The sequence below is a fragment of the Calonectris borealis genome, chromosome 6 (genome assembly GCF_964195595.1).
Source record: "Calonectris borealis chromosome 6, bCalBor7.hap1.2, whole genome shotgun sequence".
Taxonomy (NCBI): Eukaryota; Metazoa; Chordata; class Aves; order Procellariiformes; family Procellariidae; genus Calonectris; species Calonectris borealis.
In genome coordinates, this window is record NC_134317.1 from 42,664,592 (window position 1) to 42,735,444 (window position 70,853).

The window sequence follows — 70,853 nt, forward strand, 5'->3', positions numbered from 1 at the left end:
TCCTTGTCCTTGGTGGCAACGTTCCCCCCCACATCCAATAGAGGATGGAGATTGTCCTTGGCTCTCCTTTAGTCATTAATATACTTGTAAAAGCATTTTTTGTTGCCTCTCACAGCAGTGGCCACATTGCATTCTAGCTGGGCTTTTGCCTGTCTAATTTCCTCTCTGCACGACCTAACGAGATCCCTGTACTCTTCTTGAGTTGCTTGCCCCTTCTTCCAAAAGTGATAAACTCTCCTTTTTTTCCTGAGTCCCAGCCAGAGCTCCCCATTCAGCCAGGCCGGTCGTCTTCCCCGCCCGCTCTTCTTATGGCACACGGGGACAGCCCGCTCCTGTGCCTTTAAGACTTCCTTCTTGAAGAACGTCCAGCCTTCCTGGACCCCTTTGCCCTTCAGGACTGTCTCCCAAGGGACCCTCTCGACCAGTGTCCTGAGCAGGCCAAAGTCCGCCCTCCGGAAGTCCATGATAGGGATTTTGCTGACCCCCCTCCTTACTTCACCAAGTATTGAGAATTCCATCATTTCATGGTCGCTAAGCCCAAGCCGGCCTCCGACCACCACATCTCCCACCAGTCCTTCTCTGTTTGTGAACAGCAGGTCAAGCGAGGCACCTCCCCTGGTGGTTGAAGTTCCCCCACGAGAACAAGGGCTAGCGACTGTGAGACTTCTGCGAGCCTCTGGTAGAATATTTCGTCTGCCTCCTCGTCCTGGCTAGGTGGTCTATAACAGACTCCCAACAGGATATCTGTCTTGTTGGCCTTCCCCCTCATCCTTACCCACAAGCACTCGACCTCGTCATCACTACCTTTGAGCTCTAGACAGCCGAAGCACTCCCTAACATACAGGGCTACCCCACCGCCTCTCCTTCCTCGCCTGTCCCTTCTGAAGAGCTTATAGCCATTCATTGCAGCACTCCAATCGTGAGACTCATCCCACCATGTTTCCGTGCTAACTAAGACGTAGCTATCCCGCTGCACAGTGGCTTCCAGCTCCTCCTGTTTGCCGCCCATGCTGCGTGCATTGGTGTAGATGCACTTGAGCTGGGCTGCCGATTTCTCCCCCGACATTGGCGTGCCGCCCCTAGGCTCTTCTCTAGTGAGCCTGGTTTTATCCCCTTTCCCCTTCGGACCTAGTTTAAAGCCCTCTCGATGAGCCCCGCCAACTCATACGCGAGAATCCTTTTCCCCCTGTGAGACAGCTGAACTCCGTCCGTCGCCAGCAGGCCCGGTGCCGTGTAAACCTCCCCATGATCAAAGAAGCCAAAATTTCACCACTGGCACCAGCCCCTGAGCCACGTGCTGATCCGATGAGTTTTCCTGTTCCCTTCAGTATTCCCCCCTGCCACTAAAGGGATCGAGGAAAACACTACCTGTGCTCCCGATCCTCCCACCAGTCACCCCAGTGCCCTGAAGTCCCTTTTGATCCCTTCAGGACTTCTCTCTGCAACCTCCTCACTGCCAGCCTGTATAACCAGTAGCAGGTAGTGATCGGAGGCCTGTACCAGACCGGGGAGCTTCTTAGTAATGTCCTTCACCTGGGCCCCAGGGAGGCAGCAGACTTCCCTGTGGGATGGGTCTGGCCGGCAAATTGGGCCCTCCGTCCCCCTCAGAAGGGAACCACCTACGACAATTACCCTCCTTTTTTCCTTAGCGGAGGCAGTCGTAATGCGTGGGGCTGACTGACTCGCCTCGGGCAACCCCCTGGATGGGCCTTCATCTACATCCTCATTTGTCTGGCCCTCAAGTTCCAGAGCCCCGTATCTGCTGTGTAAGGGCAACTGGGAGGTGAGGGAGGCCGGGTGGGGATTTGCCTGGCGCCCCGAGCAGGGACCTGTGTCCATTCCCCCCCGTCTCCTGGGTCCCCTCCTTCTGCCTGGTGGCAAGAGGGCAGGGGATCCTCCGATTCCTGTGGAGCCTCCATCTGCTGCCCTTGCCTCAGGGACGGCAGGGTGCGGCTCCACCAATCTATCTCCCTCTCACACTCCCTGACACTCCTTAGCCTCTCCATCTCCTCCTTCAGCTCTGCCACCAGGCTGAGCAGATCATCCACCTGGTCACAGCGCACACAGGCGTCGTCTCTGCTGCCCTCAGGTACAGTGACAGGCTCAGGCACTCCCTGCAGCCGGAGGCCTGGACAGATGTGTGTTTGCGTGGGGGCTCCGTCTGGGTGGCCACATTCCTTCTGGCGATAGCTTCCAGCCGAGTGGAAACCATGGCTAGGTCACCTTCTGGGAGGGCGATGAGGACCAGTGAGCTAGCCTCTGGAGCCTGGAGGGGCGATGCGCCCTGCCCGCCCGCCTTCCCCGCTCGCCCTGCCGGCGCCAACTGCCGTGCTGCGCCACGCCCTGTTCGCCCGCGCTCCAGGTCGCTCGCGCTCCCTGGGGGCTGCTCTTGTAGCTGAGGGGGTTCGGCCGCCGCCCGTCCTGTCCCCGCCCGCGCTGAGTCAGAGCTGCCGCTCGGCAGGAGCTCGCTCCTCCGGCTCGGGGGAGGGCGGGGGGCTGGGGCACCCTCTCGCTCCCTGCGCTGTTGCCTTCGCGGTTTTTGCCGCGGTTTTGCCGCTTCAGGAAGGGTCCCCCGGCGGGATCCTCCACTGACCTCCAAGGACCACCAGACAAAAAACTTCAAGAGTGAACAGACAGCTCCTTGGAGAAGGAGGTGCCATGGTCTCTGGTGACCTGTGGGACCGGGCTATCACTTCACTCCTCTTCCTCATACCTACCAACCTGCTGCAGGTACAAAGCCTTGGCAGCGGACAAAACCGATGAGCAAGGTTCACAGGGAGAACCGGCACCAGCAGCACATACTGAAAGCTGCAAAAGGAAGCATGGAGTGCTAGTAGTGGGTGACTCTCTGCTGAGAGGCACTGAGGAGCCCGTCTGCTGGCCTGATACACAGTCAAGGGAAGTTTGCTGCTTGCCAGGAGCCAAGATCTGGGATGTCACAGAGAGACTGCCACAACTGGTAAAAAAGCACAGACTACTGTCCCCTACTTCTTTTTCCACGTGGGCCAACAGAACCTGGTCTTCACAGGTGACCTCAGTTACTTGGACATTGGTTGGGAAACAATACAGCTGTGTACAAGCCATCCATCAGGTTCCTGGAATGCATTGAGGACTGTGTCCTGCTACAGATGCTGGACACGCTGACCAGGAACGGCGCATTGCTAGACTGACTGCTCACAAACCAAGACGACTTGCTTGACAACAGAACTACCAATGTTATCCTTGGATACAGCAACCACAACGTTGTGGAGTTTAAGATCTTGCTGAGCACGCTGAAGACCAGTAGTAGGACAAAGACCCTGGATTTTAGAAGAGCCAACTTCAATATGCTCCGAGCCCAGCTCCAGGGGACTCCGTGGGAAGCACGGAGGGCAAAGGAGCTTGTGAATGCTGGGAGTTGTTCAAGAACAGCCTCCTGAAAGCACAGGAACAGTCCATCCCCTACAAAGGGCAAGGAAGAAGGCAGAACAAGAGACCACCGTGGCTTAACAATGAGTTTTGGGTGTGCTTAAAAGCAAAAAAAAAAAAAGCCTACTGGCTGTGCAAAGGCAGCCAGATAGCGATCAGGGACTACAAGAACCTTGCTAGGGCATGCAGAGATGCAGTCAGGAAGGCTAAGGCTCAGCTAGCAAACTGGCCAAAGATGTCAAGTGCAAGAGAGGGTTCTTCAGATACGTGAGCAGCAAGCAGAAACACAGGAAAGACACAGACCCATCACTAAACATGGCAGAGAAGCTAGTCACTAGTAACGCTGACAAGGCAGACGTTCCCAATACCTTCTTTGCCTCTGTCTTTACCGGCATAGTTGGAGCCCAGATCACAAGGTCAAGTAGCTATGAGAACGCGTGTGTCGACCCAACAGTAGTGGGGGAAGGGCTGGTCTGCGGGCTCTTGCAAGGGCTCAACCCACATAAATCTACGGGCCTGGACGGAATCCACTGCAGGGTGTTAAGAGAAGTGGCTGACATTGTTGCAAGGTCACTATCTATAATATTTGAGAAGTTGTGGAGATCAGGGAAGGTCCCTGATGTCTGGAAGAGGGCAAATGTCATACCCGTCAACAAGAAGGGCCCATTAGTCTTACTCCAGTCCCTGGGAGAGTAATGGAACAAGTCCTCCTTGAAACTGTAACTAAGCAAATGAAGCAGGTGACTGAGAAAAGCCAGCATGGATTTACCAAGGATAAATCATGCAGACTAACGTGATCACCTTCAACAACAAAGTAACATCTGTTGCCATAGGGAGAGCAGTGTATGTTATCTGGACTTCAGCAAAGTGTTTGACACTGTTTCCCACAGCATTCTCCTGGACAAACTGGCAAGAAACAGATTGGATAGGTGGTCTGTGAGATGGGTGGGAAATGGCTTACAGTTCACACTCAAGAGGGTGGTAATGGTTTTTACTCAGGCTGGCAGCCTCTCACAAGTGGTGTCCCCAGGGATCAATAGTGGACCCCATGCCATTCAGCACCATGGATGATGGGATTGAAAGCACCCTCATCAAGTCTGCTGATGCCACCAAACTGGGTGGTAAGGTGAACATGTCAGAAGGGAAAGCCATCTTACAGAGACCTGGGCAGGCTGGAAGAGTGGGCTAGCAAGAACAGTATGAAGTTGAACAAAGACAAGTGCAAAATCCGGCACCTGGGACAGAATAACCAAAAAGCCCAGTACAGGCTGGAATCTGTGGGGTTGGGGAGCAGCCTTGCTGAAAGGCACCTGGGTGTCCTGGTGGACATCAAGCTGAACATGAGTCAGCAATGTGCCGCTGCAGCAACAAAGGCAAATCAGATCCTGGGCTGCATCCGCAGGAACATTACCAGCTGAGACGGATGCTTGACCATCCCACTCTACTTAGCGCTTGTCAGGCAGTACCTGGCGTACTGTGTCCAGTTCTGGTTCTCAGAATTCAAGAATTCCTGCCCCTGCATAAGCCACAGTCAGAAATCAAACAAAAATGAGACCAGAGGTAGAGGACCCTTCTAGTCTGTCTTGGCCATTACTGCAAAACAGCTGAAAATGCAGCTGCTGCTTCTTCCTCCACCAGTATTTGGGGTTTGCTGACACTGGATCTGAGCCAGGTTGTGCTCCACTGTCCAAAGGCTGTTCAGAGAAAGCATGAAACATGCTATATGCACAGCGGAGAGTCCTGGATATTGCTTAAAGGAGCATCCTGTGGGAACAGGGATCTGGTGTCTTTGTCACTGAGAATGGACTGTTTTTGCTCTCGTGACTGGAGGCAGGAGTTCAAAGATGTGAAGAAGGCAGCAGCCAGCTTGTGTTTGCAGAGGGCCTGGGGCTTTAAGTCTGATCCTACACCTGGAAACACACTTGGAGAAGTAAGAGCGAGAACTCCTGTTCTGAAAGGGCTGTAAGTAATTCAGTCTTGCCAGGGTTTAAGTGTGTGTTTGTTTTCCCCAAGAAAACTACTGATTTGGGTAAATCCCTTTGGAGGAAAGGGGTTGCTTCCCAAGGAAAGTGCTTCCCAAAACGTTCCCAGTGAGTTAGGTACAAATGTCTCTTTTGGATCTCGCTGTGGTCCTTCCGTTCCTCCTGGCCCACTGCACTCCAGAGAGGGGCAGGGGAAGGGAGAAGGCTTTTCGCAGCTGCTGCTGTGGTCAGTTCAATACAGCAGGGAGAGCTGTGAATTAAAAGGCCTTTACCTGCACGCTTATGCGCATCTTATCTATTTAGGCTTTTTTAATCCATGGCAATATGCGTTTGCCTGGCTTTTGCTGCTGTGCCCCAAGAGGTGATGGATCGATCCTGCTTTTTACTTCCTCGACACACTAATCTAAGCTGGGGATGCATAAATTTGGTGTCGTGATATTCTAGCGCCTGATCTCTCTAGGCCTGTGCTGCCTCTTCTGTGCAGATGGAGATGGTTGCAGACAGATGGAGAGTTAGTCACAGCCTCTTCCTTGGTGGAAGCTGCTCTGGCCCAGCGCCATCACAGAGCTGAGATGCATGGGCCACGCACCTTGGAGAGTCCTTCTCTGTTTGGCACCAGCTGATCTTGAAGTGTCCCTGGCCTCAGGGAAGGGTTGGAAGGTTTGGCTCCCAAAGCTTCCTGCTAATTGGCCCTTTCTGTGCATCTTGGAGAGAATGAGGTAGGCGTTTTTGGCAGCTATTACTGCTGGGCATTAGCAGACCTTAAAATCAGGGCATGTTCTTGAACAAGCACAGCTTAGACGTCTTGAAAGGAGCTGGATGCTGTTTGCTCTTCTCTGTTGACATGTGAGGGTTTGCCTGGTTTCAGGACAACACTAGACTGTTGTGGGTATGTGAGGGGGTACTTCGTGTACACAAGTCGACCTTTAGACAGCCTGTCCTCTCACCTGGGTCCCAGCAAAACCTCCCAGCAGTCCTGCATCCATGTGTGGATGCTGGTCAAGACTGGACTGTCCTGAAAATTGAGGCAGCTGACTTTAAGCTTGCATAGGTACTTACACATGAAGAACAATGATGTTCCTTCAGATATCCTTCAGGATATACCTATCCTGCCGGGTCTCCCCCAACCTGATGGATGCTTTCCACATCTTGTGGTACAAGTTGCTTTCCTGTGGAAATGTCCTACATCTGTCCCCAGCTGTGGGGGCCCTGGCATGGGATAGAGAACTGCAGGGACAGGAGGATGCATCATGGCCCACTGCTGATATTTGAGGCTCCTGGGGGAGCAGGTGACGCCTGAGGCTGTGCCCCTTGGTCAGGAGGGACGCGTGCGCTGCTGGAGCCTGCCATAGGAATCTCGGCACGAAAGCAGTGTCTGGGTGTTATAAATAAGCTAGTCTGTATTTCCTCACAGAGGAGGTGGCTTACATGTTTTTGCCCCTGGCTGTCTCCTGCTTTTCCATTATTAATTTGATTTAAAACATTGATATGATACTGTCTCAAGGCAACTTTGTGTTGAGTTATTTTCCTGCATCCCCAGTATAAGTGGGTAGTAGCTCTTGCTTTATGCCATTCCTATTATTTTTTTAGCGTAGGATGTTAATGTGTTTCCAATAACAACATTGTAAAACTGTCATCTAAGAAACATGTAAATCTAATAATCTCTCTGTTAATTTATGATATGAGTTTTCTGCTATCAGGGAATCTTTCTTGTGAAAAGCAATATTAATGAGATCATATAAAATGCCTTTTTTTTTTTTGAGAGGTATTTGCTTAAAAGATGTAGATTTGCTCTTCATGGTAAATAGCTGGAAAACATTGTGTTTTATCTGCAATGTGGGCTTGGTCTGGGAGACGCTAAAATGACATACAGTTAAATATTGGCTCAAGCAAGGATATATGATTAAGTAAAGGTTGAAAGCGTTCTGCTTGCCTAGGCTCATGGCTGGTATGCAGGTATTGTGAAAAAGGATTTATGTAATTTAGAAATTAATCATGGGCTGTAATTAAACCTTGATTGCAATAAATTTGCTTTCTGTGAAATCTCAGATTCATAAATACAGGATTGTTTCAGCAGGAGTGAAAACGCAGAATGAGGTTGTAACCACATGGCTGTATTGACTGCAGCAGAACTGCCAGAGGTGAAGTGTCTCTTGGTTTCTACAAGAAACCCTTTTGCCCCTTTTTGGCTGGAGTGCACACAGTTGCTAAAAGAGAGGGCTAATTTGTAATGAATAATTTATTCACAAACTTCATCTTTCTTCCCTTTTCTGCTCACAGAGTAGTGAGCAAATAGACATTATTTCTAAGAGGTTTTGTTTGGATATCAGAAATTTTTTTGTTTTGTGACTGGTATCAAGTGTAGAATTTGAACTACAAGGTATTCAGGATGTTTGTGCAGTGTTTTGTACTTGGTTTGTATATGTGTGCTGGTGGGGTCCTGGTGCTTATGCTGGAGTGTAACTGTAAAACTTAATCTCTGTAAATACTTGCTGATGGGCTTAGATTGGGAACGCTTGATAGCTGACTCCCGCAAATGTGTTTTTCAGGGAAAACTGAACACACCAAGTGTTACTACCTTGCTGGAGCTGTACTTGTATAGAAATAGTTGCTTTGGATGACTTTTGCTCTAAGACCTGTGTCAGCATATTTCCCTTAAGACCCTGCCTCTTGCAGTTCGGGAATCTCCACTTAAAAGCAAGAAAAAACCCAAAAGCTTGCTGCAAGCCCTTAAAATGGTCAGCAAGACATAAACTTGAACTATAAAATCCACAAATCCGAAGACAACAATCTTTACCTGTTCTATAATTCTCTTCAGCCTTTTGGCTTTCTGGGGTTTGATGCTGAAATACTTGAATGCTAATGATCACTGGTGTCGGTGATGGCTTTGATGCTGTTCCAGGCACTAAACCCTCAAGAGGCAGAGGAACTCCAACGCTACAAGACTGTTGAATCAGGGAGTACTTAATGCTGCAGAAAATGCTTCAGGAGCACCACTTGTGTCACTGTTGGAGTTGGCTTATCCATGTTAATGTATATCTTTGTGCTTTCTGCCAGCACCATGTGATTGCGTTTTGCTAGCATGAACACCCTTAGGGTATTTGTTCGTGTGCTCAGTATGTCAGGAAAGTAATTGTATTTTTTTCTTAGAGCTGGTCATTGCAATGAGGTTTGTCTGCTAAATGCAGCCACTCAGGGAACAGAGGCAGTATCACACAGTTGGGATAAGGGAGAGAATGGGAAGGGCAAAAGCAGGAAAAAAAAACCTTCTGGATTAAGATAAAGACAGTTTAATAAGTGAAGGGTAAAAAAAAAAAAAAAAAAAGAAAGAAAAATAGTGATGCAAAAACAATCACCAGTCCAGCCAGTCCCTGAGCAATGGCTACTTTGGAAAAACTCCCCCCAGTTTTATTGCTGAGCATGGTGTCATATGGCATGGAACATCCCTTTGGTCAGTTTGGGTCAGCTGTCCCGGCTGTGTCCCTTCCCATGTGTCCCCCCACTTGCTGGGGGGGCAGCACGAGAAGCAGAGAAGTCCTTGACACTGTGCAAGCACTGCTCAGCAATAGCTGAAACATCCGTGTGTTACCAACACTTCTGGTCGCTAATCTGAAACACAGCACTATGCCGGCTGCTAAGAAGAATACTAACTCCATCCCAGCCAAACCCAGTACAGCAAGTTATGATTTGGAACAGGAAGCTGCACATTTAAATAAACCTGACAAAATAATTATATACCTAGGAAGAGGCTGCAAGTGGTGAAACAGAGAATTCGCTTGGAAATGGTTGCTCAGTTTGGCTGGAAGCAGAGTTGAAGAGGGTGGTGAATGATGGTTGAAGATGCTGCTGGATGCTTGCAGATAAACTTTTGTGAGTTTATTGTGAAATCAAACCAAGCATTTCAAGAGTTTCCTCCAAGCGTAAATGGAGGAAGAAGTGTTGCAGTAACTTTGTGAACCAGGGAGGATCAGTTGTGGCATGGTAGGGAACCCAGATGCGATTCCTGTTCCCGTAGTGCTGCCACAGGAGGTGGGGTTTTAAGCTTTGTGTACATGCACGTACAAGGGGGGTTGATGAAAACAGCAGAACTACAAGAAGTTAAGATAGTGCTGCAAAGTGTCTGTCTCAGAAGAGAGGTGATTGAGCAAAGTGCCTACTGACTATGGTCAACCAGGATCTACTCTGGGTCCCCAGGTGGGCCACGGGGTACAGGTGTTATCAGGAGTGGTCCCAGCTGCTGTGAACCTGCTCCTGGGCTCACAGAGAGCCTGATCTGTGACCTCTCCCCTGCAGGACATCAGGCTGTGTCTAGTTTGGATGGTTTTTGCTTGCGTGATGCTGACAGGGCAGACTGATAGCGTGGAGGGCTGTGGCAGGTGCGCCATGCTTTCCTGCTCAGGCCTTTGCTGCTGTGGTTCAATCCTGGAGCTAATTTGCTCTATAAATCTATAATGAGAGACATGTAAAAGGTTCAGCAGCTCTTCTTTGTACTGTTGCTTTCTTCTGTGTGGGTGTAGGCAATCACTACTGGTTGTTTGGACTCTAGAATATCTTGTCTTGCTTTCCTTTGCTGTACTTGCTGAGTAGCTGAGGTTCCTCCTGCAGCTGTAACCAAGAAGTGCTGTTATCCTTGTTGCAGAAAGGACCAACAGCCACCAGGGCCAAGTGGTCCAGGGAGTCTATCAAAAAGGAGGACATGAGATCTGGGGAGCAGCTGGCCAGCACTGTGGTCTGTTTGCATCATGCAGTGCTCTGTATCTTGTCACTTTTGCACAGGTGGTGCACAGGATTAGTGCTGTGCTCCGGCTGCCAACGGGCTAGCAGCCGGGTCACTTGCTCCCCACTGTGGCTAACTATCTCAGTAATGGGTGGGCAGGAGGAGGCTGTAGCACAGGTAGAAGATGGCAACTGGGACCGGAGTGTATTCATGCCAATAGGGAGTCCCTTAATGAACAAGACTTCCCAGAGCTAAGGTGTGCTTCTGGTGGAGAAAATGTAATGCAAAAATGAAAAGTAAATTTTAGGCTGCTTGGGATTCACCTTTGTAAAGAGAACATGACCAGCTGTGGACTGTCTCCTAAGGAGTCTATCTGAGAGAGGAGAGGCCTTATCCTAGCTTTGGGCTTTCATTCGATTGGTTGTAAAATGTGAGCTTGCATAGCCTGGCTTGAATAATAAGATTGGGCTGATAATATCTCTTCTGAGAGCAGTGTGCTTGGAATCAGAGTTGATTCACCTGTGTGGCAATTTGTAGGGAAAAGTGTCAGCAGATGTGCAAGACAAGTCCCTTTTAGGCTTTCATTTAAGCAGTTGACAAATGCCCGAGCACAGCCCTTGAATGAATTCATAAAATTAATTGCTTCAAGTAGTTGAGTCTTGCTTAAACAAATACACCACTTAGCTGTATCTTTTCAACAGTGGACACAGGTGCTTGTGCCATATCTAATCTGGGAGAGCCTGTGTTGTTCTCAATGCTGGGGCAAAGGGGAGATTAGCACAAGGCTTGGTGGTGGGATCCAGAGTAGGTCAGATAGAGTAGAAGGAGCTACCAAGCTGTTCCTGAGTTTCGTGTCCACTCCTAACTGTGCTTGGGCTGAGTGGTTGCCTGGAGGTATGTGCATATGTGGAGGAGAAGGGTTGGGTACCTGAATTTTGTGTTTGAGGGCTTCCCCTCAAGAGGTGGGTTTGCAGAGGGCTTCCATCGTGTGGTGTGCACTCACCAAGGGCCTGGCATGCTGTGGTGCTCTGTCCTTGTACATTTTTCTCCAATCCTCCTTCTACTATTTGCACTTATTTGTCCTCTGTGGTCTCAGGTAAACAACTTCTGCAGTCAGTGCCTCTGCCTCTTAGTGTGATCACAGGTGAGCTGTTTCTAATGCGCATAAGGGCCGCCTGCATCTCTGGTTTTGGTGGTGGTTTTTTTTACAGAAACTGTGGCCATGCACCATCTGTTGAATCAGGCCCAGAAGCGATTTCTTGGGTTTTTCTTTGCTTCGTTGTATTGAGCTCACCCCTGTACGGTCCAGCCTCAGGCACCAGGTTGGTCCCTTTCAGCATCTGAAAGTCGTTGTGGTTTCATGTGTACCCTGAGACTTTTGCAACCCTTGCTAGATGCCAGGCTGCTGCTGTGCAGGACATGAGACAAAACAGCGCCTGGAATTGCCTGTTCGGCTAATTCTTGGGTTTGCTACTCAAGACTAAAGTAATTAGCTAAAATATATGCTGATTTAAAGCTTGAGCTCACCGCCAGTGGCTTTTTATCTAACATCTAAAACCTTGTGTAACTGCTCAGAGACTCTGAAAACCAGAGATGAAAATGACAACTTTGGTATTTAAGAATCCTTGAAGTTTGGACTTCTGATTTTTCTGGTTATGGATCTTAACGCCTGTGGGAAATTACAAAAATATTCTAAATTCTCTAAATTGAGAGAAAGATTCTAACTGGAAGATATAACTTTTTAAAAAAAATTAATTCACACTAAAAATTAATGACTTGTGTTCCTCTGAATACACACCTTCTCATGACTTCCAGCCAGAAACAACCCTTTGTGTGTTGAATTACTCCAGTGCTGAGGGCTAAGGTTGAAATAACATTAAAAGGCAACGCTGGTAATGTGACTGAACGCCAGGAAGGCTGAGCCTACTTCAGCAGTGCAAGCCACTTTCAGTAAATAGCAGCACGAGGCTCACAAGGGGCAGAGTGTGACACTGGTGGCTGTACTTGGCAGTCAATGGCTTCAGAAGTTGGAGGTGAATGTTTGGCTTGGTTTCACCTTGGTTTCAAGTTTTACCAGGGCTTAGTTTGACCGGTGGTTGCAAGTAGCTTTCACTAAGAATGCCAAAGGATTTAACAGCTGAACTATCTGAGAACGTGCCCTAGGGATAGGGTGAAAACCTTGAAAATTATCAATATGGTCAGCAAAAGTTAAAAAAAAAAAATTTTAAACCAGATATAGCTCTTTGGCTTTTCAGGTAACAATCTTTGGGTCTGGAGGTAATGTTTGCCTTGCAACAGCTACAAAATTGTGCCAGTGACCCTGTAAGAGCCATTACTGCTGACCTGGCAGGCACAGGGAATATAAATATTTAAAGTTTCAAAGGCTCAAAGTAATGAGGTGAGACCTCTGAGATTCTGCTGCAGCCTGTGATGTTTCAGAACAGTCATCCAGTGTGTGTTATAGAGCTTTTGTCTGCTGTAATGTGTGCTTTCTGTTGCTTCACTCTCAAAGTCCACTTCCAGCAACGGCAATAGAAATTCTGTAGGTTTAGGTTGCCTTCATTAGACCAGCATGTATGGGGCACCTCAGAAGTGCAGTGCAAAAGGGTTAGGCACTACCTCTATGCGCTTGCTGAAATGTTTCTTTTAATCTTTGTAAAATGACTGTTAAGACATCAATTCCAATGGTTTTCAGTCTTGACATAGAACAACTCGGTGAGTTCTCCCAGAGCATCAGCAACCCTTGCAGAGTATGAAACTGGCATGGTATAAAGTCCAGGCTTATGAAATGCATCTGGTTTCATCCTTAACACTGTAGGTGTGGGAAGCTGCGGTGTCACTATATTCACTTGTCTTCACTTTACTCTCCTTTTGACCACCAAATCTTCAAGAGCTTTACAGAGGAAAGCTGTATGTGGGGTTGAGAAATCAGCCAGCATGGCAGAGGGTACCATCTTATGAGAGTGTGAGAGCAATTAGAGAAATTGGAAGAACAAAGACTTGTTCTCCATCCCGGGTGGTCAAGGGCTGCAGGACGTTCAGCAGCCCATGGGCAGTGTCTGCACTGGCTGTACGATGGAATGCTAGTTTCTCAAGGGACATGCAGACAAGGTCTGACGGGAATCAAAGCTGAGTCTCTGTTGGTGTCTATGAACTGTGGATCAGGTCTCAAAGCCTCTGTTAGTCTGAGTAAAATCTAGAAGTCTTTCTCCTACCTCTGTCAGCTGATGTCAATACAACAGTCTTCTACATGTGTGATGAAGAAGTTACCCATGGAGAAGAACTTTTAGGAAGCCTTTTGGTTTTGCCAATGCCATGCTGCGAGAGCTAGGGGAAAAAAAAAAAAGAACATGCTGCTTTGAATTTAGTCGTGTTTTCTTCTGTCTGAGGGGACATCATTAACTTTCATCTGTCATTTGAATGTCCAGGAAACAAGGGATCAGGAATAGCTCCTTGGTGCCTGGGATGCTGTTTAGACTGTTTTCAGCATACAGACATGTGATGATGCTGGACGATTTACATTTTAAAGGAAAATGCATCTTGTAATTATCAAAATTTCACTCACAAAGAGAAATGATTGTTCTCCCAGTTGTCTGGGAACAGAGCCGACTTGATTGCTGGGAGTGAGAGTGGTCTGAAAATAGTCATCTGACAGAAGCTCTTTTCTTAAGTAGTGCATATCTGTTTGCTGCGTAGATTAAATTGGATACAACCCCCCTCCCTCTGCCCCAAGGTGCTTGGCATCTGGAATTTGCTGGCAGTAGGGTCAAAGTTGAGTTCTTAAATGGTGCAGAGACTTTTTCCATCTTGTCCTCTCTCAAGTTTCAAGAAGTTTTGTATTTTGGGGGGTTTAACTATAACATTTGTCCTTTCTAAAAAGATGTATATGTATGTGCCCATATGCTTTTTCTGTCTGCTCTGCAAGCTCTCTCTAAAAGTCTTCTCGAACTTCTTCAGTCTGGTTAATCGGGGGAAAAAAGTGTTATCCTGATCAGAGACATGTGAGCTCCGTTGCTGCCGCTGCAGCCAGAAGCCTTCATAAAGCTGCAGATGAAATTTGTGGCTTCTCCCCAGTGCTGCGTGGTGTCTGGGCCATCTTCCCATTAAAGCCTGTATAATTCCCTGGGATGTGGAAGGCAGCAGGCAACATGTCAGAAACACTTACTGTCTCATTTTTTGCACTTTCTCCATTTTGTTCTGCCCTGTTTTCGGTCTGAGACAAAGGCTTCACCTTTCGTCACTTCTCCATGTGCCATGGCACTATTCACCAAAATGGCTTGTAGTACCTAGTCATTTGTGGCAGGGCCCTTATCAGCAAATGCCAGGAGACGATCTCTAGAGGAAGGGAAGGATGCTTCGCTCTTTCAAGAGCATGTTGTCCTCGGTCTGTGTGGTCATGCCTGTTGTTTCCTTAGCATAGGTGAAACAACAACTTTCTGTTCTGAATGTGCCAATAAATGAAGAGTCTCTTGGGTTTAGGATTTTGACCTTGGAGGCCTTCTGCAAAGTATTGAGTTTCAGGTTGAATTCCAGTTGCTCTTCACAAGTTTAGTGGTGTTTCCTAACCTGAAGCTTCAGTTACAATCTCCAGTCCAAAGTGAAAACCTTAGACCTCCTCAGAAACCCAGAACTTGGGGCACTTTGAGTCTGAAAATATAAAATTGGTTCCACTGCTTAAATCTACTGAAAGCAGAGGTTTCCCAAGAGTGCTTCTTTTCAACCCCCTGCCCCGAAGGAAAATACCCCATCCTTCTCCTGTTGGCTGTGCCTGGCCCATTAGCACTAGGCAGGTGGTACCTATGGATATGCATTACCCGTGAGCGGGGACAACGCTGCGCCCTGCTCAGACTTGCCTTTCCTCCCGCCAGCATGTGCCCGAGCCCGTTTTCTTCACAGACTTTCCCTTCTCCCTGTTTCCATCCTGCCCACCCCCAGTTTCTACCTCTTCCCCAGGTCCTGTCTCTGTTTGGGTTGAGCACCCTCATCCCAAACACGCCTCTGGCATGGACAGTGAATGAAACCAATTTTGCTGTAACGTGAATCTACTGGAGTGTATAATGTATCTGTGGAGAGATAGGAGAAATATTTACCAAGTTCATTACAGACTTAATGAGCCAGGATTCAGAGAGGTGGAACAGCAAACATCTCCGTTCTCTGGATGCTGCAAAGCAAAGCCAGAGCTCTGCAGAGGAACTTTCATTTCATTAAACAATTTTATTTTCAAGCCCCACTCAGCATTACTACAATCCTGCTGGCAGCATTTCCTAGTAGTACTCTAAGAGGAAAATCTTTAAACCCTGTTCAATAGTTAAAATTACTACTGGACTACTTCACCACTAACTTGCTGTGGCTCGGCAGTTAGAAAGCAATTCTACATATTCAGGTTCTGGTGGAATATTAACCGGTCCCCGCATGCAAGAGGTGGATGGTTCCTTTTCTAGGGATGAAGTTGAGAGCTAAATGTTATCCAAACTACCACAGCAAGCTGGTGGTGAAGCGTGCTGGAAAACAACAAGGACCCTGGGGCTCCGAATGACAGGTTCTTTCCATTCAAGTGGTTTGAGCTATCTCGTTCTTGTGTTTCATTACCGCAGCAGCAGCACGACCCATTGCAGACAAACCACCGCAGAAGCAGGTCAAACAGTGTATGGGAAGGTTTCCTCCTTGATCTGAGGGAGCGTGGTCTTGGCTCTGGTGGCAGAAAAGTTGGGCACAGCGCAACAGACTCTGTTCTTCAGAATCTCCAGCTCGGTTTAAATCCTCCGCGTTGTGGTGCTCTGGCGTGGCTGCAGCCACAGAAGAATATTACCGGCCTCTGCGTGGCACAGACAGCAGTTCAGGAGAACTGGGAAGCAGGAAGGCCAGACCCTGCTACAGATGAGTGCGTCCAAGAGCCGGGAGAGAGCGTCTCCAGCTGCAGTGAACAAGGAGAATGGATGCACGGAAGTGGCTCTGGCTTTTGACTGAGCAAAGTTTCAATCGGCGTTTTTGATCATGTTCCCAGTGCTGAAATCCAAGTTGGCTGGTAAAAAATGCCCACCCCTTTTTGGAATGCGCACCCACATCCGCCTCTCTCAAAGCAGTGCTTGGGTGGGATGGCACACACGTGGTGTGGCACTAGCCAGTAATGTGGCCCCGGCGAGGTCCCTGTCTGGCGCTGTGTCTGCTTGTCCCCCCCAGGCATGGCTTGTTCCTAGCACAGCCTCTATGTTCACGTGCAGCTCCACCAACTGGCACACGAACTCTTTCCTGGGGTGTACCACAGGCTCAACAGATTCCTTTTCTAGGATCTCGCAGCAACAACGGGGAATGAATCCAATGACCATCAAGGCCCACACCCCTGGCAGTGGTTTCTGTCGTGTCTTACAAGTGCGTTGCCTTTATGGATCTTTGCCTTAAAGTACTTGCAGCACGAGTGATACTTACCCGACTCCATCTGTCACCCAAGGAGCCAGATCCCCGCAGTGTGCAACCTTGTGATCGGCTGCCATCCTGCAATCTGACGACCTAACAACCAGAAGCAACTTTCTCCTCTTCCTTATTAAATCTGAGCCCTGGTACGTTGGATGCTCCCCTGTCTTTCCTTGCGTGCTTATCATTTGGGAATTTCTTAAAATGACCCTGTGCCACATAATTCAAGTGGAACTGCGATTTGAAGGTTAATGAAGGAATTTCACACATGGGATCTTCAAAATGAACATGGTTAGACACGTCTCTGCCTTGTGAACAGTCAGCAATGGGTGAACTTGTTTGAAGGCAGCAGTTTCCCTCCCAACTCCCATGGACAACCTTTAAGCTCTTAAAACCCAGGTGTGTCTCTGAATCTTGCTAGAAGTGTTTCAGCGGCTCCGTTGTGGGGTACTTGTGGTAGAGTGGTAAAATACGTTGCCTGTATCTGAAAACCAAGACTAGCAAGTGCTGAGTGCTGTGTGTTGGAGAGGGTATAGCAAACACCTTGCCCCGCTGCAGTCTGGCTCCAGTTAGCTAAGAGCTGAGGTGTCGTGTCCAGCTCGTCGCTCTAATTCCTTATGATGTTTTCAATACTGTAGTCAGGCCATAACTTTCCAAAAATCCCATTAATTTCTGTGCTGAAACTGAAGCCTGAGCATCAAGGGGATCTGATAGGGGAAACCGAATATCCACAGCCACTCATTTGTTCGGTTATCTGGGCTCAGGCTTGGCAAGAGTCAGAGCAATGTGGGAGCTCTTCTGGCATGTACCAAATAGCAGAGGTCCCAGGAGCTTGCAAGGCAAAGAGACCTGGGATGTCCCAAGGGTCTGCCGTGTGCCTTGTGTCAGGGAGGTTTCTCTTGGAAAAGAGAAGAAACCTGCAGCTTTGGCCTGCAGGATGGTGGTGTCAGACAGGTCCACGTGGGTGGATTCCCGTTCCGTGCTGGGGAATCCTCCCCTCCTCGGGGAACGGCAGCTTGTAAGTGTTGTCAGTTGCTGCTGAGACACAAAGGCGCTGGGTCCAGTGCTAAGGAAAGAGCTTTAAATGGATAACTAATGGCTAACAATGAACAAAATAACTAGGTTTTGCCTTTGGCTATGGAGATATCAGGAATTCAGTGCTTCCTTTTAGTCACAGTGCTGGGAAAAAGGCACTGCAGCCCATCTTTTATCAGAGAACTACTGCTAAATGGAGAAAAGCTGACAGCAAATATTTACTTTCGGATCAATTCTGTTTAAAGTGCAATGTTTGTAGCAGAGCTTGGACACTGGAAGGTCAGGTGTAGGATCAAGGCTGCATTTATATAAAGACAGAGGAATATGCGCTGGAAACCCTTGCTTAGAAAAGGAAAAGACCAGAGGATTTTGAAGGTCACGCTATGAGGATCTTAATTTTTGTCCTCACACTGAGCGCTTTCTCGTGTTCAGGTAAGAATGGAACCACGTCCTCTTCCTTACGGTGGTTTAGGGAGGAAAAGTACAAGACCACAGCAAACTTTTAATGGAACTGTGCCTCTGTCTCAGGGTTTCCAGTGTACGACTATGAACTCCCTGTCACAGAAGAGGCTCTCAATGCTTCCATTGCAAGGATCAATTCTCAGTCTTGGGGGACAAACCTGTATGGTGTTGTCAGGAGCCGTGTCACAAGAGTAAGTGTGCAGACAACGGAGATCCTTTACCTGGAATATGCTTTGCTGTGGTGGAAAGCTTTTTTTCACTCAATCCTGCAAACCCAGATTTAGTTGGAGTTTTCTGATGTTGCTTGGAAGAGGGTGGGTTTGGGGCATTATCTGAAGCTATGGCTTTAAGAACTTAAATATTCTTTGTATGTTGGTTTGTAATTAAAAATACTTTAGGACTTCAAATTTCCCACCCCTAGAGTAGAAAACTTTGAGGGATGTCTTGTAAGATTTTGTTCAAAACTGACGTTTTTGAATACCTCCAGCTAACTGCTTTGGGCATAAAGTAACCTGGTTCATCTGAAGGTCTCAGCTGAACATCTGCACTGCTAATTAAATGCCACCACAAACATATTTAGGATTCTTTCTCCAGTCTCTGTTTACATCATCTGTCTCTACACACCAATTCTGGTTTAAGTCTACCAGTGTCTAAATGCAGGCAGGAAACCCTTATCTGTTTTAATTTGTGTTGCTAAGAAATGTATTGGATATCCAGAATTAAGGAGTTAAAGCTTCCTAATTTAAAGTTAGCATGTTCATGTTCCTGAACATCCTCAGAACCATTCTGTTTCTATAGATGGCATGTATCAAGTCTTCTGCAAGAATGAATGACAAGGCGACTTTTGGATTGATCTATTTTGGGGGAAGAAAAAAAAGTGCTTGAAAGCAGAGGGGATTTGTTGTTTGTTGGGGTTTTTTTTTCCATTTTTTTTTTTTTTTTGAGTCTCTCATCTTGAGCTAAAACGTTGATTAGACTGTGAGAAGGAGAAAAGAAAATCCTAATGTGTCAACAAAAGGAACCAAATTCTCTAAAGCTTGCAGTGTGACAATGCATGCTGCCCATTGAGGCACCCGAGCTGACAAGGAGCTACTCTATAAACTGCATTAATTCAATTGCTTGCAGTCGTGTGATTTACTTTCCAAGTCATGTATTTGCAATAGACTTGCCAGCAGTCTAGATATCCAAAGCAGAGCTGTTAGCACCCTGGTTCCCACAGAAGCGGGGGTAGCATGCAGGGGTAATGCTGTGCTTATCTACCTTTGACAGCTACAGACCCCACACTGACTCTGAGTAGTAGGAGGATCCCGCAATGGGCTGTGGGGTTTCCACTCCCGTGGAAAGCGGCTCTCTGTTGCTGCTACCAAAGCTGCCTAAGAGAGTAACTCCTGAGCACAATAAAATACCCTTTCTCACACGCAGTGATCTGCTCTAAATTGGGCACTGAGCCACAATGCCCTTATGTCTTGCTTCTGCTTGACAAAGAAGCAAGGTTGCCATGTAGCGGGCATAGAAGAATGACAGGCACTAATTAGATGTTGTGTTGACCTTCTTTTTACCAGGTTGACATGTGGAACAGCGATGCTTATAGACTAGAGCTGCAGTTCAGCATTCGTGAAACTGTGTGCACAAAAGCTTCAGGGAGAGACCCGTTCACGTGTGACTTCAAAATAGGGCCTTTCGTGGTAAGTGCTCCTAGTGTGAACGTGAAACCCCCTCTCCACACAGAGTGTTCTCAGGACATCTTGAAACGCTACTGGTGCTGAAGAATGAAGAATGACTGGCCTTCTGAAAACAAAACCAAACCCAAACAAATACAACATACAGCATGGAGTGGGTCTTAGATGGGAAGGGTCGCTGCTGGGAAACTCTTCTGCCTGGTCATGGGGAATACAGGAGCTGCTGTGAGCTGGAAAGAGAGGATGCGTGTCTTGGAGCAGCGTGTGGTGAAAGTGTCTGTGTGCTTTGGGACCCAATCCTGGAAGGAAAGTGTGGCTTCTTTTCTAAGATAAGAATGTGGAAAAACTGACGTTTGACCTGCTTTTGTCTATCATGCATCTAGGCACCAGATAAAGGCAGATTCCCACTCTGTGCTGACAGTGCTAATCTTTCAGATTTTCAACTCTCTTTTTGGCCTGAAATAAACACAGATCAGGCTCTTGATATAGCTCGTGCTGCGCTCTGATTCGTAGATGACCAGCTTTGGCATAAATACATCATCTTTGAATCTGGACTTCTCTATACACAGTTATTTTCAACAAAACATAGCTCCTATTGCAAGCTTCTGAGTGGTTGTGTCCTAACTGCTTGCACAGGTCTTACAAAGCATGTGGAGTAGCTCTTCGAGTTCCTGCGTGCCATGATGCCATACTGCGTGTCAGACTTCCACAGAGATTACTTCTGGTTCTTTGTGCTGCTCCAAGCTGAGCTCTTCTCGCCTCTTTTTCCTCTGTGATGGCTGCCAAACTTGTCTGTCCTTCCTGGGAACAGTCTTTAGGGAAGAGGAGGGATTCTGGGAAGGCACTGAAGAGATGGCGCAAAGGCTTTTCTCATAGCTTATGAGTCATCCTACTGCCTCAGGAGGTAGTTTACCCCATGAAGAGGGGGGTAAACGCCTCTTCAAGTATCGCTACTCTTGAGCTAAGCAGCTTGTGTGTGCCTGTAGATGGGACAACATGGCACTGATGGTTGTTGCTAGGTTTTCTTTAAAGATGCAAGGGTTGGCTGCTGCGAAGTTATCGCTGTATGCTAAACAGACACCATCCCTCTTCTTTTCTTCTTGGGGCAATACGGTATGAAAGATAGTGTGAGGATCTCTGTTTTCCAAACTTGGGTGCAGGTTTTGCTGGAGCTTCTGGTCAAATCGTAGAGACAACTTCTTTAAAGGTAATTTAACTTCTAGAGCTGGAGCTGCCATCAGCATAGCCCTGCGCAGCTCTTCTGTTTGTGCTTGGTGATGCCAGAGCCATGAAAAGGATTTGGAGGTTTTCTTCTACCTCAAGCAGGCTCAAGGCTTCATACAGCTAACATGCAATTGTGGACCAATAACTTGTCTGCCAGAATATATTCCTCTGGCCGCAGTCTGCTCCAATAATTTGTTCGGTGTATAATCTTGCTTGAGTTTCTTCCTTTTGGAATTTGTTTTTTAAATCCCTGTACAGGTTCCCACCCCCAATGAAACTCCCATGAGAGGGTTTGTACTGTAGCTTTGCTTTACGAGATTTGCTCTATTTTGATCTTTTACAGTCAACCGCTTTCTGCAGAAGTATTGTAGAAGTGTCTGGTGAGCAGATCTCAAACGTTATCGTGCAGTGCCATCGTGGCACATCCAGCTCCGAATCGATGAGCAGCGAGGAGGTAAGGAAGGGGAAAACCGATTTTTGCTGCCTGGGGGAGCGAAAATTCTGCTTATCCTCTTTTAAGGAGAAGTCAGGTGTATATGTGTGAACTGCAACTCCTGTTGCAGTTGGAGGTTTTGATCAGAAAACTGAATGTGGTTTGAAATCCAGCTGTCTCCTATAACGCTTCACTTTCCATCAGCTGAGAGGTTTGACCTTGCTTGATGGATGCCTGGGGAGAGTGTGAATCTCTGCAGCAGTCTGGCACATCCACCAACTCCGACACTCTTTCTTCTTTGACATATAGAGTATGTGCCTGGAGAACAGTGATTGGCACATCTTAGACAGAAACAAATACCAATGACTCTGGCTCTGTTACCAAACCGAGCTCTCAGCTGAGCATGTAATCACAGTATGGCTGAAGAACATTTGCTCTACTGAGGTTTGTGTTCCCTTTTTGAGCTCTTATTTGGTTTTTAAGGTGTAATTAAATGCCGACCTAACATGTGAATTAGGGCTAGCGGTTTTCAAATCATGCCAGTGTCCACTTTTTCCATGAATGACACTTGAAACTGGGTGCCTACACTTACAATACAGATCTGCAGTGGGTGTTGTGCTTGAGGATTATATGCAGGGAACAAAGATAGTTTCACAAGCAAGGTGCCAGAGGATATGGACAGCTTTTATTTTTGGAAGGTGCAAGTGACTAAGAGAACAACTTGAAGCAAATACGATTCTATGTCACCTTCTCTTGGTTTGAATTGCCAAATTAGCTTGTAACTTTTTTTTTTTTGTTCAGGATCTCTATTCAGAGCTAGCTAGTGAATGCACCACAGGAAGTCTTGATTTGCAGAGCAGAAAGACTGCATGTGAAGTACTGAAATATCTAACGTAGTGTTGGATGTTCAGTCTGTCCTCTGTGGGTTAAGCGTAACTTGTTTAATAGGGCACTCAGTATAAACACTTGCTTTTACAAGCAGAGATCTTCCTGCACGTATTCTTTAACCATCACTTAAAATTCAGTACTGCTGCCAATATTCCTGCTGGGGAATATATTTCCTGCAATGTTAATAAGGAATAAATGCCAAAGGGAATAATTGCACATGAAAATGAAAGTATTTCTTTCTGCAGAGGGCTGCAGCAAGTGCACTGCAGCTCTTGCTCTAGAGCTGTAACTCAGTTCAAGGGATCTCAGCCTGGCTGAGATGGTGTGGTGTAGCTGTTGTGGATGGTGTTGGTGTAGCTGCTGTAGTGCTGGTGGCATTTGGATAGGAGAAGGAATTGTGATTGGCCAAGGCTGGGATCATATTATTGGGATAGAGACCAACAAAAGAAGAGTATAGAAAGCATTTAAGAGAGTAATTTGGGATAAATGAGTCAAAGAGGTGCCCTGTGTGACTGCAACAGATAAACTCTGCTCTCCAGGCGCTGCCGTCCTGGCTGTATCTGCACTACATTAAGGTCAGGTAAGGTATGAACTACTAAAGATTCTGACCTGAGTCTACCCACAACTGCAGACTTCCTTAACAACATCACTGCTTTGCAATGGTATCAGCAGTAATCTTGTTTTCGGAGAAATTAATCATGAAGTTTGGAATTACTGCAGTGATCACATAGTACCCGAGGAAATGAAGGAGAGGCGGACTTTTTGACAGATGAGCTTTTTAAAGAAATGTCTTTAATTTACAGATGATGCATATGTCGATAATGAACCCCAACAGGCGAGGCAGCGGTCGCAGAGGAGGTAAGCCATCTCTGCTGCGCCGGACTGTCCTGGCACATGTAGGTTTGCCTTTTGGATCATCTGTTTGGTCACCTGCCTGAGGGAGAATAAAACACGGGAGACCAGCAGTTTGCTCAGGTCACGCCCAGCTGTTTTTTCCTGTGCAGAGGGGTGTCTCGTTCAGAAAGCAGTGAGAGCAGTAGGCTACAAAGTAGGGCAATGCTGAGGCTGGTATACTCTCTGTACGCGTTTTCTGGATTGCCAGATTTGTGCTCTGATAACCAGTACTTGTGTGCATCCTTGAGGTTGTCCTGATGTTGTGCAGAATGCTGAACGAACATGTGTTTGAAAACATATAACACTCATGTATGTCTCCATGTTCTTTTTTTTAAACGATGTATTTGCTCCTGAAGCCTTCCCTTCAAGAGGAAGAGGCAGCAGCCGTGGATATTGGCATAAACCCAGCTATTTCAGCTCTGACAAAATTGAATAATATGGATTAGGTGAGTACTATTCAAAGTGTAGCTTTTATGCACCTTAGGTCTGGAGGTTTTGTGTGGCAGGGTGGGAAAGTGACTGCTCAGGATAAAGGAGCTCTTTGGGAATGTGCTTCTTGGCTGCGAGCATGTTAAAAGCCATTTTACTCTGGGCATTTGTAGGACTTGCTTATGGGGAAACTCAGTTACACAGAGTACAAACAGCACTACAGCACCATTGACAAATGTTGACGGGGTGGCAATCTCTAGTGCCTATGGGAGGTCTCACAGAACAAGGGTCTGACCAGTTGTCAAGGCAGCAGACGCTGTTTTGATTTTCCTCGTGTTGCTTCACTCCTAGGAAGACATCCAACCACAGAGCTCACGGCTTTCACTCGCTCTCGAGTAGTCCATCCCACATGCTCACGCAAACACCAGTGTCCTGGTGTGCGGGTAGTGTGAACAGTGTGCAAGAACACCAACCTGCTGGCCTGAGCTTATCATAGGGCTCAAGTCTTGAGCCACAGTTCTGCCTTTTTGCCTCCATCTCTCTTGGCTGGCAGAGACATGTTTCTGTCTAATGTTTCATGGGTACTTTGGACCTTACCCAGTTGCCCTTAGCAGGGGTGGATCACTTGGCTGTGGGATTTGGAACATGCCTTGGCTGTGTATTGGCAAAGACACAGATGAGTTGTTGGGTGCCCCGTTCTGCCCCAGTCTTTCATCAAGTCACTTGCCATTTTTGCGCTGGTGCTCTCCTCACACCCACGACTTGTTGTATGTCTATTTATACTGAAAACTCTTGGAGGCATGGCTGTGTCTTTGTGCCGAATCTAATGCAATAACGCCCCGAGGCCACACAGTTCAGCAAACAGAAAATGAATGTGGTAGTAAGGTATCTGGGAGAACCAAGATGCATTTTACCCAGGGCAAGTGTTTGTTGCAGAGAAGCTGTGAAGGAGATGTTTGGAACCCAGTTAATGGGAATGAAAATGAAAGGCACTCGTGATTGATTGGAGTTAGCAAGGCCTATCCTACACAAACCACCCTTGCTGACCTACTTCTGAGGCTCCATGTGGGAGCAGCTCTAATTGCTGCTGACATTTTACCTGCCATCTTAGGAGTTAATTTAAAGGGAATTGTTTTTGAAAGAGTTTTAGCAACACAGAATGGAGATCATTCTTTGGCATGCTAAACAGTTTTAAAGTAGTTGGGAAAGGAAGAGGAAATTACTTAGCACTATGTCTTTGTGATTAAAAAGGTTTCACACATTCGCTTGGGTACTTATCATTGGCAGGTCTCTGTCCCCATAGAGAGTGCCAGAACTGAATGCTCCACATGTGTGGAGCTCAATTCAGGCTGGCTGCATTGGAAACAAGACAGTTTTAGATGTAATTTAGCACCGATGACTCACCAAAAACTAACACATGTTACTCATAAGCATGTCTGTGGTAAACCTATATGTGCTGAAGGAGACAAACCCGCTACTCTCCTAGAAACTAGATATGGAAGGAAAAGCCAGTCTTTCTGCTAGGTCAGGTCTGGCTTTGTAAAAATGATTTCATTAAATCCATATGCTATTTTAGTTTATCCATGAACCAGTGAAGGTGATATGCTCTTTTAATCACTGCCTTTCCTCTTATAGGAATCTCTGACTTTTCTAAATGTCTTTGAACTTCCTTGAGCATGTTGCAGTGGCATTCTGGTGTGCACTCCGTGTCCTTCTGTGTAGCTTTAATCCAAGGAGATGGTGTGGAAAGAGTGAGGCTTACTAAAGAGTAGCATAAGGTTGACCTTCTGTTCCAGAGAAGAGGGGGACAAACTTCATAAATGCCTGACCACTGTTGGCTTCTGAGAACCAAATTGCCTCAATCTGGCTGGGTGAATTTAGGTTGAACTTTCTTCAACTGATCTTCCAGAAAAGTTGTGGGGAAGGAGGTCTATGTGCTCAAAATGCTCCTTTTCTTTGCATTTGGAACGTGCCAGGTATTTTAAATTACTTCTTTGGCTCTCAAGAGGAGCTATCCCCATTAAGCAGTAATTGCAAATGTTTTATGTTCCTGGATCGAATGTCTAACAGATCTCTAAACCAGAAGCAAGCTGTAAAATCTTCTTGAAAGACAATATGAAACAAATGGGGAGAAATTTATGGTTCTTGAAATCCTGTGCAGTTTGAGTTTTAATACTTTCTGCTTGCTCTTAAAGATAGGTTGCAAGTGTCAATTGTGGAGCTGTGTTTCATATCAGTGTCCTAGGTTTTGGACATCTCGGAGGCAGATACATCAGGAGATTAAGGGAGATTTTCAAAACCCTTCAAAACTCCTTGTTTCTCTTGTTTTTATTGATTTGACTTATTATTAGCTGCAAAGTTTGGAGAGAAGTCTTACTTCTCAATTTCACTTGTATCCAGAATTAGAGGGTTTCATCCATGGGTTTAATTTGGAGCCACATGTATCCAAATTATTTCATGTGTTTGAGGCCAGGGCAAGTTATTAATGTCTTTTCTTCCTGTGTTTTGGCACGTGTGTGATCATGGCTGAAATTATTACAAGCCGTACTGTGATGGCAGTGTTTGGTGGGGCATGGGAAACGTGCAGAGTTTTGAGATGGCAGTAGCTCAGCTGGCTTAGCTTAGCTGAGAATATTTTGGGGGAGGCTGGGGAAACAGCAATTTAATAATAGAAGACTTTTGTCTCTTACTCAAAGAACCTGTTGTTGACAGGCAAAGCTAGACAAGTTCAGGTGAGAAATGAAATGTGATTCTTTTTTTTATGCAACAGTATGAGTAACTGACTCCTGCAAAAATTACTAAGGCAAGTGGCTGAGAGTTTTTCATGCTGGATTTTACATTTTCTGAACTAGATCTTCTTATCTTTTTGGCTACAGGAATTATTTCAGGGGAACCCTGTGCCTGACTCAATGCAAGAAGCTAGGTTAAGCGACCTCATTGGTGCTTTCTGGCTCTTTTTATTTATTAGAATGTGTTAAATATTCAAGAGGAAAAAATCAGTGCAATTGTTATATAAAGAACTTTTTAAAGCCTGCAGTCTTCAGACCCACCAGTCTGCTGATGCCTGCAGGAGTTAGCAAACTGCATATGAAAGAACCACGTCAATGATTAATGAGCTTACTCCAGTGACAAGTCCTAATCAGATTTTCTGGATTTATTTCCTAGTGCATCTCCGGAACTGGGGAGATTGTAAAATTCACATGTCACGCTGTGGACCAGTCTTTCCAACAAATAGCTCAGGCACATGAGCGAGTGACAGCAGGAGGGCCAGCTGCTGTACAACAGCTGATCACCGGTTAACAACCTTAGCCTGCAACAGGCGTTAAGGTCATTAGTTAGCTTGGCCTGCCAGGTATGCGCAGGGCTTGTTGGAGCTGGGTCAGCTGCCACAGTGTCAGCAAAGGGCATGTAAGTGATGCAGTCAATCCCCTGCTGAAATTTTTGGGGCGGAGGGCCTCCTGCTCTGAAAGGCTGCTGTTTAGCACACGCGCAATATGAAAAGCTTCTGGAGTGTGCACAGGTACTGTAGAATTATGGGTTCCATTAAGCTGGAATCTGCTTTATGGTGTTCGTGGCTCTGAATCACAAAGAGGAGCCTAAAAAATGGCTCAAACTCACCTAACACCTTGAACCCCAGAAAGCAAAAGAACAGGGCCCCGACGCTCTGCTCTTCCAAAATCAACTGCCTAAGGCAGTTGTCTTTGTGGAGGGTGGAGTCCGACCTGTGACTTATGTCTGGAGTCTCACCAGCAGTGCTTCATTTCCTTGAACAGGAAAATTAAGAAGAAAGCTCCTGCCTTTGCTTGCAATACACATATAGATTGTGAATACTGATTTTCTTGCACTGTCATCAATCACACTAGGGAATTGTTTTTTAACAGACAATCAGACTCCTTCTGCATCAAGCCGAGGGGCTGTGATTTCCTCCTCGAGTTTTCTACATTTTCTTAAAATGACTCTCTGGCTCAGTTCTCACGTGGCGGGACATGTGGTGATGGCAGCTGTTACAAGCTGATTAGCAGCCTTGCAGAAGCAGAAGTGAATAGGCTGGCATCCTTGAATATTAGGGTTTTTTTTTCAATGGAAAAATAACTGGCAACATTGGGCCTCTTCTGCTCATACCCAAGACATCCGGGATCCAACCTTCAGAGTGAAACGGATGCTTATTTGTCTGTCTTCTAGAAAAATAATAATCGGGTAGGGTGCATAACCCTCCTGGGGCATGGAAAGAAGAGCTTTAATCCCCAGTGTCCTCATTAAGAAGCTGCTTGATTTTAGTTCCAATTTTTTATTCTCGTGGCTTCCTATTTTCTGTCTTTGTTTTTTCCTCTCAGTTCACCCACCCCACTTTCTACAGTTCTCAGAAAGCAGCTTATTGCTGTCTGGGGAAAAAAGTGAAGCGTCAGAGGGAAGGAAAATCCCTGCAGAACGGGATCTGTTGCATAGTGCATGAGCTCCGTATTGGATCAGCTTTGAGAGTGAGAGCTAGAGCAATTTATCGCTTAGCAATGTGGAGAAAATGACAGGCTACCATTATATTCCTCTTGCCTTGGAATCCGTCTGTGCTGGCTAAGTCCTTGGTGTCACCTGGCATCTGTGATATGCTGTAGCAGAGAAGACAGCAGCATGCTTTCATCTGTTCAGAGGTGAAGGATTGAAAATGAAACAGACCCAGCAGGACCTTTCCCGATGCTCAGGTCAGATCAGGGTGCGGGGATGAAGCAGAGGTGTTACAACAGAGAGGAGAATCGCTGTGACAATCTCTTGTTGCTATTCTAAACGGCAGCGATTTTTGCCTTGCCCTTTGTCCACCTCTTCTGGATCTGTTTTGAAGGATTAGACCCACTGCTGCACTGAGGAAATTGTTCCCGCTTCTGGAGGATGCAAAGCTTGGATGATTCCTTAGACTTCACTATGTCTTTAAGGCCTGATTGATTTAATTGCTGGAGACTTCAGTGAGGAACAGGACCTCGGTGGAGGAACAGAAAGGGCGCTCAGCTGTTTTCCAGCCTGTTGCTCAATGTTGCATTTTGCAAGCCCTAGAAATGAGCTTGTCAAAGAACCATGCAGGTTGGGAGCGACCTCTGGAAGCCCAACCCCTGCTCAAAGCTGGGCCAGTTTCATGAGGCTGTGTAGCTGAGGTTTGAATATCCCAGGATATAGATCCCTCATCCTCTCTGGGCTCCAGGGTCAGTGTGGGAGCGCTCTTGGGGAAAGATTTTTCCTTAAACTGAGCTGGAATTTCCCATGTTCCCACCGGTTCCTGTTTCTTCTCTTGTGGCTTGGTCCCCAGTGATGAGTGTAGGGGCTGGTCCCAGTTCTTTGGCCTGCATCCCCCATCTCCAGGGCTGGGCAGGACCCAGGCACTCCTGGACAAGCCTCTCTCAGAGGGTCCCTGTATCTGGCACTACCACATGTGTGGACACTCCTTTCTGTCACAAATCTATCCCTAAAATTCTACTAACAAAATTGTCTTACTGAAAAATTTCAGGTTGCCATGGTGACAAACTTGCTGAAGATACAGTGTGGGCTACAGACTGCTGTAGAAGTAGTCACGTGTTCTCTTAGAAAAACATATCTCAAATTTCTTGTGCATATTGTAGCTCTTAATTCAGATACATTTCTCAGAAGACCATACACCAGCTTATAGCCTCAACCGTCTCTGCTTTTGAGACTTTACAATATGCATTGATTTGTGTCCCATGTTACTTACTTCACTGTTGTTAATTTTTCTAGCAGTCTGGTTCTTTTTTCTTTCTTTATTTCACTAATCAGCAATTGATATGACATTTTTGCACATGTGAAGTGTTTGCATATGCAGGTTTCTTTTTACAGATTCCTCATGGTGTGACTCTGACACTAAACAAATTAATAAGCAACTCAGTGAAGCTGAATACATTTTTTCCGAGGCCACAGATGTTTGGTTAGTTCTGTGAAGTATGAGACAAATTTTGAGCTATGACGTTTCTCTCCCCTCCCTTTTTTTAAAGTAGATTGGAGAATGAGAAGAATCAAGAATCAAAGATCCAGCATGTGAAGAAAGAACCTGTTGTCATTTCCTTTTCTTTTTCATGGAAAACTATTCTGTAACGAAGTGGCAGTCTTTCCCTAAACTTACTTTCTGCTGTAATGTCAAACAACCATCGGGTGAGCTCATGAGATGCTAAATGCGTGCACTTCTCAGTCGATAGCCGCCTTCTGAGGTGTTAGAGCTCACTGGGAGGACTGTCTCAGACACCCAGTGTAACTGTGTCCAGTATGTATTGTACCATCTCATAATGATGCTATTAAAGGATCATTATTCCATCTGTTTGTTCTGCATCGCTCTCTGGTTGCTTGTAATTTTCTGTAATGCTTGTAGCTAATTATTGATTCATTCAAACTAATAAAGGCACTTAATTCCTTTTTCTCTGGGGTACAGCAGCTGTGGACAAGGTGTCTTGCTACAAATCCAGAGCGTGAGTTTTAGCCCACTAGCAATCTAGCTTTAATGGGTACTTGACCACTGAAGTGGGGAGCTGAGGGAAGTAATGACAGTGATTGTCAGGTACTAATAGCTTTTGGAACAAGGCCAGGTTAGAGCAGACCTTTGATACGTTCCTCCCCTGGGAAACAGGTCTTTGTAGTCTTATCCCTTTCTCTCCACTCCATGCAACAGAGCTCCCCCTGCAGCCCTTTGGGAAGGGAGAGGTTACTCTGCAGTTTTGGGGTGGGTTTTGTTTGGTTTTTTAAGGCTTTACCACCAAGTTTCCTCGTTGGTTATGGTGTAGGCTGGTATTAGGGCTGTGCTTCTATCCACACCTAGTTCACCTAGTGGAGATGTGACCATGCTGGACGTACGCAAGTCATCTGTAAACAGGCAACAGAAGCTGTTCCTACAGAAGTAGTCGTGTAGGAAAGTCTTTTGTACGTAGTGAAGGTACTGAAGAGGTGTTTTTTTATGCAGTTGGAATAACAGCAAAGGTTCATCCATGCACTGGGTTGGTCACACCGGCGCCTGGATCAGCAGGATTAGAAGGACTGAGCAGCCCTGTGGTGCGGGGAGTCTTCTCGTGATTGAGCTGCAGACCCTGCTTCAAACTGTGCACCAGAGACTCTTCTTGCAGCCGACCTGTTTGGGCGATTTGATTCCCTGCATGTTACCTGATCCGAGATCCCAATGAAATAGTTTTCCTCTTCCCAAGCACTCTGGAAGCATGGCTTTCCACAGCTCCTGGCTGCAATGGAAATAAACCAGGTGAGGAGTTTGCAGTTTTGGGACCGAGTGTGCTTTTCTCCCTGTCTTTCTCTATGTCTTTTCTTCTCTGTTTCCAGCTCTGTTTTTCTGGAACGGGAGGGAAGAAGCCTCTGGGGGAGGTGCCCGTTGCCTGAGCACTGGAGATCCAGATAGGTGTTTTCTATCATGCTCATGATGGTTTTGTGCCAAACTGGATCGAAGTAACAGGTGAATTTTCTGAAACAGAAATGGTAAAATTAGTTGGATATCTGGTGGAATACAAGTGCCATTTAGTGCCGAACAAATCTTTAAAACATGCGGACGTAATAAAGCTGTCTCCTTTAGGAAAAGTCATCAGCTGCGTTTTAAGATCTATGTCCACCTCTGCTCCCATCGCGCAGCGCACTGACTTGGTTTGCAGTTTTGCTGCTGCACTCCCTAGTACTCGGCTGTCTTGCTCGGTAAGTGGGGTCATGGGAGCTGCAGAATTGATCGTTGGCTCCTTACCAGTTATGCAACTGTCCCTCCTTTCAAAATAAACTGATTTTTCTCTCTAAAGCAACTCTCCCATCCAGTTTGACTCTCACTTAATTTTCCTTACTGATTGCATCAAGGTAACCTGATTTGTGGGGATTTCTATCTCATAAACATGACAACACGTAGTCAGAGGAGCTCTCGATGATTACCCGTAACAGCAGCAGGGAGTAGAAGGGAGTGGAAGGTGCTGATAAGGTGTAGAGTAGAGGTCCAGCAGAGGAAGGGCTGTTTTCCTTTCTCGTGGTGGTTTTGCTTTGCCTGTGTCAACAGGATTGGGAACATCACCCTTTCCTTTGTTGTGAACGCACAGCTCCAGAGTCTTTGCATAAACTGTTTCTCTGCTGCAGTCGAGTAATTTTTGCTGAGCATCTTCTTTTTCTAATAGGGGTGACTTCACACCTTTGTGCTGATTTTAAGTAGAACCATGACTCTTCATTTAAAAGCTGGTGGAAAGAAACAGCTTAGCTGCTTTCTGAAATTCCTGAGCTCAAGTGATTGTGGTCTTTGTCTTCTCATGTAGACATGTATGTCTTCCTGTCTTAGGCAAAGGCATGGGTGAGCAGAAGAACTTCCTGGGCGGTTCCCCTAAGACCATACTTTGCCTCCTGGAAGGGATGAGGTGGATTGACACGAGCCAGCTTCAGCTGTGCTCGTACTCTTCCCTGTTTCACTCTTGCTTTTCCCAGTTCCCAACAGACAGTTCTCTTGGCCTAAAAGTGGTCACATTTTGCTGGTTGAGAGTAGTGGCAGGTCTCTGCATTGGTGGAAGAGAAAGGGACCATGTTTGCTACAAAATCCTTGTATATCGTGGCTCTGTATGTCTGGGAAAAAAGACAGAAGAGACCACTCAGTTTCATAGTGAGTCTTTCAAGACCTGGCGTAGAAAACTTGTCTTTGAGCTAAGGGCAGGCTGGCTGATGCTGCAATGATGACAGAGCCTGTCCCTTGCTCTTTCAGGTGCAGTGTGTTTGGAGAAATAACCATCTGTAAGCAAACATTATTAAGTTACCTTCTCTGCCCTCTGCGGACAGAAGGTCAGTGGCAGGGACCTGTCCCTGCAGTGATTTCCATCACTCATGGGGTACACTGTCACTACATTGTCACTGGCAATGCCTTGTCATTTAGATCGTTACATATACATGGTTATTGTCTGAGCTAATAAACCTTACTACCGTTAAAGAATGAAAACTGAGGTTGCCTCTGACCTCCAGATGTGACCCTTGTACAGAAAAGGTCTTCTGATCTCTTAGCATTGCTAACACAGGTGTCCCATGAGCAAAAGCTTCTCAGAAGGCAGGACTTTGCAGTCATGTCCCTTGGGAACAAAGAGCTTGTCTGCAGGCAAGCACCATTGTAGCGCGTGCATGGGCTGTAACATCTCCTTTTGATAGACATAATGAAAGCAATGAAAGGCCAGCCCTCTCCAGTATACATGGGACACCTATATGCTAATCATATGTGCACTTCTCTAAAAAAAAGCAAAGAAAACACTTTGGTTTTTTTCCCAGCAAAATGGATTACAGGTACTTTAAGCTCCTTGCTGCAAATACCTTCACACCTAGAAGCTGATGTGGCATCTGCTGTGCAGATGTTTATCTGGCGCTGGGGAGAGATATTTTCTTTGTCCACATTACTTAAGTCTTTCGTGGTCTCAAATCGCTGACTCAAGCACTTGTTGTTCCAACATACCAGTGATAGTTGCTACGGATGTTCCCTTCCAACTCCCATGTCTGAAAGTTTGGTCTGAAATACCACAACTGCTTCCAAGACCAAATCGCTCCTCTCTGTGACTGAAGACTGAAATCCTACTGGGGTCCTGGTTCTGTTCGTATTCAGCCACGTCCTCAGACTTGTGGACTCTGAGCCTCTAAATGCACTGGTAGGCTCCAAAACTGCCTCCCCCGTCGAAGGGAGCAAGTTCAAATGGAGAATTTCATCATCAAGCCCTTTTCACACTCCTGCAACAAGAAATATTTTGACTTGTTCATTTGCATGCCATGTTCTCCATGGCCACCCTCCGCAAGCTATTACTTACAGTGGCTTTGCTAAGTGATAACCAGGGTGTTACACTGGAGTTCATTAGGTAACATACTGACTTTCTTCTATGTTGTACAAAGGACATCGGCATTCTGCGTTTAGCATAGAAAGGAGGAATGCTACAAAGAGCAAGATGAGAGCAAAATACACTGAGGAGGAGGCAGGCTCTATGTAAGCAGACCCCTAGTTTTGTTGTTGGATTTTGCTTGGAGAGTGAAGATTTATGCAGCAGCAGGGACAGGGAGGGAGCTTTCCCCACACTGCTTAGAGACGCTACTGGCAGTGGAAGGAATGTGCAGAGTAGAAATTCTCCTCTTGTAGGTTTTGAGGTTGTTCAGAAACTCTGAGACAGCAAAAAAGGGAGCTATGTCTGAAGGGAGACAGCAAAACCATGAGGTATTAGACTGGGGCTTTCTCCGTACAGGGACTTTGTGGCAGTTTGTTTGAGCCTTGCGTCACCAGAAGGTAAAAATGTAGTCACCCTTTCAATGCAGAGCATCTGCAGCAATTGTAGGATGAGGAAAAAAGTGAGGACTTACGTTGATTTGGACTCGTGCAATAATTTGGGGAATGAGTATGAGCAACCACGACTGCCTGCTGCGGCGGGGTCAGTGCCAGGAGAACCGTCCCTGCACACAGCGAGCGTGTCCTACGCAGACCTCAGTTTATCCCTGTGGAAGGAGGGAAACTGCTGAATTTCTACTCTCTATGACAAGGAATTAAAATCTGCATTCATGGCAGAATCAGTCCTTTTATATGCATTTCCTCTTTTTTTCTGTACACCCCAACACTTTTTATGCTGACAATGTCTGAGCAGGAATTCCCATGGTGTGGTATTGATGAAGGATGACACCATACAGTGGTGTTGCAGCAAAACTGGGCTCAGTTCCCTTCTTGCCCTTCTGCCAACACTTGGGGAAACACAGCGGTATTTGGGCTCCAGGGTGCCACAGCATTTCGTTTCCCAGGCCCTCGCTTTGCCATCGCGCCATAGATGCTCAGTGATAATTGCTGCATATAGTGCTTGACAGTGGTATGGTTTGTGCCACCCTGGGAACTGCGCTGGTGCGTTGGTAGCCCCAGAGCAGTTCTGTTCACTTGGGCTAGCTGTGATTGGGTAGAATTACCAGCAACTAAGAGGAGTTCAGTGCTACGTGAAACTAGTCTAAAAAATTTCTCAAAGGGCAGAGATCATCCCGAGTGAAAGCTGGATGGAGCCGAGCCCATGTTAGAAAGAAGGTTATTGCTCATCCTGAAGAAACATGGAGATTTCCTGGCATACAGTCTCCTGTCAGCAACGTAATCTCAGGTGGGTGACAAACCAGACCGACCCCTGGATGATCTCTCTGAAATGAAAAATAGGCCTTAATTGCCAAGCCCATGTCCTAATTCAGAGAAGCAAGATGCTGGGATCAGGACCTGAGCATTTTCCAGTCTTGACTCTACCGTAGAACATGCAATTGTCAGTACGTCTGCACAAACAAGTTCAACGTGGAGGCTTGGGAGGGTTTAAGGAGACACAGCTGTGCTAAGGACGGAGCACATCCCTCGTGGCAGAATTAGGAGCTAATGCTGAGCATCAGCATTACTGCTAGGGCTGTTGGTGAGCGTGGCTGGTGCTTCTGCTCCTGCTCCCCACCGGTGGTGATGCCCACTAGGTGTCAGAATTGAATAAATGCAAGGCTGGCACAGGGGAGACAGGATTCTGGTTTTCAAATAATTCTGATTTTTTTTTTTCCCTTCTGATTTCTGTCCTGCTGTGTAATAAAATGACTGTTGGGGAAGGAGGATCTGTTTGTTTAAATGGTAAAGAGAACAGGGGAGGAGGAAGAGGAGAAATGACTGAGACAAAAAAATCCCGGCCAGGTTAGAGTGCTTGTTTTGCAGAGCTGAAATTCTGCTCCAGGCTCAAAAGTGGTTTTGCTTTTTACTGCTGAGGACACTAGACTTTACTGTCTCCTGCATGACAAACTTAGGCTTTTTGATAAAATGGCTTTTAATCAAATTTCCCAGCCACCCCTTGCCTTGGACTAGAGGCTGTAAGGTGCCTTTGGTAAGAGGAAAGTTAGAGAAATGCTGGTTGTGGAGAGGGCTTAATTTTATAGTTGAAGTTTTCTACCTGTTCCTCTCCGCCTGCTCCTAGCTCCTGTCTCTCCTCTTATTCAAGAGCTCAGCTCATTCACTGCAGCTGATTAACGTTAGCAAGGGCATCATAATGGTTCTAAAGATTAGGTGCACTAATTAATGCTTGCACAACCAGGAAGAAATTTGCTGCTGTCTGACACTTCACAGCTGCCACTGTGTTTTCTCCTTTCAGACCTTTTGCTGGCTTTAAAATCCTCTTGTTTTTCGCTCTTCTCATGACAAATTGTTGCCTCAGTCTCACGGTGCAGTGGGGACTCTCTGCAGAAACAGAGCACCAGTGGATCCCTGGAACCTCAGACCAGTTATATTGAATGAGCTTCTGGGCATATTGCTGGTAGGGTTTGGTGGTTCAGCAGTCAGAGCTGCCATGTGAAGACCCAAGAAGATCTGCCAGCTGGGAGACATGTTCTTGTAGTTTTCTTCCTGGGGCATTGGTGGGTAAAGCTCATTCTTCTTTATGATGTTCTCACATGCCTTGCGCAGCCCAGGGTGGCTCAAAACATCTCTCAGGGAAGGAAGCACTGTGTTGAGTGACTTGTTGAATGTGCTTGTCCTGGCTTTAGCTGGTTCTTCTCTTCCCAGAATATGATATTTCCTTCCCCCTTACCTTGGGTTTTCTTCATACTGTCTCTGTGTCACTTCCTTGGTGAAACAAGAACTCACCATTAGTGATCTTTGCTGTACTTAAGAATCCAGTTCTGACTTTGTTACTACTTCTGACTGAGCTGTAAGTCTGAACCTGTAGCGGCAGCAGCCAAATGAAACTTTTCCTAGCATAAGGAAGAAGCAAAACAGGAGTCAATCCTTTATTGAGAGGCTAATCCTTTACCTAGGCTAATAGCACTAGGAGAACACTCTTAGATCTTTTTTTCTCAGTTAGTAGCTTTAGTCTTGTTTGATTCCTCAAGCACTAAAATGCTTGGGGACCTATCAGATTGATCGATATCATGGAGTACCTAGGCACGTGCCCCTCCTCATCTTCCAAATACTGTTTGTTTTTTAGACTGATACTGAAGCCAGATCGAGCTGTGCATATCTGCCTTGACTGTCAACATGTGTGGCATTTGTTGCAAAGACCAGCAGTGGATTTCTTCCACAGCTTCAATCCAGGCAACATTGGATGGCTGATAATGCACTTGGCAATCCTCCATGTGGCAAAGGCTTCTGAAAAGGTGGTGGTGATGTGTCTGTGGGCATTGCTTGTTCTCCGTGACAAGCAGGGAGTCTATGCTAGAAAACCAGTGTCAGACCAGTGCTAGAAGGAGAAGCTTAAAACATGGATCTTAACTCTTTCAAGGAAGTCAGGCTCCTAGAATTGGTCTAGATGTTCATTGCAGATTAAGTTGGAGGGAGGTGAAGCTGGAACAAAATGGAGAGCAAGAAGGAAATTGGGATTTCTGGTTGGCCTCCAGAGACCAAACTGGTTTAGGGCATTAGCTGTCTGTGAGAGTTGGAGTTGAAGAAGGAGACCACCAGGAAAACCACAGAGCCTGGCAGGATCCCAGGGATTACAGGCCATGATTAATGAGAACTTAAAAAGAATCTTATGTGCTTTTTGAGACTGAATCGTTTTCTGAGCAGTGGGGAGGTGCTGCTGCTGGCTGAGTCTCCTGATCTGGAATGAATAATGGAGAAAAAAATAACACCCTCCCAAATTGAAGGCTGTTGATTTAAATGAAAAAAAGCCCCTATAATAAATAAGCACTGTGCAGAGGACTGGGGGCCAGAAATATTTAAACCTGGAAATATTAAAGCAGTAAGCCTCGTGTCCACACCAAGCATATCAATTGAAATGATCTTGAAAGTGTGGTTGGAGTATAGCAATGTAGTAGACTCTTGCCAGTGCTGTTTCTGCAGGGGAGAGCTCAGAAGTGTTTGGGATGCATCACGAAAGTAGAGGCCTGATCTAGACTTCCCAAAAGCCTTCTGACAGGCCTTCCTAAAGAGAATATTAAGGAAACAAAACAGGCATGATGCAAGGTGAAAAAGTGTCATGGCTCAAAAACTGGCGCAGACAAAATTAGAAAGTGAGTGGACGACACTTGACAAGCACAATAGGTGCAGGGCTGGTTGTTGCAGACAACCTCTGAGACTGGGGTGAATAGTTTTGTTGATGCCCTTACAGGCATCATGCTTCTAGAAGAGGGCTACGTGACACCTGTGGGTTAGTGGGAAAGGGCAGCAAAAACCAAACAATTTTTTTCTGTGCGTGTTTTAAAGGTCTTTAATTTTCTTTCTTATTTGAATACTAAAGGCAATCTTGTTCAGCAGTGAGAGATCTCCATTAGGCAGGTTTGCCAGGTACTTTGTGAGATCTAAAGGGGGAAAAAAACAGAAAACCCTGGGACTGTCTCTGATGCGGGGGCTACTGAGGAATATTTTATACCTTTCCTGCTTAGTGGATTGGTCTTGCAGAGTATTTTGAGGGGAAGAAGCACTGACTATAGGAAATACTAGAATTGATTGCAAGAGGTTTTGACTTGTTTGGTTTTCTAAGCTGGTTAAAAACTGTTGTTTTATTAATTGCAAACTTTTTATAATCTTGGAAGGAACTGAAATAAACCATTGTCCATGGAATTTTTTTCAGTTTCTTGAGTTCCTAAATGCTTTTAAAAGATTCACAGGTCCTGATGGTGAATTTTCTGGAACTGGCAGTATCAAAAGATAACCCAGGTCCCCCACCATCTTTCCAAGCAGAAAGAAAATGTTCCAAATAGCTGAGGTTATTGCATCGAGAAAGACTGTCACAAGAACAGGAACAGCGTTTAAAGCCTGCCTCTTTCAAAGGGTCGGAGCGGCGGATCTGTGCATCTGCAATGTGTTCAATGAACCAGAACGCAGCCTTTTCTCCGGAAAGCTTACATGCCAAAGTCTGCAAATATACCTACTGAAGTGGGGGTGTTCGGGGAAAGATCAGAAGTGAATGGTTGGGTGCTGTTGCTGTTCGCCTGTGGTTCCAAGAGTGTCACAGATTTAGTTCTTTCACTCAAAGAGGATGGAACAAAAGCCTGAAGCTGAAATATTAGACCTTGGCTTTCTGCCCCAATTACATTACTGAATCTTCTTTAAAATGACTATTCATTATGACTACTTCATAACGAAATGACCATTTTGTTGCTATCTGCTGTTGCACAACAGGCTACGTTCTGACACTTTCGAATTTCTTGTCCCTCTCTGCAAAAATTTGCCAATAATCTAGTTTCCCTAAAAATCCTATTTTTAGGAGAACTTACTATTTATTGAAAATCTTGCATGGTCCCACTGTGAACAAAAGCACAGATGCTCAGTGTGGTGCTGATGCCTGTCATCGATTGACATTTGCGGTGTTTGCTCTGCTGGAGAAGAGCAACATGGAGCAGAGGGCTGGAGTTCCACAGGGAGATGCTGGTAGGCTGGAGTCTGCCACGGTTTCAATGCGAATGCTGCCGGCGATGCAGGAGACTCCATCTGTTTTGTATTTGTACCCATTCTCTGATGAAACTGCAGGGCTCTGGACCTGGCCTTGCAGGGGTTTCAAAAGCCAATGTGCCCATGAGCCTGGCTTGTAGGAGTGGAGTGGGATCTCTGCAATGTGCACCGCTGAGCAGCCAGAGAAATTGCAAGACTTGGGTCTAGACTCTTTGTCTAGGGTGCTTGATACCAGGGCATCGAGTCCTGCTACTAATTTAAGGATAAGGCATCTGTGAGACCTGGTGTTAGTGGTTTTTTCCAACCTCCAGTGCTCTTGGATCTGCCACCCTTCATACAGCCCTGGTAGGCGCAGTGGTGGAAGGAAGTGGGCTCGTTCCACCTAGGAGCTGTCGGAGCCAAGGGCCAATTTGGCAAAGGAGGGGCTTTCTCGTGCTTCTGCCTCCTCTTTCCTTCTAGAGAGAAGGCTCTGTGTTTCACAGAAGAGATCTGTGTTTGCACAGAAAAGCTGCTTTTCAGTTCCCAACTAAAGGGACGTATGAAGACTTTCTTTGTCGTATGTGTGATTTGCCAAGAATGGGGAATTTACTCTTTAGCAGCCCATGACAGATGGCAGAGTTCAGTAAAGGCTAAGCTGAAAGTCTTGTCCTTCTCCGAATGTCTTCTCTCTTACCTGAGTGCAGTGTATGATGTGACTGCTGTGCCGCTCATGTCCTGAAAATATACCTCCCCAGCTCCTAATGTGTTAAAAAATATTGCAGCTGCTCGTTACAGAGTTGGTAAACGATGTTCTGAATGGCTGAGCCTAGCGTGGGCCAATGCGCTCTGCCAGTTTCCCTTGCACTAATCCCATATAACGTAACCACAGGACATGCTGTTGCATGAAGATACAATGAACAAATGCTTCGCAATTATTAGAGGCCCGTAGATACTTGCTAGCGTGGAGTGCTGCCCGGTTTGTGGTTACTTGCTCTTTGGAGTCCACTTTTAGAGTAGAATTAAACAAGTCAGTTACCATCTGGTTCCAAGACACTGAGTTTAGCAAAAACAATACTAAAAGTCTGGCTCCCCTCTTTTCTCCCCCTTCATCCTGCTCTTCACTGATCAGGGACAGCCAGTTCAAATGTGCAAGTAAAATGCGAGCTGAAAACATGAAAGGCAGGGAGACAAGGCAGCTCTGAAACTAGGTTAGAGATGAAACGAGCCTGAAATTTGGCAGCTGTAGGGAAGGCTGGGTGGCCCTAGGGAAATGGTTCAAAATGATTGATGAAATAAATGATTAATGAAATGGTGTGATTATCCTATCACGGGATTGCATTACTGTTTGGATCCCAAAAAGAGAAACTAAGAGGAGCCATGTGGATGTGAATGATGTAGAGGAAAGAGTGCAAGAACAGCATCTCCCAGAAGGCAAGTAGATCCCTCAAGGCAACCTCACGTTTGCTTTATTGGACCCCACAGAGTCTAAAATATGCTCCTCACTACTAACCCATTCAGAGGATTGACTCATCATTTGGTATTGGGATTTACCATCTGCACAGCTGTCCTTTCTCTGTTCAGGTGGCTCAAAAAGAAGGCATTTCATTTTATGCATTGGTATTTCCTCTTACCTTCACTGCCATCCACTGAACACCTGGGCAGAGCAGGATTTTTGGTGTATCAGGAATATTGGGTCTCTTGGGCTTCCAATGGCTTTCTGGATAAGGGCAGTAGCAACCTTGGGGGTTCAGATCTCATTCTGCTTTTTCCTGGCAGATACTTATTTCAGGAAAGCAGAATGTCGGTGTGAGTTGTTCAAATAACAGCTAATCTGTCATGCTGATAGTTGTGTCAGTGCAGTCTAAATAAGAGATCGATCTATGTTTACACCCCCCCTGCCAACTTCTTGGAGAGGGAAGATTTCAGAGCTTGGAGAGTGGCTTGTGGGAACTCGTTGCATCTGCCGTTAGATTAATAGATTCAGACTTTAGAATGACATAGCTATGCCCTCAAGGGTTTTTTTTACCAGTTAAAAACATAAATACATCACTGTTGCTCTAATCCAAATGTTTACAGTGCAAAATACTGTCAATCAAACTCTGGTTCATTAGGAATTAGCTTGAAGAACCAGTCTCTTTGGGGCCATCAAATGACTTCTATATTTCCAGAACTGCAGACACATGTGTTGGCTTTTCATGGCTAGCATGTCTTAACAAGTGGCTACCTCCTACTGTACAAGCTTATAGCAAAAGCCGCACCCGGAAGATGCTGTTTCTCCCAGAAATTGCAGGACCTTCTGGCCATTTAATGGTGACTGACTGGGATGGCTGGAAACTAAATATGTACGTGCATGTACACACATACATGTATATGTATATATAGATATAAATGTGGATGTCTTTAATATCTAGAAGATTTTCTTTTCCCCCTTTGCTCTGCAGTTCTTCAGCTGTTGTTGCTTAGGAGGACACTGCTGTATAGAAACCATACAGTATAGAAATGCCAGATTTCTTCACCTTTTTCTTTCTGACATGAGTAACTTCTTCAGCACAGCCTGGTAGCTGAGGTGGTGTTCTGAGCAACACAGGTCTGGGCCATGTTCCTGCTTTTGCTGCTAAATAAAGAGGCAGCTGGCTTTGCAGCCCTGTATTGTCTCCAAGAGCTTCACAGGGAAAACCAGCTCTGTATGAAGGTCGTTTATTTCCCCAAGGGCAATAAACTTAATCCATGGAATGGATTGTCAAAGGACTAAAAGTTGGATTTTTAAGCAGTCCTGAATTTAGTCCTGGGAGCTGTGCTGTAGAAATGGGGTATGCTCAGTCTTTCCTAACTGTGCGGGTGGAGAGCTTATAGTGTTGGTTACTCGCTAGGCTAGATGTAAGCTCTGGTCTGACTTGGAGAAAGGCTAAGGAAAAAAAAGAGTTTCTGTGTGTCTGTCCTTTGCTTATTCTTTTCTTCTTCTTAACAGCAAGACCGCATTTTGGGGAGTGCGTGCTCTTTCAAAAGCTTGGATGGGACTCTTGGGCTGGGTGGCATCACCGTTTAAATGCTGAGGTGGGTTTCAGGAACTTGTTAATTTGGTGAGCACAAAGTCATGAGCCAGTGAATTTGGCTGACCTTCTGCAAGGCGGATGTATCAGGAGATAAAGACCTCTTATGAAACCATTACACAAGAGCCGTTCCTTTCTCTTGCTCCTGCTGACAACAAGGCTGTTTGGGTGGCTCCTTTACAAAACTTCGTGGGACTTTTGTGAACAATTACCCATAATGGTTTGCCTCTGAGGAAACTTGCTCTGACTCCTGCTGTGCGCTTGGGCTATGTTATGGTTAAATGCTGGTGGGGCACTGCGGCTATGCCTCTTTTTGGCTGAACATCAAGAGGCACACATCCAAATGTCAAGTTTTTTTCTATGTACGCAATCTAAATCTTTTTTAAATGAAGGGATTAAAACAAGGAAGCAGAAATGAGATCTCCGTGTGATCACTCCATGTGATCTGTGCTGTCCTTGATGCTGCAGAGGAGTTGTGTGACTTCCTTTGGTCCTCAGGAAAGCCAGACCTTGCAGCCTTTCCTTTGCTGCAAAGGTGTCCCTTGCTGAAATAACCAGGTAATTGCCTTCAACTGAAACCTCCAGGGCGTGGAAAGTTACCAAATGCCATGTCATCAAGACCAACCATCTAATGTTGGATTGCCGTCTCGCCCTGCTGAGTAGGCTGGAAAGCCCTTGAGTCCAAAGATCTAAGATGTGTCATCATCATGAGACAGAGAGAGAAAAAAGAGCTGTACAGAAGCCAAGTGCACTGGTGTCATCTTGGATGGTACCGGTAGAGATTTTGTGACACAAGGAAGCCGCCATCTTTTTTTCCAGGACTGCTTTCCTTCAAGGCCTTGGGAGCTGAGAAGCTTTAGGAGAAATGTCATAGCCCAATTTCTTGCTCTCAGACTTATCTGCAACCATTCACTACCTTCTGCAAGGGCACATCTTGCAGGCTCGTTGGGATGCTGGGAATACAGAGGGTAACGCTCAGCTGCTCTTCATGCTCTTTTCCCTGCTTGTCCTTCTTTCCTTCTGCTGGATATGACATGCACATCTCAGGGCATTGGGAATCCTGACAGTTGCTGAATTCGGTTTCAGAAGCCAGACTGTACTTGCGATTTGATGTTTCTTTGAGTAAAGTGAAGGATGAAAAAAAATCATTTTTTAAAAAAGATAGTTTATAAGAAGAAAACTGTGCAGAGCAAAATAAAACGGGATACTGAAAGAGATTGACAGGGTATTTTCATCAGCTGCTTGCTCTCACAATAAGCGTATACTTTTTTTATCAAAGAAAAAAAGCTTTTCCAAGTGAAAGGTATCTTCAGTGCAGCATGCTGCACCTTGTCTTCTCTTGGTTTAAGTGAAAGGCAGTGATGACTGCTCCCCTGGAAGTGGCAGTGAACAAGTCAGTTCTGCTGCCTGCAGATTCCCAGGTAGAAGGCATTGTGCAAATGTCAGAAGAGTATCTCAAGGCTTGAAAAATCAACTGTCATTGCTTTCACCTTAACGTGAAACAATATGCAGGGAGGGGGGAGAAGATAGGACAGACAAAAACTGAACTCCAAGACAAAAGTAGGCCTACCTCTGAAAGCAGTTTTCTGATTAAGAGGTCCCTTTCCCTCCACATGTGGTGGGTTGACCTTGGCCAGCTGCCAGTCGCCCTCCCGGATGCTCTCGCACTGCTCCTCCATGGCAGGACAGGGAGAGAAAATAAGATGGAAAAGCTCATGGGTCAAGATAAAGACAGGGAGATCATTTACCAGTTACCGTCATGGGCAAAACAGACTCGCCTTGGGGGAAATTAATTTAATTTCTTGCCAATTAAAATAGATTTGGATAGTGAGAAACAAAGACAAAAATTAAAACATCATCTTCTCCTCACCCCACCCCGCTTTTCCCAAGCTCAACTTCACTCCTTCATTCCTGACTCCTCTACCTCCCCTGGCCCCCGAGGGATCGGGGATGGTTGCGGTCAACTCATAACAGCTCTTCTTTGCTGCTCCTTCCTCCTCACACTTTTCCCCTGCTCCAGTGTCGATCCTTCCCATGGCCTACTGTCCTTCAGGATAAACTTGCCTCTAAGTGGGCTTTCCATGGTCTTCAGTTCCTTCAGGAAATATCCAAGTGCTCCAACATGGGGTCATCCATGGGCTGCAGTGTGGACATCTGCTCCACCGTGGTCCTCTCCGTGGTCTGCAGGGAAATACCTCCTCTCCTGTGGTCTCTCATGGGATGCACCTCTTCCCCCTCCTTATTTTCTGGCCCTGGGGTTCACATGCTTTTTTTCCTCACTGCTCTCAGGCATTTTTTGCCCATTCTTAAATATGTTATCCTGCAGGTGCCACCAGCTTTGCCAATGGGCTCAGCTGTGTCTGATGGTGGGTAAAGTGCCTTGCCATTCATACCCAATACACCATACCTGCAATAATCGCTTCAGTGCAAGATTCCCCATTGCACCTGCATCAGTGGTGGCCTCTCAGCCTTACTGAAATATTTTTTCACATCAGCTCTGTTGCTTTGTTGATCCAGGCAACGTGCTTTTACAATTGCACTCTCTGCACCCAGAGAATGGTCCTGGGCAGAGGCAGGAGAGCAGCTACAATGGTAGAGAATAATGGTCTAAGACATCAGAAACCTGGACCGTGGGCAAATGAATTTGTCCTTGGGGCTTTAATTTCTAAGTCCAATGCAGGAAACAACGTTGATCTTCTCTTGTGAAATATTTGGGGTTCAATTGTTAACTGTCCTAATTGAGGGTGTAGTGAGATTGCCAAATGATTTAAAATTCCTATTTCCCTGTTCATTCTGGCCTTGCAATGTAGTGTTTAATAAATCCTTTACAACACTGAGAATTAAAGACAGTTTAATAGGTTGTCACTTCAAGTTTATGTTATTTTAGCATTTGCATAACTGCATTCATGATTTTGGCACTTAACCCAAAGCCACCCCAGAAATTCTAGCCTCTTGGCTCACCCAGCAACAGAAAGCAGGTTGGGGGTAGATTGCAAGGGTTGATTTTCCTGTGGGGTGGGCAGGAATGTTCTCCATGCTGGTAAAAATAAGCTGCTTCTAGTTCAACCAGGCTAACGTATCTGAAGCAAATTCAAGTCTGTGGTCCTCCCACTGCTCTTCTTTCCTGGCAGCTACTACAGCAGTAACAGCTGCTTGTGGGCCTTAGCTGTACGAGCTGCTGCTTCAGTCCAGGCAGCTGAGATCTTGTTCCAGAACAGAAAAATCTGGGACCAATTCATCATCTGTGTTAAATGCCCCCACGTCACATCGTACCGAGTTGAGCTGGATGGCTCATTGAACAAAACCTCTAAGTCTCTTGTCAGTACTTCAGCTGGGTATCTGGAGTAAAGAACCTTGTTACCCTTCTCCTGGTTTTGTTTTCCCTGATGAGCTATCAGCCACGTTCTCTCAGGAAAATGTCTTTTAAGAACGCAGTCTGCAATATCTTGGATGTAGACCTAGCTTTTTCTTTAGAAGGAGTTTTTTGGATATGCCAGTCAGAACTGGCTATGAGGTTCCTTTTCCAAAAGATTTGTAAACATCTAAAATAACCACAGTGCACTGATTTAAAATCAGAAAACTCATAGAACAAAAAACAGGCGTATGCAATACAAAATGCACACTCCAAGCATCTCATGTTGCACAAAGGCTTCAAAAGCATATTAGATAGCAGAAAAACCAATTTGTAATTACTTGTTGATGGTGTCTGGATGAGACAGTAGAGTGCTCAGTTTGACAGTAGTACTGCTGAAATAACGGGGAGTAGAATACCAGGAAAGCGCTGGAGGCAAAATGAGCTGGGAGTTTTCATAGCCGGACTCCAAAAGATGCTGAACTCCAAACAGTGATGCAGGTGTACCTCTGTCTCACAGAGCTCGAGATGCTTTCTGCCTGTCAGAAGATGATGAAAAAGGACCTTTGTTATGGAATGGATGTTGAGCTCCTGTTCATGCAGAGTTTCTCATCTACAGTTGTCCTGAGATCGCTTCTGTAATCTAGTTTCTAACTCTCAGAGAACTTCTTCCCCAAACCCCTGACTGCCTGGCCATGACCTTTAGAAGTATTGAGAGCTCTGTTTCCCCTTGTCCTTGTTATCTCTTATTACGCTGCATTGCTATTGATGTATCTAGCCTTATGTAGGTTGTTCTAAAATCCCCAGAAAACATTTTCATTTGGTCTATCGATGTGAATGTATGGGTATTTTTCTTACTGTGAGGCAGATTCCTTAAACTCTTCTAGTTCCTAGCTTATTTCTAGGAAACAGCAGGTGTCCAGTCAGAAAAACATCACCGATAGAGCCCATTTGCCATTTTGTTTTCCCACAATTTTCCCACCTTCGAAAATCTTTCAGAGAGCTCTTTTAAAACCAGTCCTTCTATTTTTGGAGATGCTTTAGCTTAATCTTGACCTCAAAATATCTGACTGAGCCAATATCAGATTCGATACTCTTTAAGTTTTACTTTTTTTGCCATGTGGAAACTTGACACTTCCACTTTGCACCAGCTGTGATGAAGGAGATTTCTTAGGATTTCTGTAGGAAAATGCTTCCTTGCTAATGTGTTAGGAGGATGGTAACAGCTGCTGTGAATTGGCAGTGGCCCTGGAGGCTCCTGGAGTTCAGAGAGTAAGGGCAGAGTGAGACAAGAGAAATGAAGCCAGCAGCTGGAGGAATGTGGAGAATGAAAACAAACTAAGAATACCCTTTAGTCATGCCAAATGTAAATGTGAACACTCCGTATCACTGGCACCCAACTAAAAAGCGGAAACGAATGAGCTAATGAGATGCTGAAATTAATGCGGCATGCAAGAATGCCGCTGATCCAGAGCTGCTCTCTGAGCAGGGATGGGAAGCAGGTGAAAGTTGAAGTGAGGTGATAGTTTCAGAAACAGCTCCCACCTTATCTTTTGAGCACGCTTGCAAAGCCTTTGCTGAATTAGAGGCTTGAAGTGTGTATCCTGTCTTGCATGTGCGTGTTTGCTGCTGTTTGTGTTCTCTGATTTTAAATTATTCAGGCTGAATGGAATAGCAGCTTGTTAAACAAGAAGCCTGTTAGAGAGCAAGAGCTGCGCTTGGACGGAGGCAGAGGGAGAGGACTGGTGGAGCCCTTGGCTCCTTAAAATGGCTTTGATGCTAACCATGATACAAGGACATAGGGTGAAATGTGAAGGTCCGGGCTGCTCCCCTGGAGCAATCAATGCCCTTTCCACAGCAGGAACAATGGCTGCTGCAGTGTTGCCACTCCTGCCCAAATGGTTCCTGTTTCATTATCCTGAGAATGACTTAAGCAGACACTAAAATTTGACCCATGGCTCAGAAACTTGAGAAGTAGATGAGCCTAAACATATATTTTTAACTTTCTCTGCATTCGTCAGAGTTAAAAGCTGAACATTCTCTGCATGAAAGCGGAAATTTTGTTGGTTGCTTGAGTCAGAAGTGGAGAAAAAGAACGTCTCTTCCCTCATCCTTCCTTAACCGTCAATGACGGACTGTAATTGTAACAGTGTGAACGGTGGCATTTACTACTGCATTGCCAAGCGGGGCTGCTAGGACCCATATTCTCCGATACTTAGTTCTTACCAGGCTGTGACCTGAGAAAGGGTTTGCTGTGCTCACAGGAGGAGTTGGGCTATGCGTAGGGTGTCTGCTGAGCTTGGTTGCACATGGGTGTGGGATGTGGCTTTGGAGATGCTGTGGAAGACCTGTGTTTGGAGAACTGCCGCTCACCGTCTCGGTGAGAGCCAGTGGCAGATGGCAGTAAGCATCAGATGCTGGTCTCCAACTGCACAGTAACAGCTTCTCTTATTTCTAGCCTTTTCACACCGAATGTGTGCAGCAATGGATGGATCTTGTGCCCGACCTAGTACAGCCCCCAGAAGTTTCCCGCAGTCGTTACTTTTCTCCAAGCTCTTCATAGCATTAACGGTCCATTTAAATAGTGGTCATGTCTCAGACTTTTGGTGGTGGATGATAGAGGCTGCTGTAAACGGCGTGACTTCAGTAAATAGCTGGGACAGAGTTGGACTCAGTGCAAAAATACCACTATCAAGTACACAGGTTGTCTGTCTTCAGCAACCTTCAGGATTTTTCTGCCCCAAGATAAATTTTTATCTTGTAGTATGAATCAGTTGTGTCCTTTAAAAAGCAAGCAAACCCACAAAATCTGAGTCGTTGCTCTTTGCCTTCAGTCGTCTCCTGATAAGGCCAATACGAATGGCTGTCGAATGGGGCAAAACATCACTTGCACCTACCAGCCCCTCTATATACTTCGGTTATGTTGGGAAGTAGGGGAAACCACCTCTAGCCAGGGCTCCCTATCCCTATCCCTATCGAGATTATATGGAGAGTGACCATGCAGACATAAGTTTCTGGCAATTCCTGTTTCACCCTTTAATTAGCTTGGTTTCCAGAAGTGTTTTTACCACCCAGGTATGTACCACTTAAAAATTTACCTCTGCAAAACCAAACTTGGTTCCGTGTATATAAACCAAGAAATGCTAGGACTTTTGAATGCAAGTCAGTAATGCTGTTGTGGTGGTAGAGATGCTGATGCCCATGGACAAACCCAACACCATCCTGTGCTGACATTCCTGGCTCATGTCTGACTGTGAAGAATGAGTCAAGCCAAGCTCTAACAAGCTGTAATACCTATCATTACTCTTATCTGGAAATGGTGTTGAGGAGTGACTGTCAAATATCCTGTTACACTTACAGTTCCAACTCCACTTCAGCTTTCTGACAGCAAACCACTTTGTGTCATGCATAAACTCTCTGTTTTGGGTTATGTGACTGCATCCAGATTTTCCAGGAAGTCACAGAAAAGCGGAAAAAAAGCTACCCTAAAGTTTTACACTTCAAACTTGAGTAGTGGTTCCGAAATCAGGGTCAGCTTTGCTGCCTGTCACTTTTCAGCCAAGGTGATAAAACGCACTTGGACAGGGATTTCGAAAGCTTTCTTTGCAGCAGTAATCTTGGGAACTTGGATTCTGCAGGACCCGAATGCCGAGCAGCCTACAAGGAATCTTGAAATCATCTTTGATATGCTAGGGCTCCCTCTACGTGAAAAGTTGCAAAATCTGCCTGAGACATCAGCAGCTTTTCCAAGAGGAACTTGGCAAGCAGGCAGGAGGCTGTATGCTCTTGTCACCTTGTGTAGGCTGTAATAAATGCCAGTGGGAGTTGAGTGCTTAAGGTATGGATCCACAAAGAGCACTGAAAAAAGTCAACTCCTGGTCTGCAATCCTTCTTTCCTATCTAGGAAAAGCACTCGCTGAGTAGAAACCTCTGGACGACATGCCTAACTCCAGTCTTTCCCACAGTTTTCTGCAAGCTTTTTGGACATCCTTGTTCTTTCCTTCATTTCATTCAATATTGAGACCTTTGTCTCCTACAGTTGTCTTCTAACGTGGTATCTTGCAAATGGTGGGAAGATGTTTTGTGTGTCTTGTGGGTGTTTTTGGCAGAGAGTAACCAGGGTTTTGATATGGTTTGCAGTAGGTTTCTGAGAGACACCACTAAGGAAGGAGCAAAACTCAGCATCCTTGGCACTCTTTGTGTCCTTTCAAATTAATTTAGCACCAAAATGATATTATCTCCTGAGGATGTAGGTAGCATGAGACTAACCCGGCCAGCTACCTCTGTAATGCATGTAGCTAGAGATGCTTTTCCACTTGCCAAATGATTGTTTAATGCTCTGACTTGCTACTCAAATTAGAGCTTCATATTAAGTACACTACTTATGAATTAGTAGCAATAACCAATTGCACTGTAAGATAATTATTTTGCCCAATAACAAAATACTTTCCAGGAACTCTCAACTTTTGCATCAGCTCTAGCTTGCCCCTGGCTTTCCTGCTGCTTTCTTTTAAACTTGACAGCTATCAGTGGCTTTGTAGAGGCTTTTTCATATGAATGTTTGTTGTCACGCTTCTGCGATGATTGCTTCTCTGAACTAATACAACTGAGCGTGTTCCCTGAAGGTCTTACCGAGACCTGTCCATCCAGCTTAGACCCTGTAGCTGTCGGGTATTTCAAATATGCATGAGCTATTGCCATACTTCTGGACTATTTATTTCCTACTCAACTGTCTGTTTTGTGGTGGATTTTTTCTTTGTTCTCTTTTTTATTTCTTTGAGGGATTGTGAAATTCTCACTGGAAAAGTGCAAGTGGAGAACACAGCTGAATCTTAATTCTGCCCATCACTGGCTTGATATATGGGTTTGAACAAGTCATCTAACCTGGCTGGGTTTGAAGCTGTGTCAACAAATTGAAAAGCACTAACTGAAAGGACTGTAATTAGAAAACTATGCCCTGGGAGATTTTTCAGGATGCTTCCTATATTTTAACAGCAATGCCCATGGGATGTATGGTACCTTACAGGAATAACTGCAAGAAATCCTAGATGGAAAATTAGAGGCACAACCTTTGTAATCTTACCAAAATAGCAGTAGGGAGCATTGCTGAGAGCTGTCTGTGAGGGAGGATCCAATGCATGTCAGATCCTTGCTTCAAGTTGACAGCTCAGCTCTAGCCGTGTCTGCCTTTCTGTGCTGCTTTCTTCAGTGTCCCACCTGGTGGTAACCCTGCTGAGGTTTCCTCCAGTGTAGAGAAGCTGCCAAGTGGACGTTTTTACCTTATTTATTAAAACACTAGGAAGAGGATTTATAATTTCTTTTTTTTTTTTTAAATGCACCTTTCCCATATCTTCCATTGATATGGCTTACACCACGGAAATTGAAATGCAGACCTGGAGCTTCGTGCAAGCTTTTGAACTGCTAGGGACATCTGTTGTTAGTGCCACGGGCAGGCTCTGAAACAGACAGCGCTGCTGACAGCAGACAGGAGAAGATCTGCCCGGACAGCGTTAATCACAGTCTTTGGCAGACTGGGTATTTGAAGGCAAGCACAGATGGCTGCCCATTCTGCAGCCGCTCCCTTCAAGTACGAACTCTCCATTATTTGTAGCTTGGTGGTATTTTGTGAATCGATCTCATTTTAGCACATTTTATGTTTTATGCTCTCACCACGCAAGGACTGCCATAGTTCTCCTCTACAGTGACACTGAGCTGGCAGCTCAAATTTGATTCCCCACTGCACTTCTCTCCCATGTTGGGATACGATGTCTGTCCTTGTGGCCGGCATCTCATGCCATTTAAATGTCTTTTATTTGAAGGGGCTCCACTTAACAAGAGAAATAGATCTCTTTCAGCTTCAGTAATACTTCTTTATCTCCTTTCATCCCAATCAAAATATCACTGGGAACTTGATTAGGAGGAAATATAATGCAGATCATAGATGAAAATATGCTTCAACAGCTTTGCATCTGGAAATGATCCTAGAAATACCATTGTTCATTGACAACTGATTAACAGAAAATCTTTACATAGCCATTAACATACCTGACTGAGGCCTCCATAATAATCAACTGTGTTAATGCTTTCATTAGGGTAACAAAGGAGGCAAGTCAAATCTCACAGCACATTTTCAGTGTCTCTCTCTAATAGAAATGTAACTGTGAAGGTCATCATCTCGGTTGCCTGATCTGAAGGGTGCTGTGACATCAGCTAGGCACTTAGGGCTTTCCTGGTGTTAAGACCCTAGGTGGACAATGAAGATCTCGGCCAACTCCTCCAGAACTCCCACATCATTGTTACCCAGGTTAGTTTTAATTCACTAGCACCTGTTGGGATAACACTTAATATCCTTCATTACTTCCGAGATGGAAGTAGTTTGTTTTAGCCCAACAGCTGCGCTTTGAATACAGATGAATCCTTTATTGATCCCTTTGTGATAAGTGATTTGTACTGGGTGCAGGTGCCCAGGAGGCGGTGGTGGGGGGCTACAGGGGGGTCTCTGTGAAGGTCCCAGCTGTCTCCAATGGACCCACTGCAGGGCACAGCTGAGCCCATCAGCCACAGGTGGGGCACCTCTGGGGAAATGGTATTTAAGCAAGGGCAAACACACCAGAGAACAGTAAGGAGTGGAGAGAAAAGGTGAAGAGTACTTGGTATGAGAAGCTAGTATTAGCAGTCTATGTGTAAGGAACAAGCTATCAATGAACTAGCTTTAGAGCAGAATTCTAGGTGCTGGTTAAACTGGCTGGTAACTTGTTCAAATAAAACTACCCAAAGAGCGTCTATGCTTGCATGTTTACAAAGTACCTAATGTAAAGATGCTGTTCTGTTGAGGATGATCCTCTTCATCACTATCAAAATGCTGATCTCCTTTTGTAAAGGTAAGTCTGTGTGTATGTATATGCCTCTGTGTGTGCATGTAAAATGAAATTAAACAGAGAGGGTTTGCTTGCTGATTAAAATCAGTGTCTATAAATAATTCTAATGTTAAATGCTGCCTGTGCCCTGCAGAGTTGTTGGTTGATGTTTTCTGTTAGCTCAGCACTTAAACAGGAGTCTTACGAGTGAGTGTAACATTATGTTTGAGTGGTGGCTAACTCACTGCCCATAGCCCGAGGGGATAGGGTGGTATTGTGTATAGTCCTTGTATCGAAGTCTAGCCGTGGCAGAATAGCAGAAAATATCCCTCCTGCTTAAAATCTGGGCAGGCTCAGTGGCAAGGTTCTTGGTGGAGCGCTTCGTGCCGAGCAGCCTCGCTGGGACCCCGGCTCTCCGCAGTGTCTGTGTGCGGTACATCTGTGCAACCAGGAAAACTCATTCCAGTGCTCCACACTCATGTTTTGCTGAATTATGCCCTTCAGTACTTCTTGCTGCAATGATTACTTCAATAAGATGCTTAAAGAATCTCAAGGATTCTCTAAGCATCGTAATTGTTCTGGAACAAATATGGGATATCTACTGGAAAAGGAAGGATGTGGGTTATTTTGCAGCATGGTATTTCTCATTCAAAAGGATCACTTTTGCAGGCAATTACACTGTGCTAGCAGAACAAATTTCAGTGAGCAGTTGATAAAATTCATAATTAATGAGCTTTGGCTACCACAATGCTGATTCTGTTCAAAATAAGCTCACATTCCACACTTGCTTTTCTAAATACTAATGAGTCTGCCATTAGTAGAATCAAATGTCATTTAGACATATATAGCCTGGGGGGAAAGTACATTCTTCAGCTGTTTAGTACAGGTCCCAGTCTGTTTTCAGGGATATGTTGATTTTTTGGCCTTCTGGGCACAAAGTAGTAAGAAGAAAAACTTTCTCCTCTATTCTATCTAAAATGCTGTCTGTAGGGCAAGACAAATTTATATCAGGTGAATACCTAAAGCATGAGCATGGAATGGATGGAGATGCCTATGTGAGCTGGCTGTCTTCTGTGATATCAGTGTCTCTCTCCTATTGCTTTCCTCTCTCCTGGAGGAAATATCTACAGACTTTTGCTGTGATTTGCCTGGAGACATCTCTTTCCCAGCCAGATAGCAATGCAAGTGGTGGGCTAGGAGGATTAGAAAGGCCTTGAACTCCCCATGGAAAGGGGGAGAATAGTTTTGAAGAACCTTCACCGTAAGAGCCTTGGGGGGAGATACCCACAGAAATACCAGACTATTGACCTGAAGAGGGAAAGCCAAACTGCGCAGGAGACAGCACAGAGAAGGAAATACCACTTTCTATGGAGTCAGCGGTGGAGAACATCACCCCTTCTCTTTCTGCTGTGTGTTACAATGAGTGCCTTAGTAATCATAGAATACCAGTTTGGAAGGGACCTCAAGGATCATCTGGTCCAACCTTTCTTGGCAAAAGCATGGTCTAGACAAGATGACCCAGGACCCTGTCCGGCTGAATCTTAAGTGTCCAATGGGCAATCCATCACTTCCCTGGGGATATTGTTCCAATGGCTGATTGTTCCCATTGTGAAAAACTTTCCTCTTGTGTCCAATCGGAATCTTCCCAGGAGTAACTTGTACCCATTACCCCTCGTCTTTTCCATGTGACTCCTTATAAAAAGGGAGTCTCCATCTTTGTAGCCATCCTTTAAATACCGGAACATGATGATAAGGTCTCCCCTAAGCCTTCTTTTCTCAAGGCTGAACAAACCCAATTCTCTCAGCCTTTCCTCAAATGCCATGCTTCCCAGTCCTCTGATCATCTTTGTAGCCCTTCTCTGGACCCTCTCCAGCCTGTCCACATCTTTTTTTGTATAGCAGGGACCAAAACGGAACACGGTATTCCAGGTGTGGCCTGACAAGCGCTGAGTAGAGTGGGATAATGACTACTTTATCTCTGTTGATGATGCCCTTGTTGATGCAACCCAGCATCCTGGGAGGCTGCATTCATGAAGAGGCTGTTGGGCCACTGCGGGAAGAAGAAAAAGAGGCTCTTGTGAATCCAGAGTCTGGGTTTTGGCATTTTTGCTAGTACTAGTGCAGGTGGCCCAGCTCACTGAAATGGCTGGGCTAGCAAGGAAAGCCCTGAGCTTTATCAAACTGAAGGCTGCCAGAACAACTGATGTGTCAACTGAGCCACCCTTGCAGACAGCACTTTGGTAGAGGGTTGTTTCCTTGCTGGCAGGTTCAGTCATCTGAGTAAGTGAGTGTGTTTGGAGGATGAGCAGTGGAGCCAATCATTTGCTGCAGGGAACTCATTATAAATTAGCCCTGGCTGCTCAGGTAACCAAGAAAATATTCATGAAACAATCAAAGCTGAGAAAAGGTGAGCTGGGAAAGTTTAATTGGTGAAAATGAAGGAAACCTCAGCAGCCAGCTCAAGTAGGGTTAAGAATCACAGTGTTATTAGATGCTTACATCTGTCAAGCCAGAGCAGAGTGTTTAATCTTCAAACCAGCCTTAGATTAGCTCTGCCCTGGCAGAGATGCTATAATTCATTATTTTTCATCTAATTGAGTGAGATGGTTGCCTAAAGTGTGGTGAGAACATATCACCCAGGGACCTATCGGGGAGGGCAGAGCATTTTCCCTGTTTTCAGATCTTGGAGACTGTATCTCATAGGAAATTAATCTGTGTCTAAGGAGGCTCAATTTTTCTAATAAAAACTACTTCACTTCTTCCCTGCTGTATCTACTGCAAATGTTTATCTTTGGCCTGCTGCCGGACCTGTTGGTAAGAGAAGCTGGTTACGCAATTTTGTGTAGCTGCATTAGGAGCCAAATAAATTCAGGTGCTGGGACATGTCCTGTGTGCGTGCACATGCCAGCCGATGTCATGAAGACATACGTGGTCACTTAAATGCTGTAACTTCCATTTACCAGTGAGCCGAGATGGGGTCAAGCCAGAACAGAGACCCTCAGGAGCTTCCTTCTCATGGGTGGGAGGTCCTGGAGGCATCTGAGGCGGCATAGGAAAGGGGCGACAGACTAGAAGCAGCCTGTTGAAAATAAGAAACCCAGCTCTGAATGGGAGCAGAAGTGGAAAAGTAATGCTGATATGGGTCTCGGTGAGCTTTTTTTAAGACTTCGACATCCTGCTTTGGGACAAGCGAAACCCATGGGTCTGAAACTCAAGAAGCAATATCCCTATTCACCTGCTTTTAAAAAAAAAAAAAATCCCTGTTCACTTGCTTTTTTAGCTTTAAGAGCTTTAAACAGTCTTTCAGGTGGAGTGGAGCATGCAGCGTGGGCGTAAGCACCTGGCTGCCTCCCACAGGTTTTCGCATATTGGCGAAGGGTTTAATATTCCTTTAGTATCCCAGTCCCTTTATAGTCTAATGCAGTTTGCAGGGCATGAAAGAAAACCCAGCTTCGTAGCAGGATTCAAAGGGAAAATAATGAATCGTGGTCTGTTTCAAATAATTAAAATACGCAGATATTTAGTGATCTATCAAGGGGTATGAGAGAGTAATGTGACACTCTGTCCAATTTGTTTTAGAGCTAAGTTTGAGCACTCTAGTATAAAATTATAACCTATGAATTAATCACAAGAAAGTTAACTGTATCTAGGTCAAATCCACACGTGAACCTCCACGAAACTTTTGCTTCATTCATTTTTTTCACAATTATCTGTGCTTTCTGGTACCTCAAGGGAGGAAAAAACCCCTTTGATTTAAAAAAAAAAAGAGGGAAAAAAAAAAGGGTATTTTTTCCAGTTTCTCTTTAACTTCTCCTTCCTGCCTCATTTTTAAAGTAGAAAGTTTTTTCCTTTAAAAAAGAAAAAAAACCCACCAAATAACAAAAGGCTTGTTTTATGTACGTTTTTCACTGAAGGTTGCTCAAATTCAACCAGTCCTATTGTGGCTGTAAAGGAGCCATAAAATTTCATTACTGCTTTTCCACAGAAACCAATTCAAGTGTCCAAGGCTTAGTCTTGTGGTTTAAAGATCTCTCTCTAGAATTGCTGCGTGCCTCTCTTCTATCCCTGTGCGGCTGCCAGGTTCAGTTCATGTTTACTGAAGTATTTCTTTTGGGACTGAAACCAATTAAAACTCTGACGAATTAGAGGTTCTTCTTTTGGGTTAGCTCTAAATCCTGGCTTCGTGTTCATGAGCATCCCACTTTGCAGCTTACCATGAGGTTGGATGTACTCTTTCTCATTCTGATTTATACAGAGACTGAAGAAGAGGGAGCTCTACTGCCATCTAATATTCTGTTTCTAGCTGAAGATCTGAAGGGTGGTTGTTTTTTGTTGGTGGGTTTTTTTAGTGTTTTTATCCTGTGGTAGACACTGCTAAAGCATCATCTTTTGCTGATGCTTCCCTGGTGAGGTCCAGCCTCAGGGCTCTGTTCGAGAGATTAAAATACTGGGCTGCAATTAATCATACATTTTCTCCAGGGAGACTTTTAACTGGATTCCTGTGTCAGCAAATGGAGTTATTCTTTGTGTGAAATAATGTAGTTTGTTTTGTTTTAAGTATTTGCACTTGTTTCCCCTCTGAACTCCTTTTCCTCTTTCTCTGACATCTGCAGTTGGTTTCTAGTCAGCCCTTGGTGATTGTGGGCGTGTTGAAAATGGAGTTGTACCTGCATGTGTTTGTGCATGACCTCGGACGTGCTGGTTGTGCATCTGCAGGGCTTTGCTGGAGATGCAGTCCTGCAAACCCGTGTGCGGCTACAGGATTTGCCAGCCTGTCCCTGTTAGCCTAGGAGATCTTTGTGAATATTCATTGTCTCTTTGGTGTAACTTGTTCTGGCTGTAGAAACAGAGAGGGTTTAACACATGTCTATAACAGTATATCTATAAACTGTTGTTGAAGAGAATGTCAAAGCTCATATGGATACCGTATGCCCAGCATTGTCTGTTTTGGGGTCTAGTCCTGCATTAAAGTCAGTCCCTACTTGATCTCCAGTGGAGTCAGAGGACAGCAGCAGATGCTTCCATAGTGCTGGAACAAGATAACTTCCTTCTCACTAGGAATACCCTGTAAGAAGGCTTTTTTTTTTCTGTTGTTTTTTTGGTTTTTTTTGGAGGAGGGGGAGTGGAGTAATGCATTGCAGTCCTTGCCTTCCCTTCCCCAATTATAATACAGGCACAGCAATTCACCAAGCCTGTCTGCGCTAGGGAACAGTGGGATGAACTACATAGGTATATGGGACATGGTAAATCGTACAAAGAAATCACATTCCACTCATATACTAGTGATTGCTCTTCATTAATAGCCCTTCAAAGAGCTTTAAAGATAAAGTTTTAGCTCCTCTTTTTCCCTTTTATGTTAAAGTGCTTAACATCAGATTCCTTTGAAAATGTAACATCTCTTCAGGTTTGAGCCACTAGGAATAGTTCCCATAAATCTTCCACTTTTAGAGGACACACATATAGAAAACTGGAGTTTGAGAGCATGTCTGGAATATTTTAAGGCATTCTCTTGGCAAATGATGTCTCGGATGTGCCGAGGCGGGGGGGTGAACTCCTGGACCCATGAAGCTGGGGCGAGATCCAGCACACACCAATTCTTTGGTACATTTGTTACTTTGAGAAGAAAACCAGGGTGCCCCGGTTTTGGCAGCGCTACACCAGTGTGAGTTGCAATGCAACTTGTACATCGCTAACCCGAAAATTGCAGAAGGGCATGCACTCCTAGGCTGAACCCTGTTTATGGCAGCTTTTTTCCTGAACCATATACAAAGCCTAGTGCTGCATCTTGCATTTCTGCCACATGCCAATCAAGTGTATTTGGTAGCTGTACAGCTGAGCTGGCATCATCTCAGAGCGTGCATCTGATTTCCAAAGCTGTTCCAGCTTGCACAAGCAATGCATGATCACTTATGGCAGCGTTGGCTTCATTCTGTTAAACTCCAGCTACTTCTGCAGCTACTTTCAGCCTGGTCCCAGCCTGCATCTTTCAAACTCCTCCTTCCAGCTGGGCAGGCAGAGAGAATGAAGCACAACCCCACTGTCCTCTGGAAAGCTTTAATCAATGTTGCAGGAGTTACTAGCAGCAGATTGACTGACTGATCCTCCTCTTCCTCCCCTGTTGCCCTGAGATTTGCCTTTTGACTCAGATGCGCAGCAGAGCTTGAAAAGATGACATTGATTTTTCCTTTATAAGGCTGCTACAGCCTTGCAGAAAAGAAACCCTTCTGCTCCATTGGCCTTCATTGGCCGCATATTCACCTCCTGCACGCTGCTGCAGCGAGCTGAAACGCACAGTGTAGACTGCTCCGTGCCTTCGCTCTGGTTCTTTGCATTACAATTAGGCTCCTGCTTTCTTCCTGTCTCTTATGGGTCACTGTTTTCTCTCCATTTGGGTAAGTCCAGGTTCTAAATTTCTTAGCAATAATGCCAAGAAAAAGAAAGGAACCCCTCTCCCCCCCCCCCCCCCCAAAAAAAAAAAAACCCCAAACCCAACAAACAACCCCAAAACAAAACCAAACCTTGGGCAGGGGAGTGGGGTATACTCATGTCCTGACTCTAATGATATGACTGTTATCCATACAACTGGTCACACTAAAACACTGGCTTAAAATACCTCTTTACTGTTTCCAGAGATTGCAATTTGAGTCAGCCTATAAATTCATCTCGACCATTCTGCCTTGTCCTACACTTGATCTCTGCACCAGGGATTGCTTCAGTTGCTGACCAGTGCAATGAGGCCTGATCCTTTCCCTCTCGAAACATCCTCCTCTCGTGTCCCCAAGCGATTAGTCGTCTCCTCCATAGCGCTTCCCCCGGAGCAGCGACGTGAGAGCAGTGGCACCGTGGCAGGACGGTTGCGACAGCTTCATTTATCTACTGAAGGCTCGATTAAAGTTGAGAAGACTCCGGTGAAATTGCTGCTTGTTCCTTCATGTAACTCCACAGCAAACTGCTCATCGGGAGCCCAGACACAGCCCTTGCCCTTTGCTGAGGCTGCTAGCAAGCGCTGCTCTGCGTTGTTGCATTGCACAAGCGGAGGTTCCTGCCTGGGTATCCCGAGTGTGCTAAAAGCTGCATGGCTGCTTCGCCTGACCCACCATGAGGAAGGTCTGTGCTTTTTCCAAGTGTCCCTGCTAGTGGCAGACAAGGCTACTCGTGTTTCCCAGGTGGCCCGTGGGCAGTAGTGCAGCCCTTAATTGGAATAGACCCTTCTGACAGCCATGGTCTGAATAAATGTCTCTTCCTCGCCAGCTTTCCATTCTCATTTTGCTTTCCCCGGTGACTTGCACTCTCTCACCACTACCAAGAAAACAGATTTATTTCTGAATGTGTAGCTAAGCTGGCAGCAATGTAACACCTTTTCAGCTCTCGCTTGGTGTAACTGCAGGAATAAATAACTTCTTTCTCTTTCTAGTCCCAGGAATATTTCAGCTTCCCTTGACTTTTCAGTAGAATTTGATTTATAGGTAGTTGTACCATGCGTTGTTTGTATCTGACCCGAGGAGATTTTTATTGCTCTGGAGTGATAATTACAAAGGGAAACTGAAACCTCCAACGTACAAGTCCTGGTTGATCCCTTGTCTTGCACAAGGGCACGGCAGAGAGGTTTGCTTCTGCAGAGGGACCAAGGACTAAGGAGACCTCGATGGGCATAAGGGGGCTAATGGCTTCAAGAAGTTGCAGCCAGACCTTTTGGTCTCCACAGCCCCAACTCTTGCCCTGAAGGTACCTAATCTTGAAACACGCCTTTCAAGAAGAGGTGAACGTTTGCTGGTTTAGCTATGCTTGTTTTCTTTGCCCATGGGAGGTGCAAGGCAACCTGTGCTTCAACTCCTTGCACTCCCCTGCCACTACCTAAAATGTCCTTAAAAAACCACGCGCTTCCAGCTCGGGGGGAGTGCTTGGTTTTATACAAATGCTCTTGGGCACTTGGAGGTCTGTAACTCTTGCTGTTTCCTTGGGGTGACTGTGGGAGAACATGATCTCTGCTGAAAGGCTCTGCCTTCTCTTTGGTAGCACTCGTTGCTTTTCAGACCAGTTCCTGCAGGTTTATGGCCACCTGTACAAGGGTTTGACCCGTGGCAGGAACCTGTTCTTCTGAATGTGGGTAAGTGTGAGCTGGAGGCACACCGTCCCTTTTCTTACGGGGTCACACAGCACATGAGGGTGCTGTCAAAGAGTCGCTGGGGTGTGCAGAGGGGGCTCTGAGCAAGAGTCTGGTGATGACTGCTTGGGGTGGAGAGGGGAAAGCAGTACTCCCACTTGGCCCCTTGCCGTGCACCGAATGGGGACTTAATGGTATAAGCCTGGAAAGGCAGCACTTCCCTCTGCCACAGCCGTTCCATGTGGACTGCCTCTGCTTGCTGAAACAGGAGACAACCTGCCCTTTTGACTGCATTTGCTAGCAGGTTTCTGGGATTTTTTTCCTTTCTCTGGCCTCCCACATGGAAAATAATCCTTCCAACGTGCAGATGGCAGCTCCCTTCGCAGAGGGGCAGGCGTGTGTGGAAAGCTGTATTTTTACTTTATTCATAGAACATGTGTACGTGCCATTTGCAGGGTGTTACTCTCAGTATTATATTAAAAATAGCTAGTGTGTTAAGCTTCTAATTCTCACCTTTTTGCTTGCGCTCCTGGTTTTGGAGTCATTTGTGATGTACAGTGTAAAACTTCTCCGTGGTTGAGATAGAAAGTTACACTATCTATGAAATGTCTACAGCTTTCTTCTAAAATCAGGTTCAGCTTTCTTCTAAAATCAGGCTCACTGTTTCCAGGAGCTGATAGTTAAAAACATGAAACGACTTGTCCAGTGTCTACTCTGGCAGTTTTAAAATAAGTCATCTATGTCGTGGGTTGAACGCTGGTGCCTAAAAGCACAGAGTTAGTCTGGAGTGAATGGCAATGCTGTTGCTGCATAACTGGACACTCGGGTCATGAGTGGGAGAAGTGGCAAAATCCTCCAGACGGTTGTCAAACTGCTGAAAGTTGGCATTAGGAAAAAAAGTTTATTTTTTTTATCTTTTAGCCTTTCTCCCATTGTCTGTGTGACACCGGTGGCCTTCTGCCCAGCATTTGCATGTGCTGTTGGTTTGTAGGGGAAAGAGATGAAGTGGGAGGAAGAACAGAAGGAAAGATGATTTTTTTTTTCTTTTTTAGCAGTATAACAGCCCCCCTTCCTCCTGCATTTTGTCCCACTTCATCTCATGATTATTAAGAACCTCCTGCCCTTGCTTTCCTTTCAGCAGAAATGTGACTTAGTCCCATGGAAAAAAAAAAAAAGAACCCCAAAAAGCAAATGCCTTGGACCGAACTCATCATGTGGGGGATGCTGCTTCTATGCTGGACCAGCAGCAAGGTACTAATCCCCTGGCCTGGCAGACGACAGACTAGTCTGCACATCCTTGGGGCTAAGTGTGAGTGGCAACCATGTGGGCAGTGAGCAAGCTGCCAGTACGTGGTCCATGGCTGTCCTCAGCAGGTAGCTTGGCATCTGCAGCGAGACCCCATGGCAAGAGCATCTTGTATGTTCTGGCACACTGGTTAGTTGGGGCAATGACTTCTGGATACAGGAGCCAACAACATACCCAGGAGCTGTCGCTGTGGCTATCGTGTCAATGTGTGCATGAATTCTAGCATCATCTTTACCATGAAGTTATTAATGGAAATCATCACCCTCATTTAGTAGCTGCCATCACTTAGTAGATTAACCTTTATCAAGCAACTTTGCTATGCCAGCTGCACAGCAAAGTAATTACTTTTAATAGAATCTGCCCTTGATTTAAAGCCACAGGGGAAGCAATTAAATTTAACAAAGGCAAAAGTCATGACTTATAAATGAAGATGGATGGCTTTTGTTATCTGTTTCATAAATTTTGTGTACAAATATTAGCAAATATTCAGTCATTTCATGTTCTGGGGGTTTTAAAATGTGATATTAGACTCTCTTACTCTAAGGATGAATTGAATGTCAACAGTACTAGCTCTGGGACTTGGCTCAGAAATAGAGCTTAGTATCACACTCATGACTTGCAGGGGGCTTCGAACTTGAGCTGCCACTTGCTTCTCAAACCTCTGACACTTGTTTCAGCATGAAGAATACACTTAATGATTTCTTGGATCACCTGATCTTTTCCCTATACTTAGCTAATTAGGTAGCATTTTGCTTTAAACCAAGATGCACCCTATACTGTTCTATGCATCTATAGACTCTTTCAATTAGGATTGTAGCAGTGAAAAAGAGTCAGTGTATATCATATGTACCTGTATGATGGCCCTCAGTATGTTAGCTTGCAAACAGTTCATGAGCAACAGCTGCCCTATGCACTTCTGTTCTAAAGTTATGGTGATGTCCGAGCTCTTTGGGAGAAAAATCTGTCCTGGTTCTTCCTTTACACAACTACTGTGTTTGCTTGGAAAGCTTGGCATGTGTATGGATTGGCATTGGGCCAATAGCATCAGTCATGTTAACAAACTTGGCCAAAAGGAACTTCTTACACTGCTGAGTTGTTTTGGGGGGATCTTAAAAGTTGGTGTGGTGTTTTTTGGTGGTTTTTTTTGTGGTTTTTTTTTTTTGAAGTTTTCATGAGTGAGGTGAAGGTCATGAAACGCATAGTCATCCAGATTTCAGTGACTGGGCAATAGAAATCTGCTTGTGAGTAGGTGTGGACAGTCCCTGCACGTGGAGTGAGTGTGGTGGTGGTATCTTGTCATGGCACTCATCGTGCTGCAGCATCCATGTGCTGAGCCTCCCGTGCCCTTAGCTAAGCTTGACTGACTGCAAGACAATTCAAAAGGTTCAACAACATAGATCAGGCTGCCAAAACCAGTTCAAAACTGGGCTGTAATAGTATGGTAAGGACAGCATGGTGCTGGAAAAACTCCTGGGGAGATCATGCCAACGTTGCAGTGGGAGGTTTTTGTAAGAACCTTTAGCAGAAATGTTTTAGGAGAAACACTTACCAGGAATCTTCGAAGTGGAAGGCATCCTGCTGCGGGCCAGGTAGGTGCTGGGTAGCATCGTGTGGTCCTTTCCAGACCTTGATGTCAGGAAACAAGAATACAAATGTCCTTTTCTTCTTCAGTTTAACCCTGCCAGATTTGGCTTGGTTTAAGTGTAGACAGGGCCACATGTCCTGCCCAGACCTCCAGCCAGACTTCTCTCCTTCCTCCACCACCCTGCTGAGAAATAGCTACCTAGCCAGCAGCACCCTTCTGCTTGTATGAGCACCTACCCTCAGCTGAACGTAAATGGTGTCCCTCAGATACCTTACTTGCTGACAGCTATTTCCAGAAGACTGGGGCTAGAGAAAAGGCTGCTCAGCAGCTCCTTTGAGCAACTGTGTGCCAGGATCCTTCAGGAGACCTATGGAGCCATAAGGTTGCTTAGGCAGAATGGGGAGACATCTGCTGAGCTGCAGGGTGAAGAAAACCCTATCTGCTGTGGTTAATGCAGCTAAGCGAGGGTCCCTTTGCTCCAGCAGTCCATTTCCAGGTGACAGACTGAGTCTCACTTCTGGTTTGAGTACAGATCACACAGCCAGCCTTTCAATACGCCCAGGGCATATTCCCTGTTTATTTTGTTTCTTGTACCCATCTTGGGGAGCAGCCGAGTCCCCCGTTTGCTGTCTCTCTCCGAGCAGTGCTCTAGTTGCTCCGCTCTCTACTGTGGAGTCCCCAGCCTGCGGTGCCGTCCCTTCGCTCGCCGCCTCTGCGAGGGATGCTTGGTTACCAGGAACGCTGACTCTCCAGAGCGTTACTGGAAATGCTTTGGCCGGACGAACGGTGGGATGCGCATAGTAAATGGAGACAGAAGAACAGTGGACTGCAGCCCAGGCTTTCTCGTAGCTGTCATCTGCAAAGAGAAATCCTCTTTGTTCTGGTTTGTCTGTCGGATAGCTTCTCTTCACTTTGCAATACGTTGTAGCAGGGCTACTTGGGCTCAGAGCCCTGACTTGGCTTTCTTCCTTCAGTTCAGCTAATATCTGCTTTGCAATCGGATATCTTTGCCTGAGACTTTGAAGTTTGTATTTCTTTTGAAAAGTGGAAGAAGCCAGTGGTTTCTGACAGGCATAGATTAGCATGAAGTGTCCCTGCTCTGCCATAAGTCTCTCTGCTTATACAAGTCTTCCTCTTCTTGGAACTGCTTGAGGTCACTCTCTCAGTGCTTTCATCTTTTGCGAAGTTCTGGGGTGATTTCTGCGTCCCAAACACTGCCCTTAAATGGCTGGTGTGCAGAAATGCACACGCAGCATCGCAGCCTCTCCATCAACAAATTGCCCTCTGTGAACTGTCAGCACAAAATTCGGGATATCAGTCCTGAAAGAGACAAATCCTTCATCGCTGCAAACTTGAGTTCCCAGGGGTGATCGGTTCGATGGGAGGAAAGGCGGTCTAGGGCTGAAGTGGTGTGCTGAGAGAGTCCCTCTCTGCCACTGAGTTTCCAGAAAGAATTGTGGAAGTCTTAACGTATCACTGTTTTTCTTCTTTTCTAGTCTGTAAGAAAGGAGAAAACATCTCCCATGACGGCTTCTTTATATAGTTTCATAGAGCTGAGCCTTGGCCTTTCTCTTCAGCTTTGGGAGCAAGGGGAGAGGCTGGGATGCAAGAGCTGGGAGCTTCCTCGGGGGCCGCTTCTGCTCTGGAAAGCAAACTGAACATCTCTGGGAGAAACTCAGGAGCCCCAAGTCCTTCCTATGAGATGGCTAGTGTCCTGAGCAGCCTGTCCCACACCTCTGCATCCATGCTGAGGAAAGCACGGACACCCCTGCGTGAACGACAGAGCAGAACAAAGCCTTTGGTAATCGGTCATTGCTCTGAATTTCCACTGTGGTGGTGTAAGTCGTTGCCGAGGTACAAGTAGCTCTAGCTGTCCTAGGAAACCAGGAGTGTGAAGGCTGAGCTCGCACAGGGCAGGGGAAGGAGGCAAGGTGATCCTTGCAGGGTGCAATGCAGGTGTGGTGGCCGGTCCAAGCTCCTCTGCCATGCCTCTACTCTGGAGAGACCTTGCTTTCCTCTGGGAGCTGATTTTTAGTTTGTGCAGCTAATGCAGAGGAAAAAAGTGTGACAGCTCTTGGGAATGGAGCAGCTCATTAAAGAGGAAATGGGTTTCATCCTGTGCTAGGCAGCTTTGATTACTCTCCCGGGAGCTTTGCGTCACCTCTCCTCTGCTGCTGCTGGCAGACCGAAACCAGGGTCTTCGCTAACTGCATTTTCCTCACTTCACACTGACCCTCACCTGGGAGATGCAGTATCGCTCTTCTGCGGATTGGGTACAGGACGTATGGCTGTAACGTTTCTCCTAAGACTGGTAAAGGTAGCCAGTTGGTTATGGCTCTCCTGGACGGAGGGAACAGGACCGAGCTTTGTATTACTTTGTTTTTGTCTCTGCCACAAAGCTGCTTGGGCTTTCTCTGCCAGGGGTTTAGTGCCTGTCCTTATTTTTGATCCAGTGGTTTTATTCTCCATTAGGAAGATTGATTGCAATGGAAAGGATGTTCTTTGGCTGGTGGAGTCAGTTGTTTCAAATGTAAAAAAAAAAAAAGGCATTTAAGGCTGCTTTACCTATCTTTTGTAGAAAAGGGTACATACACACTTCTGAGCAGCTATAGCCTGGCAGTGAGCAGCTGCCTGTGCACGTGCAAGGCTGATTAAGATTCAGTGCTGCTTCAAAGCTTTCATTTAGTCTCAAAACAGACTTCTAAAAAGCAGGAGAAAAACCAACTGTATTAAAAAGCAGATCGAAATTAGAATTGTTTGTTCCTCTCAGAAGAATCGGGAGCTGACTGTTTTCCTGCAGCCCTTTAGAGCATCACTAGTCCTGTCGCAAACTTGTCCTGCATTGGAGCCAGGCTCAGAGATGGCTGCAAGGTGGCTTGGGCTGCTGCTAAACTTCTGTTCGATGTTGGGTCAAATGGATATTTTTTTTCTTATATTTCTACTTGGGGTAGAGCTCCAGGTGAGCTTCACGCCACGTGCTCTGCTAGCCTGAAGGCAGGCAAGCCTGCTCATTTCGGAGTGTGTATGTGTTTTTAAAAGCAAAACAAACAGCCCCCTGCAAGAGATGGGTAGGAAAGAGATAGGTGGCTGCTGGAACACCAGGTGATTTTATATGACTTGAAAATAAACAGCAGCTGGTTATGCAGAGGAAGGACCCAGTGTCTCTACGGGTTGGGTGGATGTTTAGTATGGAAGGGGCTGGAGTCCAGTTACAGCCTGTCTGCAAGCTCCTGACACCCAGGAAAGGCTTAAATGGTTATGTAGATGCGAGAAAAGAATGAGCTTTACCATGGACATGTTAATAAAGATCTTTTTACTAGCAGGGACAATATATTGACGTAAGAAGACTGTATCTTATGTATGCAGTGGAAATTAATCTGGATTAATTTGAGAAACTAAACATGATTAAAGTTACTCTTTTGGAATCAGAGTAGCTTTTTATTTGCTTTAGTTTAATTGGCTTACAGAGTTAAGTTCTCAAAAGGATGTTCATCCCATGCTGTCTATGGAAGCATATACTCTGAACAAACCCCTCTCTGTCTGGCCTTTGGACTTGCTGTGAGCAGAGTAGTTATAATGACAATATTATACCATGTAAGTAAAGAGAACTGCCCTCCAGGCTTGCTCTCGCCTGGGATGCTGTACGAGATGACACCTTCCTCTGCAGCAGGTATCGGGAGTGCAGGAGGAGTTCTCAGCCCCCCAATGCGGAGAGGCCATCTCCTCCACCCCTTCAGTTTAATAAGTGGGGAAAAAGGCTATGACACCCTCAATGGCATAGAGAGAAGGGAAAGAGAATCTCTTGTTTATCTTCCCTTCTGCTGGGAGAACAAAGAGGCAAAACCCACCATTGCACGCTGGCATTTGCCCCATGATCAAAAGCACTTCTGCGTTTTATAACCAGGGATTTAGTGCTGTAAGAATCTGACAAGCCAGGGCTTCAGGATTCCCAAGGGGATTATGTGCACAAATGACAATGTCCCCTGGAGTAAATATTAAAGTGAACCGGGGTTTTGAAAAGGATATTAGCCATCATGTCTGGGGCTCTGTCACCTTTAACTACTCGTGCTTAAGCAGACGGCTGGGAATTCTCCACCCACAGACACCAGCCTCTTCAAAGAGCAGGGCTGGGACAGCCTGTGGCTGCTGGTGGGGCTGGGGACCACATGGGCTGCTTCTCCAAGCCCAGACGGCGGTGTCCATGAGTCAGCGCAGCCTGCACTGGATCTCACCCTGAACAGTCATTTCCAGCCTGAAGGCACGGGGGGCCCTGCAGCTCAGAAGGAAATCGAGGGTGCCTCTGGTTTTGTAGCATATCAGCCAAGGGGTAGTTTCTCCTCTGTGTCTGAAATGTGAGACTCGTCAGCACGTCAGAGCTGGCTCGATGCTTTTCAGCAGTGTAAGCAACGCTGAATTTTGCTGCTCTAAGGCTGGATGACCAGGCTGGCTCCGTCCCAGAAAGGGGAGGGCAAGGCTCTGGAGACCCAAACTTGTGGCTCTTGCAGCTACCCAAGGAGAGGAGGGTGTTTACTGTGAGTGGAAGGAGCTGTTCTGTGTTGCACATCATCTTCACTCTTTCTGCACATCTGCTGCACATGTGGCATGGCCAAGGGCATTGCTGCAGCTCTGAAAAAGCACAGTAGTCCAGAGCAGGGACTGAGGCTTTCTGGCAATGTTTGCTGATACCCTTCCTAACTTTCCTGCCAGCAGTCTGTTGTCCTTTCCCTATAACAACTGCTTACAAGGGCAGTCAGCAAGATTTATGCTCCTGCTGACTTCAATTGCAACAGGTAGGCACCCAGCCCTTGGGAACCGCTGTGGTGCGGAGATCTTGGCAGGGAGTGCGTAAAGCCAGAAAACTGGTTTTGGTCAAGGTGTAAGTCACAAGCACTTAGGTGCTAGTTACCTGCAGAGCACCTAACAACGGCAGGTTCCCTCCTGGGGAGGGATTTAACAGGCATCTCCCAGAACAGGGAGGAGGAATCGTTTGATGGTGTTGCAACACCAAATGCAGCAGAGCGTTGGAGATGTAGCTCTGCACTGAAAATCTTCTCCCCAAGGAGTGCATGCCTGCAGGTGCAAAGTTTTGCTTTTAAAAATCACCTTGATAGAGCCTGTCTGTGCTGCTGTGGCTCTGTCTTCATGCCATTCCTCATTCTAAGTTACTTTGTTTTTTTTTCCCCCCTCTTCCCCCCCCCCCCCCCGAAAAGCTTTAAATAGATCTATATTTAGAACAGGCTGCACACTGCCTGAAGACTTTCTGACAGCGAATAATGATCTTAATAGGGCCCCCTGATACATATCAGGATTCTTCCATTTCTAATAGCTCTGTAGTTTGAAGCTTGAAGAAGGTTTGTAGGTTTTTTTTTCCTTCCCCAAGTGATGACCACCTCTTGCTGTAGGGTAATTGAATTGGAGTCAGTCAGAGCCTTTCTGAAGATGGGCGTGCTGCAAAAATAGAGGCGACACCGAAAGCCGCACAGCAATGGGGGAGTTTAACCCTTCATTCTCCCCAAGTCTTTACCAGGCAGAAACCATGTTATTTCTCAGTGGTGGAGATGGCTCTTTGCCATGAGCATCGAGCACTGCTTAGATTACTGACCTGGCTGAGATAGAAAGCAAGTGTTGTATGAAATGTTATGGAGGAGCTGAATGTTATGGAGGAGCTGATTTCCTCCCCATGGGATGCAGGTCTCTCCTTAACCAGCAGCCCGCAAGGTGATGCATCCTAGAACTGTGGGTTGCTGTCCCTTGGAGCTTGCTGTACGTGAGGGCGTAGGAGCTCATGGAGCAGAGCAGTGGTCCTGTGCCTGGGAGCCTGCAGCCCCACAGGTTGCTGCTTGAAAGGGCTCTTCCCTCTTTAGTTTCTCTCCTGCTGCCCCAGGGAGTTCAAAGGAATGGCTGAAGGGCCACTTCTGGCTGCTTCCCATTTCATATCAACTTTAAGGGTCCTCTGGGTTGACCTTTTTTCTTTGCAGCCACTGTCAGGGATGAGGATTGCTGCCACGAATGACTGTTCTGATGTCTCCTGTCAGCTCTCACAGGTCTCTGGAGGGATCTGGTCTCCCTGGATGCACAAAGTGTAATTATTGCTCTTCTGCCCCCCATGTCTGCTCTGCTCCGTCTATGTGGAAACCTGCTTCCTCTCCCAGTTTTGACCTACAGCCACAGCCAGTGAAAGCAGAGTCAATGTTTCTGGTTCTTGATAGCTCCCAAATGAGCTGGTTCTCTACTGAAACTTCTCCTGTGGCAATGTAACTTCTTTTTCTACCTTTTGTGGTCAGCGCGCCATGGCCAGATGGCTGCCCATTGCTCGCTGAGGACAGCTGGTTTGACAGATCATGCCAGCTCCTTATTTCCAGGGATGATACAGCTTCAGTTCAGCTATGGAGCATCGCAAGCTGAATCTTAAGAGCTCTTTTCAGTGGCCTATAAGCTGTTTGCTTTGCAAAGCACTGACTTAAACAGTTGTTGAGTTAGGCTGACAGCAGGCACTTCTTGCAAATGAGGGGAAGACAAAATTGATGCTTTAAAGAAGCATTGTTGTACGTGGGAAGCTTTCCCGTGTTGTAATGTTTATCTGCTTGAACAACATTATTACAGCTGTTGTTGCTTTTTCAGCACATGTGAAAGGTTGCAAAAATATATCTGTTCTCTGCTGTATGCTTCGTTTTGCATCTGGAATAGGGAGATGCCACGGTGGGTAGAATTAACAGCATCACTGTTGAATACTGCCGTTTTAACATTGCACAGATTATTGCATTTAAGTAGGTAGGATAAATATTAATTAAAATACTGGGTCTGAAAGGCTTGTAGAAGGACTGGAAAATCAATTGCATTCCTCTAAGGAGCTTTCTTGTTGAGATTTTTTTTTTTTAATTCTTTTTAAATCTTGGTGTCTTGCTGTGCTTGCTAAACTTCTGTTTCTTCTACACTGCTGTATCTCAAAGTAATTGCCCCATAAAACACCACAGCGGTGGGGTTGGAGAGCAGTGAATTTCAGTGGGAAACTTTAACATGCATTACATATAAAATGAAATAGTGAGGGGTTTAGATGTCTTGGTGGAGAAATGAATATACAGCCAAAAACCATCTTGGGAGAGGGAAAGGCGCAGAGTTTTCAGCTGCTGACGCACAGATGAATTTGAGTCGCTGTATAAAGACTGTAATAAAAGAACTCGCCTCATCCTTGTGCCCTTTCTGCATTAGTGGCAAAAGGCATCAGAGTAACTGTGTATTTACTTGTCAGGAGCTGAGAAGCCATGATGCTGATGATAAACTGCAAGGCTTAGGGATCTGTCTGTAGTATTCCCAGGACAAGCAGGGTAACAGGGACAGTAATTCAGGTTTTATTTTCTTTGCTGTCTTTTTGGTGAGAGATCCATGAAAAGCTGCTGCTGCCTCTGAACTGCTGTTCTTTGCTGTCTTGGGGAACTGCCACCACTAAGGATGGAGTTGAGTGCCTACCAGCAGAAGGCAGGAATTGTAAGAGTCGCTGCAGTAAGCGAGGAGCCGATTGGCTCCCCAACAAAATGCCGAGGAGGGGTGCATGCCTGGGAAGCCTTCCTCTTGCATCCTTGTCTCTCTGCTGCAGCACCCATTGGACTTGGCCAAGGCTCTGCCCTTCCCACTGGGGACCTCGCCAACCTCTGCCGCTTCCCCGAGGACCTGCCTTGCCACCCCCCAGCTGTTCAAAGATGGGTGGGCTTGTACCG

The 70,853-nt window shown here is 45.9% G+C and overlaps 1 protein-coding gene across 2 annotated transcripts; it reads left to right on the forward strand.

Moving 5' to 3' along the window:
- Positions 1–17,819: 17,819 nt before the first annotated feature.
- Positions 17,820–29,868, forward strand: SPP2 (secreted phosphoprotein 2). 2 transcript variants are annotated; one of them, XM_075153990.1, is made up of 7 exons: positions 17,820–17,985; positions 18,082–18,206; positions 19,578–19,700; positions 21,262–21,372; positions 23,043–23,097; positions 23,490–23,579; positions 29,553–29,868. In XM_075153990.1, the coding sequence occupies exons 1-6, from the start codon at positions 17,937–17,939 to the stop codon at positions 23,567–23,569; spliced, it is 543 nt and encodes a 180-aa protein (XP_075010091.1). In that variant the 5' UTR covers positions 17,820–17,936; the 3' UTR covers positions 23,570–23,579; positions 29,553–29,868. The 2 variants fall into 2 exon arrangements, with proteins under 2 accessions (XP_075010091.1, XP_075010090.1); XM_075153989.1 differs by having other exon boundaries at positions 29,556–29,868.
- Positions 29,869–70,853: the final 40,985 nt, after the last annotated feature.

What these genes read in the sequence shown, in the direction of transcription:
- SPP2 (XM_075153990.1), top strand. Translation starts at nt 17,937, where the DNA reads ATGAGGATCTTAATTTTTGTCCTCACACTGAGCGCTTTCTCGTGTTCA. An exon ending in TCAAAATAGGGCCTTTCGTG is followed by an intron (nt 19,701 to 21,261) that starts GTAAGTGCTCCT and finishes GATCTTTTACAG; the next exon opens with TCAACCGCTTTCTGCAGAAG. An exon ending in AATCGATGAGCAGCGAGGAG is followed by an intron (nt 21,373 to 23,042) that starts GTAAGGAAGGGG and finishes TTTAATTTACAG; the next exon opens with ATGATGCATATGTCGATAAT.